The sequence below is a fragment of the Phaseolus vulgaris genome, chromosome 2 (genome assembly GCF_000499845.2).
Source record: "Phaseolus vulgaris cultivar G19833 chromosome 2, P. vulgaris v2.0, whole genome shotgun sequence".
In the NCBI taxonomy this organism is placed as follows: domain Eukaryota; kingdom Viridiplantae; phylum Streptophyta; class Magnoliopsida; order Fabales; family Fabaceae; genus Phaseolus; species Phaseolus vulgaris.
In genome coordinates, this window is record NC_023758.2 from 17,741,941 (window position 1) to 17,814,029 (window position 72,089).

At 32.6% G+C, this 72,089-nt stretch overlaps 4 protein-coding genes across 5 annotated transcripts; 3 read left to right on the plus strand and 1 right to left on the minus strand.

Annotated features, from left to right (window-relative positions):
- Positions 1-3,491: 3,491 nt before the first annotated feature.
- Positions 3,492-10,586, plus strand: LOC137810838 (protein ESMERALDA 1). 2 transcript variants are annotated; one of them, XM_068612304.1, is made up of 11 exons: positions 3,668-4,301; positions 5,381-5,450; positions 6,527-6,594; positions 6,695-6,783; positions 7,382-7,579; positions 8,087-8,291; positions 8,381-8,548; positions 8,749-8,916; positions 8,996-9,186; positions 9,735-9,939; positions 10,097-10,586. In XM_068612304.1, exons 1-10 carry the CDS (start codon positions 3,930-3,932, stop codon positions 9,895-9,897), a joined length of 1,692 nt encoding a protein of 563 aa, XP_068468405.1. In that variant the 5' UTR covers positions 3,668-3,929; the 3' UTR covers positions 9,898-9,939; positions 10,097-10,586. The 2 variants fall into 2 exon arrangements, with proteins under 2 accessions (XP_068468406.1, XP_068468405.1); XM_068612305.1 differs by having other exon boundaries at positions 3,492-4,301; positions 9,735-10,586.
- Positions 10,587-21,639: 11,053 nt separating this feature from the next.
- On the minus strand, positions 21,640-22,243 carry LOC137809123 (uncharacterized). Its single transcript, XM_068610261.1, has 2 exons — positions 22,187-22,243; positions 21,640-22,047 (listed from the first exon to the last, which is right to left on the minus strand). Exons 1-2 carry the CDS (start codon positions 22,241-22,243, stop codon positions 21,640-21,642), a joined length of 465 nt encoding a protein of 154 aa, XP_068466362.1.
- Positions 22,244-23,343: 1,100 nt separating this feature from the next.
- Positions 23,344-32,498, plus strand: LOC137810835 (phytanoyl-CoA dioxygenase). Its single transcript, XM_068612301.1, has 9 exons — positions 23,344-23,512; positions 23,574-23,698; positions 23,783-23,843; positions 23,926-23,994; positions 24,417-24,535; positions 25,450-25,597; positions 25,694-25,838; positions 25,955-26,041; positions 32,235-32,498. Exons 1-9 carry the CDS (start codon positions 23,467-23,469, stop codon positions 32,275-32,277), a joined length of 843 nt encoding a protein of 280 aa, XP_068468402.1. The 5' UTR covers positions 23,344-23,466; the 3' UTR covers positions 32,278-32,498.
- Positions 32,499-45,415: 12,917 nt separating this feature from the next.
- On the plus strand, positions 45,416-47,898 carry LOC137809639 (WUSCHEL-related homeobox 6). Its single transcript, XM_068610740.1, has 4 exons — positions 45,416-46,063; positions 46,364-46,654; positions 46,953-47,029; positions 47,437-47,898. Exons 1-4 carry the CDS (start codon positions 45,907-45,909, stop codon positions 47,827-47,829), a joined length of 918 nt encoding a protein of 305 aa, XP_068466841.1. The 5' UTR covers positions 45,416-45,906; the 3' UTR covers positions 47,830-47,898.
- The last annotated feature ends 24,191 nt before the right edge of the window (positions 47,899-72,089 follow it).

Below are 72,089 nucleotides of genomic sequence, written 5' to 3' on the forward strand. Positions count from 1 at the left end.
TTTGGATAACTTCCGTGCATTCGGAACCTTAGATTGAAAATGAAATTACCTTACAAATTTTTATATTTAGAGGTACTGACATTGTCTTCCAGATTTATGCATCCGTAAGCCTATATCCAAGCTTCTGGATATTGTCATCCGGGAACAACTCACCTTAAAACTGACGAAAACGAAGATGCAATTTGCTTTCTTACCTCAGAACAATGTGCACCGCAACTAAGAGTGAAACCTTTCCTCCACCACAACACCAACATTATACCAACACTAGCTCCTCTGCAGTTAAAACGGACACCAAGCTGCTATGGAACTTTTTTCAAAATAGGAAGAAGATAAGGACAAAGTTGAATTTAAAAAGTTGCGTTAGGTTCACATTAAAAATGATAAGGTGCAGGGAGAAATTGCCAATTTTTTTTTCACTTAAACAAATGTTTCGAACCAAGGCCCAACAAATTACCTTATGAAAGCTCAACAAGTTCTTTTTTTTTTAATTAGGTATAAAACATGCGTTGACCTAATTTAGGTATGTGAAAAAAAAATTCCCTTTTCCCTATTTACTAAAGGATATGTTTCTGTTGATTATGATGATACAACTATTGTCTTGAAGTCTAGTTAGTCACCATGCACGACGATTTTAGGCCTATATATCTTTGTAATGTTATTTATAAACTTTTGGCAAATAAATGGAAAATAGTTTTTGCTTAAAGTTATTTTTTTAACAATATGCATTTATTATAAGTAGTGATCCTGCCTGCTGACCGGAGCGCTGGAGAATGCATCGTCAAAGATCGACGTGCGCACCGCTTATCACCTTCGTTCCTCCCTGGATCTACTTCAAGAACCTGCAAAGAAACGACACGGCGCCGCTGCGGCCGATCGCACTCCGACGCTCAAGTCAGTGACGGTATCACCAAATACTAAGAACTAGAACCGTGCAAACTCCCTCTCACAAACAGCTCTGTCACTCGCAAGCATAAAGTGTATGAACTGAACGTGCGTACCTCATAAAATCTGTTAAGAACTCTTATATACCTGGTGGTTTTCTCTCTCCTGGCAGTTACAGACTTGGACACGTGGCTCGCATCCAACTGTACACGTGCCATCATCTGGAGGCTCCCTGACTTGGCGCTGCTTCTACTCTCATTTTGGCTAAGTTACCTATGCATGGTACTACCCAGTGCATAGCTAACTTAGGAGTGCGATCCCTACTGGAACTGGCGAGTTAGGGCCTTCATATACCTTCCCTGTGGTCTCGCCGGCCGCCTTCATAATCTGCTTCTCCTTCATCTTCGGCGATGTGCTTGTTCTGGCGATCTCCGACTGCTTGGTCGCCTGGGTCTTCATCTGGCGACTTGATCTTTAACCTGGCGATCGCCTATTCTGGTAAACTGGAAGTCGGAACACGCCAGCTTAGCAACTGGCGACTACGCGTGCCCCCCGACTTCCTTCCTAACTGCCAACCTGGCGCCTTGTCAACACGCCTACACTGTAGCAGGGTGCCACGTCATCATACCCGACCACCAGGGCGGTACAAGTAGCTTTATTATGAAAAAGTTATTATGAATTTTGAAATGATCCATAAAAAAGAGAAAATTTAGTGATTTTACTTCAAATATTGATATTAGTAAAGTCCATGATAGAGTTGATTGAGTTCATAGCCATTATGATGAAAATGGACTTTGATGATAAATGGGTAAATTGGATCATGACATGAGTTGGATTAGTTATGTTGGTAAAGTTAATTTTGATATGGAGAGTTTTAGACTCAAAGATCCTTTATCCTCATATTTATTTATGTTGTGTTCTAAAAAATTGAGTGTATTGATTCATAAAATAGAAAATCAGTGATTGAAAATCAATTTGTAAAGCCACCCCTATAATCTCTTATATTTTATGATTATTTTTTGCTTTGTAGGACCACTAAAAAAGAGGTGAAGGTTCTTCATAATATTATACAAATGTACGAAAAATATTTTATAAAATAATCAATCTTCATAAACAAACCTTTTACCTATAATAATACTCTTGGTGAGAAATTTTCCTCCAAATTGGATGTTGAAACTATAATGAGAACAAACTAATATTTCTAACATTTCCATAAAGTTGATAATACTATGAAGATTTCAAAATCTTTAAAATAATTGATGTTCAAGTTACATGCAACATTGTTAACAAATCAATTTCGATCAATTGTTATGATTTTTTTTATGCTTGTGAAGGAGAAAAAATTAATTGTGACGGAATAACAAGAAAATCAAATTTAAATAAATTTTGTTCAAATTTCAATTTACTATTATAAAATGAAAGTTTATTTTTATAGTGGAAAGAGTTGTAAAATTTTATCTAAACTAAATTTAACTTATTTGTTAAAGAAAAAGAAACATATCATTTTCTTATCTTTACGGTGAATCACTAGTCACAATTTGCATGATGTGATTATTGAATTATATTGAATAATGGTTTAAAATGTAATAATGAGACCAATATTTCAAAAATACATGTTATTTTTAACCCAACTAAAGAATCATTGAAAATATAACATTCTTCCCAAAAACTAATTTATGACAAATTTAGTTAAGATTTTATCTTTTTTTCGCTAACATAATATATTTGAAGTTAATCTTGATTATATCGACATATAGTTTTAATGGAAATAATTTGATTCTGTTGATGTGAAAAGAATATTATATATATGAATTATAATTTAAATACCTATTGTAATAATTCACACCCGAATTGAGAAAAAACTTTGTGCATCGTGCAGGTAAAGAAAGCTAATGATTTTTAAGTCTTTTTAAGAAACTCTGATCTAACACTAATAAAAATCAGAACCACTTTATGATTTATACATGTTTTTGGTTTAACACGCGAACCAAAATTGTTGTTGGTTTCTTTTTTTTGTACACGCTCGAGACAAAAATGCATACGGAATCAATCACAAATAAATGCATATGCGCTTAAGTACTTTTTTGTCAAAAGTAGCATAATTAAACGATGTGTAAATTTCTCTACTTAGATAGGGTTTCAAACTTGTTTATCAACCATAATCAATGATATCTTGAGTACTTTAAAGATTATTGAACCATCGTTATTTTTTTTTTATATTTTTTTTTTGTTTTCACCATCACCACTCACTAACTATAGAATAATATTATTGTGCTTCCCAATAATCTCGTAAATTGGAAAGAAAAAAAGCAACTTGTTCAAATAAATTATCATAAATCATATTTTTTTAAATAAATTTCTAGCACAAGATCATATAAAATCAAATCAAATATTTGACTAAAGGGGGGAAAAAAAATAAAAAATCCTTGTATATAACACGATCACGACATCTCCTAAAACATCTGGACAACACAAGATAACACAAAACACGAATTCTAAAGAATATCAGTTAGAAAGTAGATTAGATAAGTTTAGTTTGAGTTTGAAAAAAAAAGAAACAAAATAAAAAAAAGAAACAAAATAAAAGAAAAGTCCCAAAACAGTGTAATAATTTGAAGAGGAAGATGATGTGTTAGGAGAAAAAGAGAAAGAGAAAAGAAAAGAAAAGAAAAGAAAAAAAATCGTTGGAAGGCGTTGAGTCCTCTGGTATGCGTGATACCTTTCTTGGCGCACCTGCACTGAGTCACAAAAAAAGTAATAATAAAGAAAAGAAAAGAAAAAAAATAGAAAGCCGAAATAGGTGCATGTCGTGGTTTCCCTCTCCATAAAACAAAAAGGAAAAGACTGCAAAGCGTTTTAACTGGTAGGCTAGCCAATAGCCAAGGCAACCCAACCCACGTGCTCTCTCTCTTTCTATCTTGGTTCTATCAGGAAATCAAGCCAGAAACGGTGTCGTTTTCTCGGAACGTTACATCGCGCTGCGTGCGGCTGCGGTGGTAGGAGAGAAAGAGAGAGAGAGGGTTGTGATGTGGAAACGTTGATCCCAAATGCACCCGTACAACCGGCTACCGAGCAGCGGGCACTCCACACCGTCGCCGCCCCCGTCTCCGCTCCGGTCGCCGAGACTCCGCCACGGGCGGTCCAAGACCGGGCGGTTCTCTCCGAACCGGGGGAGCGGTCGGACCGCAGCGCAGCGGCTCAGCTGGATGTTTCTATCGGTCCTGCTCCGACGACAAGGCGTTTTCCTCTTCGCTCCTCTCATATACATCTCCGGCATGCTGCTGTACATGGGGACCGCGTCCTTCGACGTCGTTCCGGTCATCAAGCACCGTCCTGCGCCCGGCTCTGTCTACCGTAGTCCTCAGCTCTACGCCAAGGTTCACCTCGAAATGGATTCCGACAATTCCTCCGCCGATGCGGTTCGATTCATTTTCAAATCTCTCTATATTTTATTTTTCCCCGGATTTCGGTGATTTGTGATTTGTCAGGTTATTCGGATGGAGTTCGTTTTATTTTATTTTATTTCTTTGTTTGGAATCGAGTTTCGACTTGTTGCCTTTTCTAATGTAGGTTTAGCCTTTGCATTTTGCGTCTGGATTTGTTGTTTGGTTTTGCATCTTGCATTCGAATGTAATTAAATTGCTTCTGGAAGTGCTTTTGTGCTTTGTGATGCGTTTAATAGTCAGATTGTTTGGCAGGTCTAAATCCAGAGGCTAGGGTAATGTGAGTGATCCATTGGCCAAATGCTTTACAACTGCATGATTGCAGATTTTGAATAGAGAAAATTGGTTCTAACGGTCAAAGGAGCTCGTTGAGTTATCTGTGAGAGTGTTGGGGGTTATATCGTTTTAGGAGTTTTGTTGTCCGACACTGTATTAGTTCTGCTGCATAATATGTCAATTTGACCTAACGTATTCTTTTTGAAAACAAACTAATCTTGACACCCGACTTCCAAGGGATTCCTTTGGGATGTTAATAATCATTTCCAAAATAAAGAAAAGGGATTCCTTTGTTGATATGCTTATGAATTCGTTCATTCATTTGGACAGAATTTCACTTTTGGTGGTAATATTTTGTGAAAGGCAGTCTGCAATGTTTAGGCTCATACTTCCGTGGTTTGAGAAGATATCAACTGACCAATAAGCTAGGAGAGGAGTGAGCTTAATATTGTTAGGATTTAATGTTTGTAATATTGGTCCCAAAATTTTCTTCTAAATTTTTTAAACCTTTCTGGACTGCTGGAGGCTAAAATTACAAGTGTTTTATGAATATGTTTTAGTTCTTGTAAGGACAATTTCTTTTTGTCTTTTATAATGATCATTCACGATATTTGATTCTGTGCATGGATCTTTCTTTTCTAATTATTATACTTGCAAAATTTGGGTCGTTTTGTGGTTTCTTCCACAGTACTTTACAAATCTTTATACTTTCCTGGTTTGATTTGTTTTTTGGTTCTAGATGGACACGTTCAGTGACAAGCTCTTAAATTTCCTTTCAGATATCAACAATATGGAAGACTCCCTATAAAGGTGGTGAGTGGAATCCATGTCTGAACAGATCTTGTGAAGGTATAAGTGATGACAGTAAATTTTGATTATGGACAGTAAATGATGACATTTTCCTTTTTATCTTATTTTTTTGTTTTGGTGTATAATTTGTTAGTGCTTTTGGTACCATTGGTTTTTTATTCCTTGTTGATACTCATTTAGTTCCTTTGGTTGCAATTTAATGTTTGCATTTTTTAGGATATCTCTTGTTAGAGGTATGACATAAAGCCATCCATGACATGGCATGCGAGTCCATCTAGTCTTGATGTTGAGGGCCACCTATATATGTCTAGACTTGCAAACTTCATGCTTCAGATGCCCCAGTCCTAGGTTTGAGGGTGTGTTAAGTTGCCTTACATTTAGCTCAGAAAATGGCCAAAATACTCCTTACAAGGTTTCGGGAAATCCTTCTCCTTGAGTTGGCCTTGCGAGTTGAGTTAGGTCCAATTTATTTCTAGTATGGTTTCAATCCACTATTATCAGATTGTCTAGAGTTTTACCCTTGCTGCTCCTATTCTTCTCATAAAAGTTGAATTTAAGTGCGAGGTAGGTGATCATCATGTAGTTATCCTTGCTTTAAGCTTATTGGCTCTCTCTTGTCTGAAGGGCATGTTTGAAATATAATATAAAACATTGACTAGTCTTCACCAGCTTAGGCTTCTGTGAATGATGGTTCATGACATCATTTTACATCAAAACTATGTTTCTGTCATCTCTTGGGTGTTCTGCTCCAGTTGTTTCAACTGTCACATTCTTGCTCTTCCTGTTATTTGGAGATTGGAAGCCATGCTACATTCTTGAGTCTTATAAAGCTTTTTTTTTTTCATGTATAATAGCCTTTTCTGTTTTGAAGTCCTTATCCTTGTATTTTTTTCTTATCTCTAATAATTTTTCCTTTTCTATCTAAAGAACAAATATTGGGAAGTAAAATCTTTTATTGAAGCAGAGTTGCCTTTAATTTATAAAGTGAACCATTCTTGTCAGAATTCCTCTGATGGTGTTGCTCATTGCTGTCTGTGTGCTGAATCATGTCTGTATCTTCTGCAGTGTACTGTGTTGGATTAACTATGGATTTACATTTCTTATATTATTGATAGGCCTACCTGAATCAAATGGATACATATACGTGGAGGCTAATGGTGGCTTAAATCAGCAGAGGACATCCGTAAGTGTTTTCTGTACATTCTGTTTTTCCTTATATTCAAAGTGTGCTTGACGTGCTTTTACTCAACTCATATTTTGTGAATGATAACAATTTTTTACAGATATGCAATGCGGTTGCAGTGGCTGGCTATCTCAATGCTACGCTTGTGATCCCCAACTTTCATTATCATAGCATATGGAAAGATCCCAGGTTAGTTATGCTATCGATTAAGTTTTTCTGAACTTGAAAAATCTAGTGTTTTATGATGGCCTAAGATTAATACCTCTTAGACTTATGTTATGTGTATTTTTCTCATGCTATTGTTAAAAAAAATTAAAAAATAAAATTGTTTTTAGAGAGATATGGGGAACCACAACTACTAGAGAATAACACATCCTCCAAAACAGGAAAAGTGGAAAACTTATATCCAAGAGATATTATAAATTTATAATAAAGTTGGATGCACTTAATTTGTATTGTGAAAAAACGATTACCAAAGTGTCTGAGAGATTGTTATTTTAAACTGCTAGCTAAAGATTTTCTTTCATGTCAATTAAGTTGTAGAAACATTTAAGTGGTGAAATCTTAATATCTTTGTTAATGGTTGTCTTTTAATAAATGAAACGTCCTTTTCCAGTTTTGAATATGGATATTAGTAAGCTGTTTTGTTAAATGGAATATTATGCATTTATAGTAGTACTTTATAATAAACTTGATTGCAGTCAGTTTCTTGATGCTTTTATGATGATCAGGGTATTCATTTTGAAACAGTCTAAACTTATATATATGTAATGCTTTGTGTTTCCAGCAAATTCAGGGACATTTATGATGAAGATTTTTTTCTGAATGTCTTGAAAAATGATGTGCGAGTGGTTGACAAGATTCCCGAGTATCTAATGGAAAGATTTGGCAGCAACATGACAAACGTTCACAATTTCAGGATCAAGGCATGGTCATCTATTCAGTATTACAGAGATGTGGTACTCCCTAAGTTACTTGAAGAAAAGTGAGTATATGATGCTTGTTATATAAATTATTTCCTTATTCTCATTGATATGGGTAGTTATTTTTAAACATTTTGGAGTAATTGTTAGTTGTCCAAGGTAAACCAGAATATAAAGTTGTTCATAATGTTGCCTCTTTTCCATTGTATGATATAATATTTGGCTTCATTCGCAGCTAGGAATTATGACTATGTTTTGAGCTGATGTTCTTTCATTGTTTTCTGTCAAGGAAAGTTAGGTAAAGGGCCCATATATTTGGGTATCACTAGCAAATTTTTTTACTAACTATATTTTCCTCCTTGCCAGTTATCTGTTTGGATTAGTGTTATGAGAGGAAGTGTCTTATATTATATGACTTAACTACTACAATGATGTTCAATCTTTACTTGATTTGGTTGGGACATATCAAACAATAGATAATTTTTTACTGTAAAATTGTTATCATCAAAATATGTTTATTGTCTTGATATAAGGAGGCTTGGATATTAAATTGAATTTTATTCGTGCAGGGTTATAAGGATATCACCTTTTGCAAACAGATTGTCATTTGATGCTCCTCCAGTTGTCCAGAGGCTTAGATGCTTAGCAAATTATGAGGCTTTACGGTTTTCAAGTCCTATATTGTCCATAGGTGAATCTTTGGTTGAAAGAATGAGAAAACACAGTGCCATTAATGGTGGTAAATATGTCTCCGTACATCTTCGTTTTGAAGAGGTTTGTTTTGATCAGATATGAATGTTATTAATTATGAAGGTTACATGTTAACCTTTGTTGCAACTGATGCGCATTCTTTCCATGGGCAGGATATGGTTGCTTTCTCTTGTTGTGTTTTTGACGGTGGCAAACAGGAGAGAGAAGACATGATTGCGGCTAGAGAAAGAGGTTGGAAAGGGAAATTTACAAAACCTGGACGAGTTATACGTCCAGGAGCAATCAGGATCAATGGGAAGTGTCCCCTTACCCCATTAGAGGTAATAGTCTGCTTAAAGCTCTAATGATTTTAGCCAGTGCGAAGAGGAATAAATGTTCAGGGAGTGCTTCTTTCATTTGGGAAGTTGTTTGTCTAGCCTGAAATTTCCAAATTTCTTACAGTGCTCCTTATGCAGCAAACTTGTTTATGTCTTTTTCTAATTCATTTGTTTATAATCCATGCCTCCATCCTTTTCTTCAGGTTGGCCTTATGCTGAGGGGAATGGGTTTCACGAAGAACACGTCTATCTTTTTGGCATCTGGGAAAATATATAATGCTGAAAAAACTATGGCCCCTCTACTCCAAATGTTTCCTAATTTACATACTAAGGAGACCCTGGCTGCTGAAGAGGAGCTTGCTCCATTTAAGGTTTACATTTGAACTCTTGTGTTATTTCACCACTTCATTGGTTAAGTGCTATGATTTTGACTATAGTTACTTCTTCTAGAATTATTCTTCCAGGATGGCTGCTATAGATTACACTGTTTGTCTTCACAGTGAGGTGTTTGTCACAACTCAGGGGGGCAACTTCCCTCATTTTCTTCTGGGTCACCGAAGATACTTGTATGGTGGACATGCTAAGACAATTAGACCTGATAAGCGGAAGCTGGCATTACTATTTGATAATCCCAATATAGGGTATGTTTTGTTATTCAGTTCAATTTTTTGAGGATACAATAAATTAGATGCGTTCCCCGCACAGAAAAAATTCCCCCTTCCCCTTCCCCTTTGTTTTGTTGATATTGAAAGTAATTATATTTACAATTTTGGGAGAAGTGACATAAGACAAGGTTCTTTTGAAGAAAATATCCTTTTATTATATTGAACTGGAGAAAATTTACTTGGAAAACTATTTGGTAAATTAGGCTACTGAGCTATCCTTTATACAAGAATTGTGCTACTTTATGCAACTCTTGTATGCCAAAATGTACTCGTGCTCCAATTAACCGAGTCTAAGGAAAATGTTGAGAGACAGGAAGCTTTGCTAATTGGATTGCATTTCTGTTTTAGTTTTGTTTTTGAAGAACCATAGGGCTTGGCTATTCTGCTATTAATTTCTTAGGAGTTAGGACACGGTAAAGAATTCTGATTGTGTTCAATGAGGTTTGTAGGTCAGTAAAATTGTTGAAGATTTTTTTCTTAACAGAAAGTATCTAAATACCCCATCTATTTTCATTGGTTTCCAGATGGAAAAGTCTTAAGCGTCAACTGCTGAGCATGAGGTGGCATAGCGATTCGAAGGGGGTTGAGCTCAAAAGACCGAATGATTCTATATACAGCTTTCCATGCCCAGATTGTATGTGCCGTGCCAATAGAACGGATGATTCAAGATCTGCATCGGCAACTTGATATACTCAGAATTCGATGGGTGTTTCCGCAACCTACAATTTTGTGAGCCAGCCTTGCTGCTAACTGTATTTCTGATATTGTGATTGTTTCATTTTTTTACCCTTACCATATGGTGGGAGGGCACACTCCGTTTTCGTGGGTCAAAGGATTTTGTTGAAGGTCTCTTTGATCTGATTATATATTTGGATTGAATTTCAAGGGAGTGGCATCTTTTTTGTACATGATGCCAATTGAGAAGAGAGAATGGCAAGCGTTCCTTTGCAGGAAACTCACCCAGAACATTGACAGAGCTGTTTCATATAGGAATGAGCACGAGCACCTGCCCTGTGGAACAAGTTGTTTAAAGAGCCAGAGGACAAGTTAGTGTCCTTCACACCCTGCCTGTACATTACCTGGAGTACGATCGATATTCATGTGTCAAGGCTGTAGCATGCTCTCTGTACATTTAACTAAATTCAGGGTGTCCCGCCATACTATTTTATTCTCCCGTTTTAGATTTTTTTCCCACTTTTTCACTTTATCCCGCCATGCTATTAATTTTGTATTTTCTTTACCCTCATATTGAGGCCCCCATTGTTAGCAAGTAGGTTTGTATGGCTGGTTGTACGAATTTCTTATTCTTTTTCATTGGTGCCCCATTGTTTTAGTGATGATACCAGTGAATGTAATTAGTTCACTATTCATATTCACACATCTGCTGCACTTCCTTATAATCACACAACTTAACATGTCAAAAATATTTCTCATCTTGCTTCACAATGAATGCCTTTTACTCTACTGTATGCTCTAAAATTACGCAGAATCTGATTGGATGCAAACTTAAAAGAGGTTTAAGGAGTTATTCTTAAGGCTTTATATTTTTACTACATACACTCTGTTTATAAATAATCTCTTTAAAACCAGACAAACAATCTAGTTCTGTACTAATAACCTACGCCCCATTTATTGAAGAAATAACTATCAAGGGCCATATTAATAATACATGTAATACAATATTCTCCTTACAAAGCATGATAACAAAATTTCAATCAATCACAAATAAAAACATAAGAGAGGACAAACATAAGAAGAGAGGGTTAAATTGTGTTTTAAAACTTTTGAAATTTTGTTTGATAAACAAGCAAAGTGAATGTTAAAGTAGATGAATTGTCAAAAGCTTTTCTCAAGAGATTGTCTTTGATAAGAAATGTGGGATGCAACTTAGAGTTTGATAAATAACTTTCCAAAATTTGTCTTGCAAATATTTTCTTTTAAAATTAGTTATAGCTAAATAACATTCAAGCTAAAGTGATAGGGGAAAGAATAATTTACATTATGTTTTTACATTGATTCATCTCTTAACAAAGATTATTCCAAATTCACAGTCAACTAATTAAGTTTATCTAGGTAGACTACAACTTTAAGATAAAAATGAGTTTTATTTGAACCTCAATCACTCTTGACTAAAATTGAGTATTATTGGGATCACAACACTCATGATTAAAACTAAGTATTATTTAGATCGCTCATTATTTGGATTGCAGTTACTCCTCAATAAACAATATTATTTGGACAACAATCACTCTTGACTAAGAAGTATTTTATGGAACATAGTCACTATTGGTTAAGCATACAATATTATTTGGGACACAACAACTCTTGATTAAACTACTCATTGTTATTTTAAATGTAGCCACCCTGGATAAATCACTAAGTATTATTTGGAATCACAACCACTTCTGACTAAACCATTAGGATGTTTATAAAGAATGTGATTAAAAAGATCACATGTTCGCTCATTAAAAGAAAGGTAGTGTCTTATGACATATACAAAGGTTAACACTCTTTTAGATTGCTAATGAACACACACAATGTTCTTTGTCAAAACTAGTAGGCTTGGAAACTTAAAATCTTGCCTACATTTTTGTATCAAGATTTTCGTTATCGTCAACTTTTCTTTTTTAAAAATATATTCATAAAACTTGAGAATAAAATATTTGTTAGACATCTTTTGTAGTTGTTGTGACAGTTTTTAGAAAAGTATTTTTTTTCTAGCATCTTCTTACATTCAATCTTGGAGAGACATTAAATGTAAGGTGTACATCCTTAAACGTAGTTCTCCTCTTCAAGCAACATCCCAAAGTTGACAGGTTAAACATGCCTTAGTTAAAGAGCTTTCTCCAAACTACATAAAAGAATGTGACCGGACAAGGCAAATAGCCTTTCTAGACTTACCTTCAGCTCGTGTAAGATGCTTGATGCGTGGAACAACTTTAGCATGTCTTTCAAGAGATCTTTGATGTAAAAATGGACTCTCAAAATGTTTTTTTTTAAAGATGTTCTCTACAAACATATAATAAGTATAATGAATATTTTGTGAAGAATGTTATCTTTAAAACCATGTTCATATTGTCTGATTAAAGCTTATACTTATTATGCAAAATAAGGAGAACACATGTTTATTGATCACCAGTCAAAGCACTTGTGTGTGTCATTATTTGATGCTAAGTAAATACTTTTATGTGTTAACAAAACAATTTCATGATTTATACTTTATTTTTTAAGAATTTAATCAAAAATCAAACAAAGGGTTTATTGAACTAGGATCTAACAATCTTCCCTTTTTATTGTGCTTAAAACAATAAAGTTTTAAAACACATAGTTTTTTCAAAAACAAACATCAACATATCAAGCTTTCTCAACTTCATTTTCTTCTTCACGAAACCCATTCAAAACATATAAAATATATATTATAACATAAGTTTGAATGGATTTCAAATTTTTATTACACTGAACTCCATTAGGTTAGATTATATAAGGGAAATATGATCTTTAAGCATAAGCATTTTATTATAGGATGCAGTGTTTGAAACAATAATTCCACAAAATTTGGACTTTATGCTCGAGTCTATTACAAAATTTGTACAAGGAAAGTAAATTTCTTCTGTTACACGAGTTTCCCATTGACTTAAGTTCTATTCTTTCTTCCATTGATTTAAGCTCCTCTTTAGCTTAACATCTTTGTTCCTTTTTAAATTTTATAACTTTATCCACCTTAAGGATAATAAAAAAGATGACCTTGGACCAAAGAATGAATGCTTTCTCTAGCATGACCACAATTTTCTTCTTCCATAGGATCTAAGGAACTTGAATATTCTTCTTCCTCTTTGAAGGATACTTGTTGTGTTTTATGATTGTCTGATAAATTTTAGTTCTACAAATTTAATTCAACAATTAATACTACACATGCAATCACATCATCTGGTAAAATGTCTTAAGAAGTATTTAATCAAAACATCTTACTATATAAACAATTTATTGTTGTTTGAGGGTGTATCGTCTATAGGGGGGGTTATGCATGTGGTTAGGCATAGAATGTGGACCTTTCATTGTATGTGTGTAGCATCCACGGTTGAAGGTTGATATCTTTTTTGTTACTTTTTATTGTTCACCGTACTTGCAATAAGAATTATGAACTCTATGGTACCCAGATTTCCTTGGGTCCTTTCTTATTAGTTATAAATGATTGCTTCTTATGTTTACAATAGACACTTGGATGTCTAAATTTACTACATTGAGAGCAAACAACCTGATTGGGCCTCGTCATAACCTTAACATGTTGATAAGTGCCATAATTCAGTAATATTTCATGTTGATAAGTGTCCCTCAAATGAAGCAAGACCATCTACAATTGTAGATGAGGATTTTCAACATAGAGTTGCATGAGTTGCTAAGAAGAGATGATTGAGCACAAAACATGGTTTTATCTTTCTAGTTATTTCCTTTCAGTTTGTTTAATTTACTTATTTTTTTAGTTGTTTAATTTTCATATATTTTTAGTTTTATTTTATTTTTTGAGTTGTTTTTCTAATTTTATTTTTTTCTTAAATGTTATTGTGAGAACTGGAATATTAATTTGAACTGTGGGAAAACTATTATTCAGATTTTGTGTTTAAAGATTAGAACAGTGAAATGATATAGACATGGGTTGGAAATAGGGGTGGCAATGCGGGTTGACCCGCCCCGCATAGCCCGCCCCACATAAGGGTTGGTTCGCATAAGAAATATTTTTTTTAAAAAAAATTTAAATAAAAATTTTGATTTTTATTTATTTAGATACATTAGGTAAATGGTATTATATTATTATTTTCATGAGACATGCGTAGTAAGATGTTATTAAAATTTTTGAAATGTGAAATATGAAGCTACATGAAGAAAATATGGGGGTGTAAAAAAAGATTTATACATTTTAAAGTTATGTGGGCCAACCCGCCCCGCACTTGGCCCGCGTGGGCTACAGGTTATGCGAGACGGGCCTAAGTGGGCCAGCAGGTTGACATAAGCAACCTGCCCTGCGTTTTTTTAGTGGGCCGCGGGCCAGCCTGCACTCCTTTCCCACCCCTAGTTGGAAAAGCAAATGTGTTGAATCCATATTCAAATTTAGTTGAGATTGTGGTACATGAAAATTTAACGGGATGATTGGTTAGAATAGAGAATGACAAGCAATAAGCAATTAAACTAATTATGTCAAGTGAGTGTGTGTGAATCTTAAATAGTTTGAGAGTTTCGCCGATGAATTGACAATTGTGGTTGCTTGATTTTTTATTTTATGTTACATCATAAAAGAACATGAAAAGGGTTAAGGCATTTGTATTATATCTTTGTGATATCCCTTTCTGAGCCAATAATATTTTTGTTATTATTATTGCATCCTGAACCTTAACTGATATATTTCCTACCTATTAGCATGTTTAAGAAAGGAGAATATAGATGCAATTTATATATAGAAAAGGGGATGGTTGGATTTAGTTGTTTTAAAGTTTAAATAATTTATTTGGTTGGAAATAGGAATAATATATTTCTATTATCATTAATTGAAAAAATATACAAAAAAAGAAGAAGAGAAGAAAAGAAAAAAGTGTTAGAATGGATGACTTTAAACTAGAGAGGGGTGAATTGTTTAAAGAGGGTTTTCGCAAACTTTTAAGTCAAGAATGAAATTATCTCAAGAAACAATTGATAAGGAATCTAGTTTACCAAAACAGCAAGCAAAAACAGCAGTACCAGAAAAACAATCGGTTGTTTATACCAGCAAACAAATATCAAAACTGAATTTAAAGAGATTAAGGATAGAGAGAATGCACACAGATGTTTATACTGGTTCACTCTAAACCCAGAGCTACATCCAGTCTTCTCAGAAACCACTGAGGAAATCTACTAAGCAACCACACCTTGATCACTTACACCACAACCAAGAAAGTGACCTTGATCCCCTCAAGATACACACTTCTCTTGGCCAACACACCAACACTAAGATTGTTGATCTTGATCCCCTCAAGAACACACAACAAATCTCAGCAAACACACAAACGAAACTTGTTCAACAGAGTACAAGGATTACACTTGTTACAGAAGATAGTCTGAAATCAATACAGGCCAAAATCCTATTCCACACACTTTGATCAATCACAAACTCTAGGCAATCTCAACTCTTTGAAAAACTCAAAAACTGTATTCAAAATCTTGTTACTCAAATCTGTTTTTCTGAATTTATTCAAAGATATAGTTTGTTATCAAATCTTAACAAACTCTTAATTGCATTTAGTGATAGGTCAAAGCATTTAAAGACTGAAGCGTAAGCAGTTAAATCATTTAAAGCTCAGTCAAAGATAAAACAGTTTTTTTGTTATGGTACCAAAACAAATAATCGGTTGTTTCCTCGAATCAATCGGTTGTTTTGGTTTTAACAGCTCAACCATTTGAAAAACAGTTTTCAATCTTTTCTAAAAACATCTAAGTATAAACAATCAGTTGTTTTTAACTTAGTTTGAAAAACATTTTTCTTTCAAAAAGATTGAGAATGCCTATGCTTTGGATTCAATCAAGAGGTGAATTACATACACAATCTACCCCATATCCTAACTAAAACAGCACAGCAACAGCAAGCACAACCAAGGCTTCAACATCCTTCAACGGGTTTGGATTCTTCAAAGCTTGAACACCACTTGGTTCAACAAAAAGTTCATGTTGAAATCATGAATAAGTAAAGGAAATGGGAAAAAAAATATTAAAGTCAATTGGTGATTAGATAACACATAAGTACTATATTTGGATTGTAGATATGTTCTTCTTCTTTTAAATGTTCATTTTGTTGTCTGAAAAACCAATATTTTTTTGGAAGCCTAACCTCACTATAACCCTACAGAAGACCTTAAGATTCATGTTTTTAATGTGATTGTGATATGAAAATGAAATGAAAAGCAACTGTGATTTGTTATATTTAGTGGAAATAGAGAAAAACACTTACAAACGAGAATATAAGAAGAAATTCCTTAATAAATTGTCATTTCATTGTTTCAGTTGTTATCCTGCAAGTTGATTGTATCTATATCTTGTTGTTCTCGCTGATTGACTCTCCTGTCGGTTGACTAGGTTGAATGCCTCCTCCTGGATCTACCTCTTATGGAATCTGACCCACGTCTCCTTGTTGTGCTAGAATAAGGCTTCGTTGGGACAGAGAGCGCTACCTGTTGATTACACTCCAACGATCAAGTCAGCTAGGGCTCACCAAAAGTAACAATTATCAGTTTAGTGTGCAAAAACAACATACCTTTACTTGGAGACTCAATCTCCTTTTATCACCGCACATGCAACGTGCAACAGCTTTCCCTGGAGATAAGCAAATCTTAACTTAAAATAATCATATTAAAATTTTATTTCTAATAGAAACCACCTGCCACGGGCACCACTGATTTTCAGGTGCTAACCGCAGGCCCAGTTTCTGTTACCAATGCACCCCCTATCTTCTTAGGGTAAATAGCAACTATCCACATGCAACAAACATAAAACAAAAAAAATATTGACACGTAATAATAACAAATATACAAAATAATGACAAATCTTATATTCACCGCCTCATATATATCTATAAGCACGTGTACATAAAATTACTTCGCCCAACGACCTTACTATGCGCTTTGGGCCCATCCCTGGAAGGGGGTCATTTACGCACGTCTCACCCAGGCCCAAGAAAGTTGTTCTCCCACTCTACCCAAGAACCGAGCTATCACAAATTTATTATCGAGAACTGATCAGTACACAAACCCCCCAAGCTCGAGCTGAGATTAGCTAAGCAAAGAGTCTCCTAAGTATCTTTGGCAATTGATGTGACTATTTCTCAGGGGTAGGTGAGGCGCGGCGCACGAAGCATCTTTGAAGTGACATTCTACTACACACGATCCCACACGTACACGTGTCCTGGCATCAATGGTAGCAGAAATTCCATCATTTCGAATTCCCCCTTTTCCTCTTAAACCTCGTTTAGAAATGTTCTGTTATTTAAACCTTCAAAACTTACTCTCTTCTTAACTTATTACTCAGAGTTCTTCGCGCATTCCTTAAAGCTTATCTTATTCCAACCACAAGAAGGTATTCCTTTTTTTTCAACACCAGTTATTCATCTTTACAATCATATGCTCTGCCTGGGATTATTTTCTGATTTTATCTAGTCATATATATATGCTTGATGTTGATCACTCATATGCTTTCTTATGAACTTCTAAGTTTATGCTCACCTTGCCTGTTTCTCCGTTGTGCTGGGTTTGAGTTGTTTTTCGCCTTCTGCATGTGATTATGTTTAGAACCAACCATGGATTATAAGTCTTTATACCCTTGGGCACCGCCAAACCTCCTATCCGAAACATCTTCCTTCACTACCCATGAGAAAATCGTAAGCCTTAGGAAGAGTAAATGCCACTTCGGTAAGGAAAATGACTGGATTTACTTAGATCCTTGTAGGGTAGACGAGACCGTGTGTTGTGATGAATCTATATCCCCTAACAAACCTTTTTGTTATATCTATGCCACCGTTTTTAAAAGGGTTCTTCTTTGCCTTCCCTTATCCATTTTTGAAAAAGAGCTTTTAACCAAGCTCAACGTGACCCCTGTCCAGCTACATCCCAAAAGTTGGGCATTCGTCAGAGCCTTCTCCATCCTCTACGGCCAATTTGGCATCCCACCCTCTGTTGACGTGTTCCTTAACCTCTTTGAGGTGAAGAAACTAGGTCGTCAGCCATGGGTTTATGTAAATAGCGGCCCTGGAATGGAAAGGGAATTCTTACCCTTTTCCAATCATCCTATAAAATTTCAAAGGCCATTTCCTCAAGGTTCGTGCCAATAAGAAACATCCCGACCTTCTAGATGGGTTCCCTCTATACTGGACTCTAGAACCCAACTTCAGAGTTGCTCGGCGCTTAGACAACCTAGCTCCCGCTGACCAGGAGGTTTGCAAATTTTTATCAAGCCTCCCAGTTGCCTTCTATACCACTTACCTCCTGGCTAACGAGTTTGCCCAAATTCTTTAAAGAGTTACACTGGTACATTTTTCTCCTCTAACCTTAAAGAGTAAGATTTTTACTTATGAAACGTAAGCGATTCTTCTCGTGTCTTTTTTGCAGAGAGAATGTTGGCACGTTTCAACAAGGAAGACCTGTTGAAAGTAGCCACAAAGGCGAAGGCGGCCAACCCAATGCCACTGAAGGCAGTGGTCTCCCCAACCTCTTCTGAAGATGACGAAGACACTACCTCGGGCTTCGTAGTGGGAGAAACTGCACCGTCAGCCCGGTGCCCTTTCCCTCCCAGGGTCAGGCAACCTTAAACATTTCTCCTCCTCCGCAACCCTCAAATGTCCTTCCAGCCACTCTGTGCCATCTTGAAGGGGGTGTAGAGAGCTCAGGGAAGAAAGGCTTATGGGATCCTAGCGTTGACATCACCTCCTACCTGGAGGACTATTTGTTGCATCCTGAGGATAAGGAAAGAATGGTGGTTTATGGGGGTCATCATCTGTTGCAAGAGGCTATGAAGCAGTGTGGGCAAGCCTTGGCCACAAGCTTTTTTGCCGCAAAGAAACTGCAGAGTCAGGAAACCACCTTTGAACGGGTGAAACAAGATGTTCAACACAAAATGGTGAGCTTGCAACAAGAAGTTCAGAGCCTGCAAGCCTTCCATCAACAAACCGAGCAGCTCCTAGTAGCCAAAACCAAAGAAGCCGTCGAACAAGCGACTCGTCTAGCCGAGCAGAACGACCAACCATCCAACTTGCAACAAGAGGTTGTCCTGAAGGACAAGTTCTTCGCTGATGAGGTCGAAGTCTATAAGGGTGAAGTTGCACAAGTCCTCTTGGTAGGATTTGAGGTCGCCGTCAAGCAAGCCTCCAACCTCCATCCGGACTTGGACTACTCCCAACTTGGACCAAGCAAAAGGGTTGTAGACGAACAAGTTGTAGAAAAATAGGAGAGTAAACATTGCGTAATTATGAACTATTGGCACTCTCGTACTTTATCTTTATTATTAACCTATCTTACTTTACTGCAATCATTTGTTGTATAAGAACGCCTTAAAGCTTTGTACATGCATGCCATAATAAATCTCGACTAGTTTAAGTAGCTTATGATAATGCGCACGTGTCTAAGTATATCAATTAAGCAACTCGTCCTTGGTGCTAACTCTTCGCACCATGGGATAATAAAGACAATCAAAGTTTAACGAAACTAACCTTTCATTGAACCATTCTCCATAGTCTCTACAGGCTAGCGCTCAAAGTGGAGTATTCAGAGGTATCTTACCTCGAATTCAACAGGTACCTCTTTGCATAGTGCGTACTAGGATGGCTGAGTTGTCGCATGACTTCGCCATCATAGTCTCGCATCCCACACTTGTCGGTGTGTCACTGGTCGGTTGACCTATGCAACTTAAAAATTATTCTCGCAAAGCGCTTGTACCCAGGTGACGGGCAACACTTGAGTTGTCCTACACCAATAAGATGATTTACCTGCGCAATTGGCTCATCCCCCACAACGCCTATACTCGGGTGTTTTTTTCACACGCCAAGTTAGCCGAACTCACCATGTGTCAACTGGATGGCCTATCTATGCAACTTCACTTATCCCATAGAGCGCCTACACTCGGATGATTACTTTCACACAAAGCAAGCCCGACTTACCTTGTACTGGATCAAATGATTCATCTATGCAACTTTACTCATCCCACAAAGCACCTAGACTCGAGTGATCACTTTCACACCGAGTTAGCCTGACGTATTCTGCGCTGGCCTGAATGAGGCATCTATGCAACTTTACTCATCCCACAGAGCGCCTAGACTCGTGTGATCACTTTCACACCGAGTTAGCCCGACTTATTCTGTGTTGGTTCGGATGAGGCATCTTGCAACTTTACCCGCAGTGCGACTTCACGAGGAAGGTCGATTTATCTGCTAATGGTAATTAATCGCTCACACGACCTTTGCTTAGAGAACCTCTCCGAGAAAGGTCATCGCACCATGCATCATAATCAAACGAAAAAGACAAAAGAAAGCAGCAGTGCATCATAAACAACTTTTTTATTAGGTGACCTTGTTAAAAAACCCTTCAGGTTGATAGCGTTCCATGTCCGAGGAATAGGTCCTCCCTCCAAGGTTTCTAACCTGTACACACCATTTCTGAGCACTTCAACTACGCGAAACAATCCTATCAACTTTGGAGACAACTTATTCTCCAACTGGTAAGGATGAGCTTTCCGCATCACCAAGTGGGCAACTCGGAATTACTTAGGTCTGACCTTGTTTTTTTGTTTCAACTCGATCCTTCTTTTTAGCACCTCAGACTTAACACGTGCTTGCTCACGGGCCTCATCTAATAGGTCCAAATTCACCTTCCTCCCCTCATTGGACTCTTCAGCAACGAAATTATGAAAACAAGGAGAGTTCTCCTAGATTTCTATGGGAATCATGACGTTTGTCCCATACACCAAACTGAACAACGTTTATTTGGTGGTGGACTGGGCGTGGTGTGGTAAGCCCACAGAATTCGGGGAACCTCCTCTACCCATGTTCCCTTGGATTTCTCTAACCTTCTCTTCAAGCCTCTAAGCAAAACCTTGTTGGCTGATTCCACTTGGCCATTCGTCTGAGGGTGCTCCACAGAGGCAAATATCTGTTTTATTCCGAGCTCCGAACATAACTTGCCTAACTGCTGACTGGAAAATTGTGTCCCGTTATATGACACCAGATGTTTGGGAACCCCGAAGCGGCATACTATGAGCTTCCATACGAAGTGTTGCACCTTGTGAGCAGTGAACTGTGCAACTGGCTCAGCTTCAACCCACTTGGTGAAGTATTCGATGGCTACCACGCCAAAGGGAAAAGACCTAAAATTTCTATTCCCCAGATATGGAAGGGCCATGGACTGTAGATCGATCGCAACTCCTCTGCAGGTGCGTGATGCCAATTAGCGTGTTTTTGGCAGTGCTCACATCGTTGAGCGTACCTTCCACAATCTTCTTTCATCGTCGGCCAATAGTATCCAGCTCGGATAACCTTCAATGCGAGTGCTCGACCTCCAATATGACTTTCGCAGATGCCTTCGTGAAACTCGGTCATTACACAGACACAGTAGTCCCCACTGACGCAAATAAGGGCAGGGTGAGCGTATACATGACGAAACAACTTGCCATCAATCAACGTATACTTTCCCGAATTTCTCTTTATCGCTTTCGCCTCTGCGGGCTCACTAGGACGCAATCCATTGGCTAAATAACGCTGGTCAGGAGTGATCCAGGTATCCGCCATGCTACCTTGGGAGATAACCATTACTTCCCCTTCCAGCATCTCGCATGCCACTACTCGGGAACTTTCAGTGTTTCTTGGGTCAACGACCGGTGACTGCTTTCTCTTTGGGCATTTACCCCCAAGACCTTCTTAGGCGGGTTCTATTCCGCCGTTCTAGGGACCTTCAAGGTTTCCTGAATCACCGACCTTTGCCGATTTCCCTTTCTCGAATTTGCTAGCTTGGCCAAGAGGTCAGCCCGGGAATTTTGTTCTCTCGGCACATGAACAAGTTCAAACTCAGTGAAAGCTTCTTTTAGCAACATGACGTACTTGATATATGCAGCCAATTGTGGGTCCTTAGCCTGATATCTGCCTATTACCTGTTTAGTAACAAGTAACGAGTCGCTCTTCACCAGCAGATTTTGAGCTCCCAACTCCTGGGATAGCAACATCCCTGCTATCAATGCTTCATATTCGGCTTGATTGTTGCTAGCCTTAAATGCGAACTTCAAAGACTGTTTGATCAACAAGCCACTAGGTCCTTTTAGGATAACCCCGACTCCATTGTCCTACTGATTGGAAGAACCATCTACCGACAATATCCCTAGACATCAATTCGAAGTCAAAATCAGTGTATACTTATTCTTTAATCGGCCCTCTTGGTTCATAGTGGATGTCAAACTCGGATAGCTCTACCGACCATCGCACAATACGTCCTACTATGTCAGGTTTCTGTAAAACCTTGCGGATAGGTAGATCAGTCATCACTATCACAATGAAGCTGTGAAAATAATGTCGTAATCTTCTAGATGTGAACACTACCGCCAACGCAACTTTCTCAATCGCTTGATAATGTTCCTCAGGCCCCTGTAGCACCTTGCTGACGAACATTTTTATTATCTATTTGATGTTGGAGTTTCTATTTTATTTTCTCTTATAAAGAAACAACTAATGTTAAATATTTCTACTTAATTAAAATTCTCAAAATTGTCTAATTTAGGGATGATAAATGAATCTGTTCCGACGAGTATTGTCTCTGTCTCGATTTTGATTAGAAATTTTTGTATTGACGAAGTATAAGTATGAGTATGGATAATATTCAATTTTTTAAATCGGGTATAAGGACGGGGAAGTGTATGTATATATTTGTTCCGTCCCCTCCCCATAGCCATCCAAATACACATCCACTTCCTCATATCTGCCGGTGTTTTAAATTACTAAAACATTTTTAATTTATTGGGTAACTTAAAACTTTTATGTTAACTTTTCTTTAATTCTTAACTTATTTCTGAGTTATACATTTGATAATTTTTTTTTATAATATTTTGACTTTTATCCAATTGTTATTAGATACTAATTTGATATTTATACAATTATAATTTTTTTTTATTAATATTTAATATTGGAAAAAATAAAATGTATATTATTTGAACATTGAATACTTCATAATATCATATTTTTTTTTTAGTTTTTATTTTTTTTAATAAAAAATTTATTTAATTAATAGAGGATACAAACATTCTCCAACAAAAATGGGATGAGACAACAAAATTTTGTAAGAGTTAAATATATAAATAAAAATAAGGATAAACTTATATTTCGAAGATATGAAATAGATAACCAAACTTCACTTGTCACTCCTTATATCATTTTCTTCACATTAATTCTATAACTTTTTTTCTTTTTTATTCATATAGTTTATAAAAGAAAGTGAATTAAAACGAATGGTGCATGATATTTTGAAAAATATATATAAAAAAGGAGATATATTTAAAACGTGTAAAAAAATAAAAACATTTAAAATTATACAATATATGATATTAGATTAAATTTAAAAGGAGTAGATAAGATAAATGATACACATTTGACTAAGCAAAAAAGGAGAGTGCAATCCTATACAATAGTCAATGGTACCTAAGCCAGTATATTACGACAACATTAAACAGTGAAACTCTTCAAGATTCAGTGGCAAAGCAAATCACTACAAGATGGCTATGCTTAGTTCCGAACAGCTTCAGTTCTTCAACTCTCAAGGTACCCTTTTTGGTCTTAAGCATAATTCCTAACCTCTACCAACCAAATCTCAAATTTTCAGGTTATATTGTCATTGACTCGTTTGCAAGTGGCGATGAGATCAATTCCATGATGAAGAGGATGCAGCAATTGGTGGATGAGTTTGATTATTCTTCCACCGCCTCTATTTTCTCCACCAAGAACCAGGTTACCTCCAACATTTCGTGTTTTCATTTTAAAATTGGACTTTTATCCTTTTCCCCCCTTATTCCTGCTCTTTTTTTTCTTCAGCGACAATTGACTGATGATTACTTTTTCGATAGCGTGGAAAGGATTTCTTTCTTCTTTGAGGGTATGAACATAAACTAATATTTTCTTGTTTCTAAGAAAAAGGTTTCTTTTAGTTTAGTCCTTTCCTGTTTCACTTTTGGTAGAAAAGGCATTTGGTGATGATGGTAAATTAAAGCAGCCGAAGCAACTCTCTCTCAATAAAGTTGGCCACGGTGAGCCTTTTGTGCTGTAATATTTTAGCTCACTTTTTAGTAGAAATAAAGCTTAGATGCAATGCAATTCTTTTATGCCTTTGTTGCAAGTACTTAAATCTGAATTAGAGTTTTACTTTAATAATCCACAAAATAAAGGATTGAATTAAAGTTCAACATGCTAGAAATACAAGGATGAGTTTGAGTCAATTAAGTAAAAATTAAAAAGTTGAGCAATATATAAGAAACAAGGACCACAAATCGATTGGCCCACTAGAAAGTGTTAACAGGTCTTTTATATGGGTTTTACTCATGTCTCGTTACTATTGAATCTTTGTCTTGGTTTTGTGCTGTTGTGCTGGTGAACTATGAGACTAGCTAGCATTGTTCCTTTTAAATTGATTCAATTTCCTATGAATTGGGTATGCTGTTGATTTGTGCAGCTCTTCATGAGATTGAGCCGGCATTCAAGAATTTTTCTTCTTCTGAGAAAATTTCAAGTTTGATGTACTCCTTAGGTTACAAGAGACCTGTAGTCATGCAGTCTATGTATATATTTAAGGTACAGTTTCACTTCTCTGTGACATCTAGTTGTTGATAATCTTGTTGAAATAACTCAAGTTCAATACTTCCATATGTTGTGGCATTATGTATGAGCAGTAGAATATGTGAATTGGTTGAAGGTAGACTATATATACTCATCTAATTTCCTGGTTTGAGGGGTAAGGGAGTTGTGTGATTTGGTTCTTATATGTAGTTCTCCAATTTTGAAAATGCAGTTTCTCCACTTTATTATTGTTACCTGTGTCATTTGCTTCTTTAATTTGCAATCAAACTGGCAAATGCTTGAATGATGCTTTAAAAACTGTTGTGTTATAGTGGTTTAATGCATTCTGGTATTGAGTTATTCTCCTGAGAATATAACTTATATATCTCTTTTAAAATGGCATATATTGAATGTAGGTATTGGTGATATTCAAAATTACTAAAATATACTTTTGATTAACCTTTTTAGTTTGTTTCTTACTTACATACTTCTGAGTTTGATATTATTTTCTGGTATTTTGGATACATTATGGATATACTTTGGGATGATTATTTCAATATTGCTGTGGTTTGAACTTGAAGACCCATCCATTTTTCTCATACGTAGTTAACATATTTATGTGTGTTTCATATACATCCTATGATTTTTCTTTTAAAATGCATTAAAATGAATGAACAGAACCTTATGTTTCTTTAGTCTCATCTTAGCTAGTTCAGTTATATACATTACTCAGCTAACTGACTGATGGAAGCTGCTATTCTTGTTTATTTTATGCAAGAATTTGCTTGTTATAGATATTAGATGTTTCAAACGTGACAGAATAAATTTGTAGATATGGTTTTGTGCAATTTTTATACGGCCACATATCTAGGTGTGGAAGTATTTGATGCCTGGTCACTATTAACTGATCATGAATTTTTAATCATCAGCAACCAGGCATTGGGGGTGAAGTAGTGCCACACCAGGATAACTCCTTTCTTTATACAGAACCACAAACGTGCACAGGGTTGTGGCTGGCCCTAGAAGATGCAAACACATTAAATGGTTGCCTTTGGGCAATACCTGGATCTCACAAAAGTAACTTTTTCGTACCTTTTAATTTATTTCTTACCTGGATCATTATCCTTTGCTTGGTTCATCTCCTCTAATATTTTTTGCTCTATTTTGCTATAGACGGGCTTGTTAGAAGGTTCTTGAGAGATGAAAATGGTGTCAATTTCGATCGACCATCACCATCTTATGATCAAAAAGATTTTGTTCCTATCGAAGTAAAAGCTGGTTCTTTGGTTGTCATCCATGGTGATCTTATCCACCAAAGGTTTGCTAAAACTATTCTCTCCAGATGATGTGTATATCATGAAGTATAGAAAGCAATTTGCCTTTGGAACTAACTTCCAGATAATTTATCCTTCTATGCTTTTCTATGAGTGACAGCTTTGAAAACCAGTCTCCAAAATCAAGACATGCGTACAGCTTGCATGTGGTGGATACAGTCGGCTGCAAATGGGCACCAGAAAATTGGTGAGTTTAGATCATGGGTAGAATTTGTTTGGTAGCATTTTTCCACCTTTAGGAGTTTTGATAGGAATCCTTCAACAGAAGGAGAGATACAGAAGAGAATTGACAAAAATAGTTCTCTGAAAGAAGTATTATGCCTCCGTAACCTCCCAAAACACAAAGGAACAAAGGGAATACACTTTCCTTTTCACAGGGCATACCCTGTCACTAAACTACAGTCCTTCCTACCTCCAATTACACCCCACAACAGAATATAAAGGTTTTCCAAATGGAAACCTCAGCCCCCTAACTGCAACAGCTGTCAAATAGCTAATACAGCTGTGAAACAGCTAAAGGCTATATTAATTTCTATGTTTCTTCTGATAAAATACTCTCTACTCCTCTCTTTATTCTCTTTTCTATCATTATCTCCCCCAGGTGAAACAACGTTGTCCCCAAAGTTGAAGTCTGAAAATTGGTTGCACATTGTGGAGACATCTTCCCATGTAGCTGTGTCTTGGTTGTATTGGTTCAAACCAAATACTGAACTGTGCGGCTATCTAAAGTGCGATCTGGGAGGCACTTGATCAACTGCCCTTGTAGGTCATGTGGCAGTTTTTCCACCGGAATTGTCCGAATAGCTAATTTTAATTGCGAGACATGAAAAATTGGGTGAATATGTGAAACTTGAGGAAGTTGTAGACGACCACATGTCCAACTTGTTTAAGGACAAGATAAGGACCATAACATCGAGCTGTCACTTGAGATGTAACTGCGTAGAGATAGGCATTTGGCTACGAGGGAGAATTTTCAAATAAACTCAATTACCTTCCTTAATTTGCGACGATTTTCTGTTTCTAATAACAAATTTAGCCATTTGCTCCCGAGCTTGCCTCAAATGAAATTTCAGTTGTTTTAGAGCCTCTTCTTGAGTCATGAAGTCTTAAGCCACGACATCCACTGCAGTTTCCCCCAGTACAAATCGCGTCAGTGATTGGGGTGCTTGGCCATAAACAATTTTGAAAGGTGTACACTTAGCTGCCTCTTGGAAACTTGTGTTATACCAATACTTTGCCCAAGGAATGAAAGTAACCCATGTCTTGGGGTTGTTCTAAACTCAAGCATATGAGATACGTCTCCAAAGTCTGATTTTACAATTCGTTTGGTCATTTGATTCTAGGTGATACGCTGTGCTCCTTTTGAGTTGGATGCCCTGTAATCTGAAAATTTCTTTCCAAAACAAACTCAAATAAGTGGGATCTCTATCACTGACGATTGATGAGGGAATGCCATGTAGTTTAACTATCTCTGTGATGAAAATTTCCACAATAGCTCTAGCTGAAGAAGGATGTTTAATGGGAATAAAGTGGTCATATTTTCTAATTGGTCAACCACCACCAAAATCGTATCATAACCATTCAACCTAGGAAGATTTGTAATGAAGTCTAGACTGATGTCTTCCCATATAGCCATGGAGTAGGTAGGGGTTCGAGTAGTCCTTGAGGAGACTAAGCTTGATACTTATTTGTTGACAAACCGGCTGCCACAAATTTTGTAATCCTTTTCTTCATACCTATCGAATAAACAAATTGTGCAATGCGTTTATAGGTGCAAAAGATTCCCGAATGGCTTCCTTGGGGTGTCGTGTGATATTCATGTAGAAGCTTTGGAGTCCATTGTGAAGATGCAGAAAGAACCAACCTACCCTTGTAGTGCAACTTATCATGCTCTAGGGTATAATGCGCATGCGTATTTGGGTTTGCTTGCAGTTCTACCAAAATTTTCTTCAACACGGGATCATTCTGAACCTCATTGTCAAGAGACTGAAAATCCTGCCAATAAGGTTTCGATAAGACTGATACTTTAGGTTCTTTGCCTTCCCCAATGTCATACTTTCATGACAACACATCTGCTACCCTATTTGTAGTACCGACTTTATACACAATTTCAAACTCATATCCCAGCAACTTGGCTTGCCAATTCTGTTGATTTTGTGTTGTTATTCCCTGCTCCAGCAAATGTCTTAAACCTTTCTGATCCGTGTAAACAGTAAATTTTTGTTCCAGCAAATAAGGTCTCCAATGTTGAATACCAACACCAATGCCATCAACTCCTTTTCTTAAATGGATTTTGATAAGGATGAGTCAGCCAAAACCTTGCCGAAGAAAGCACTAAGTTTCTTATTCTGAGACAACACTGTCCCACTCCTTCTTCGAAGGCATCGCACTTTGTGCAAATTTTTTGGTTAAAATCAGGTACTGTCAACACAGGTTGTAATGATGGCCTGTTTTAGCTGTTGCATAGCCCTTTTACTTTCCTCAGACCACACAAAATTCCCTTTTTTCAGCAATTGCATCAAAGGTCGTGCTTACTTTCCATAGTTGTAAGTAAACCTTCTATAATAGCCCGTGATCTAAAAATTCTCTCAAAGCTTTTATATTTCTCGAAACCAGCTATTGAAGAATGGCTGAAATTTTTTTTGATGGTCTATTTCTACTCCCTTGTTGGAAATAGCATGACACAAGTATGCAATCTCCTTCCGTCCAAACTCACATTTTTTCTGGTTGGCATAAAACTGGTGTTGCTGTAGAGTTCATAAAACATTCTTTAGCTGAATCCTGGTTTTACTATGAATCAAGATGTCATAAAAAAATACCAAAACAAACCTCTAAAGTAAAATAGTGTTCATAGCACACTGAAAATTGGCTGGAGCATTAGTCAACCCAAATGGCATGACTAAGGACTAATAATGACTGTGATGGGTGCAAAAAGTTGTTTTCTCTTTATCTAGTTCATGCATAGCCCTCATCCACTTTTGAGAAAAATTGACCCTCATGCAGTTCATCCAATAACTCTTCTATAAATGGAATTGAAAATTTATTTGGAATAGTGGCCTTATTCAAGGCGTGATAATCAAGAAATTCTCCAGCTTCCATCTTTTTTCTTGACTAAAATTACAGGATTGGAATACGGGTTGTTACTGGGCCTAATGATTCTTGATTTCAACATCTCCCCAACTTGTTTCTCAATTTTAGTTTTCAAAAAATGTGGGTACCAATATGGTTTCACATTGATAGGATCTGTTCCGGTCTTGATGGGGATCTTATGATCAACTTCCCCATACGGTAACAACACTTTAGATTCATTGAAAACTCTCCCACAATCCTTTAAAACCTGTTTTAAAGCCTTTCACCACGTCTCAGTCAAGAGATTATTTTTTTCGCTTGCTATATGGTGAACGGGTTTTTGCAATCCCCTAAACATGGAAACAACTTCTATGCCTATTTCTTTTCTCAAAGCTCGCGGAGGCACCATATTATTAACTAAGAATGGATCCCCTCTTTATGTACATCCCTACCTTGTATGCAGAAAATCATAGACAAGGTCTTCCAATCCACCCTCACGACTCTCGAAGTTGCAAACCAAGCTACTCCCTAAATCAAATCCACCCCTCCTAATTCGAAAAGAAAAAAAAACGTCTCCTTAACCATATGTTCTCCTATCTGCAACTCAACATTCCTACAACACCTTTGGGTCTATTTTTGGTGTCCATCCCCCAACTGAAGACTGTAAGGAGGGGTGGTTTCCACTTGTAAACTCAGAAACTGCACCAGAACAACAACAACAAAATTGTGACCAGCCCCACTTTCAATCAAAACCAAAATAGACCTTTTGTTCACTTTTCCTTGTAACTTCATTGTTTGATTTGATTTCATTCCTCTTGCAGAGAAAATGGATAGATCCGAGTGCTGACATTCTTTATCAAACTCTTTTGGCTGCCTTTCCTCCGTGACTTCTTCAACCTCATTTGGCTTGCAACCCACCCAGCAATTCCTCGGGGTCTTTTCATCTTCAACCAAGATAATGACCCTTAAGTTCTTCTCAGGGAAACGATGTCTAGGATTGTAAGCACCTGCACAGTGAAAACACCTTCCCTCATCTCTCCTTCTAATATACTCTGGATATGGCAGGTTTCTAGTACCATGGTTCCTAAACTCTGCCATACTTGTTCCACCTCCCCTTACCCTTGAGTGAAAATAGGTACTTTAAGCCTCGCATTGCTTCCCGCACTAGACGGAATGGAAACATTTTGATTGTTCTTGAAAGACTTAGTGCGGGCCACTACTCCTCCTCCTTGACACCGAAATCTAGAAGTGTTATTTTGAACTGCAAATCCATTTGTTGGACGCGATTGTTGCATAGCATCTTCCACATCTCTAGTTATTTCCATGGCTCTAATAAAATATTTTGGTTCATGAGACCGAACCTAATTTCTAATGCTTGTATGTGTAATGTAGTCGTGCGAAGAAATACCCCAACAGTTGCTTTTCAGTAGTTTGAGGAGCCTATGAAACCAATATCTCAAATTCTTTAATATAGTCTTCCACCCTTTCTTGTTGTCTTATCATGGCCCATTTTTCGAAGATGGTGTCGTGCTCTCTCCCCCTGAACCTGTGCTCTCTCCCCCTCAAACTACTTTTCAGTAGTTTGAGGAGCCTATGAAACCAATATCTCAAATTCTTTAATATAGTCTTCCACCCTTTCTTGTTGTCTTATCATGGCCCATTTTTCGAAGATGGTGTCGTGCTCTCTCCCCCTGAACCTTCTACTCAATGCCACATTAAATTCCTCCCAAGAAGGATTTTTGGTTTTCTGGCGCCAAAACTTGAACTAATGACTGGTGTTCCCCTTCATGCTAATCAGAGCCAAATGCAATCTCTCCGTTTGGTAGACGTTTTGAACCTCAAAAACCCTCTCGACTTATGAAATCCATCCTAACAGATATCAAACATTGGCAGATCCACTCTTTTCATCCACGTTCTCAGAGTATCTTGCCCATCTCCATAATTTCTATTTTCGTGCACCGATTATTCCACCCTAATGTCTTCACCATTAATCGAACTTTCCCCTTTGTCTGAAGATTTTTCACCTTTCTTAATGTCTCGGAGTTTTTTAATCTCCTTCATGTCCGAAAGATTATCCTTAACAATAGACAAGTCTGTTCTTCATTTCTGTGATCACCTTTCCTTGCTCACTGACCCATCTCTCCAAAGCTCTCAATCTGTTTTTCATGACTCTCCCAACTTCGGATCCAACAAGTCGGACCAATATTGATAGGAATCCTTCTACAGAAGGAGAGATACAAAAGAGAATTGGCACAAAGAGTTCTCTGAAAGAAGTATTATTCCTCCGTAACCTTCCAAAACACAAAGGCACAAAGGGAATACACTTTCCTTTTCACAGGGCATACCCTGTCACAAAACTACAATCCTTCCTTCCTCCAACAACACCCCCACAACAGAATATAAAGGTTTTCCACAAGGAAACCCCAACCCCCTCTAATTGCAACCGCCATAAAAAAAAAACTAATACAACTGTCAAACAACTAAATGCTATATTAATTTCTACGTTTCTTCTAATAATATACTCTCCACCGCCTCTCTTTATTCTCTTTTCTATCAAGTTTAGTGTCATTTCTTAGAAAGTCTTAGAATGTGGATTTATTTTAAGTCTAAATCAACCTCTAAAAACACACTTATAACCTATAATTTTGTTATATTTTTAGTTGATGTATGATCTCTAACCTCTTATCCCAATAAGCTCAACCAACCTTGTTAGCATAGACTCATGTACCATCTTAGAAAGTGGATTCTAAGTCTAACTCAATCTCATAAAATTAATATAAGGTGAGGTTTGCACTCGTTTATATAAAATTAATGTAAGGTGAGATTTGTATTTGTTTATATATTATAACTTGTCTATATTTTTAATTGATGTGAGATTCTTACAAAAAAGTTTATTAACTAAAAGATATACTCTTATTTATTTGATCATATTAACAATTCAACACTTACCTTTGCCTTGATTGAATCTCTTTGATTTTGACCAGTTTGATTTTTTTCTGAGTTTGTATTTTAAGTTCTTTGCCTTCTACTTTTGTTAGAGTTTATTCGGAAGTCTAATATCATCTGCCTTTATTCTTGTATTGCTGCTTGAATATTTGTTGGGTAACTTTATTAATGTCAATTTGTTTTAAGATGAGATATAACATCTTTGAACTTTTGCTTGTACCAGCAGTGCTATAGAAAAGTTTGTTTTATGATAAAGTTACTGTGGACACTTGCTACTGTACATAGTAATTTGGACTTAATATTTGTCCAAACTTGTGGGTGGATTTTGCTAAACACATGTTCTTTTGTGTCAAATTTTCTTTCAGGATCAGACGAAAAGTGGAGCCTGAACCACTCTTTGTAGGCTGACTTTCTGCCAAGTTCTCTTGCAGTCCAGTGTTTAATTTGCAAGCATAAAGTGTTGTAATAATGTCAAACTCCTTCCGGTTGTCACTGAATGAACACTACATAAAACTTCTTTCTTTGGCTTTGGGATATGAATAATAAAAAATTTATACCCATAGTATTAACAAATATATTAGTAAAAATAATTAATTTTCTCCCAATAATAATTTTTAATAATTTCAGTATTTCTTTTGTTTTAAATTATATGCATTGAGTATAATTTTTCTTGTGTAGACATCCAATAGGAATTCATCTTATAGTGGAAATTCAGGCGTGAAAATTGTATGCCTACATTTTTTTATAATAATAAAAAATAATAAATACATTTAAAAAATTTGATATAACTATCATTACACCAGAACAAATATCAAAACAAAATATAGAGAATAATTTTATCTATTTTTTATTAATTATTGTAATTATACAATAAAACAGCTATAAAATTCAATCCTTATTGTTAACTGTTTAAATATATGCTTGTGAATAGATATCATAAACTACTTAATTTTAATTATACGAAACTTTTTTGTTGTGATAAATACGTATAAACAAAATTACTTTGTTTTCTTGTTTACTTTTTGATATTTCACTTATTATTTTATCTTTTCTATTTTTGGTAATGGCATAAATGAGAACAAATAAATATAATATTTGAAGATTTAAAGTGATAAACAAATTTTTAAATGTAATAAAAAGAAAAGAAGCTACAAGTATCCTTAAAGTATTGGTTAAAATAAAATTAAAATATTAAATATCAAAATTTCTTAATAACACTACAAGAAAATTATTAAATAGAAACTAATTTTAGAGAAAAAAATAATTAGTTAATATTTTGACTAAATTAAACACCATTTTAAAAACTAAAAAAATTGGTGTTGTTAAATAGTTTTTAAATTGGTATCTAATTAGGGATCAAGGTTTTTACTACAAAAAATAATTGGTAGTTGATCAAATACCAATTTAGAAACTATTTAACAATAATACAAACTAATTTAGAAATCAAAACTTTTTTAGTCTCTAAAATGGTTTCTAATTAATTAATATAACAACTAATTATTTTTGGTCTTTACAATTAGTTTCTATTTGATGATTTTCTTGTAGTGTAATTTGATTGTTAAAATTTGTTGAGATTTTGATTTTGATTGTTTACTTTGAAGCAAATTAGGCTTTAGTGATGTATTTTCATATCGATAAATTTGATTCTTAAACTTAAAATTAAAATAGGCTCTGCATTCTGCACCCCATAAATTTAAATTACACCCCAATAGTACATTACTAAGTAGTTCTCAAAGGAGGACATTAAAATGGGTTCTGCATTCTGCAGCCCATAAATTTAAATGCACCCCAATAGTACATTACAAAGTAGTTCTCAGGAGGAGATTAAAGGGGGTTGTGTGGGAGTGATAGGATTCCCAGTCTGTACGAATTTAATGTTTATTTCATATTTTTTTTTTTTGAAATGTCTTCAAATATGATATTATTGAAGTTATATACAATTTTCATAGAAAAAAAATCCGGGGATGTGTATACAAAATTCTTGCAAAAGTTCTTTCCATTAGGCTTAAGATAGTTTTATACAAAGTAATAAATAAATCACAATATTTTATTTTTGGAAGGGATGGGTCTTTTGGATTGTGTTTTAGTTGTCAATGATATCATAGTAAATCTAGCAGGAAACATGTATTTTGGTTAAAGTGGAATTTGAGAAGGTAGCTTTTGTTAGATAAGACTTTCTTTTTTATATGATGCATAGACTGAGCTTTTGTACAATATGGATTAACCAGATAAATGAGTGTTTAGAATCATAATCTATTTCAATTTTAGTTAATTAGAACTCAACATCAGAGTTCAAGCCTTCTAAGGAGCTTAGGGAAAGGGATCCCATAGCTCATTTTTTTTTCTAATTATTGTTGAAGGCCTAGTGGGTTTATTGAGGGAAACAACAAATGTTAGTTTTTTGAAAAGGTCCAAGTAGGCACAAAATCTCTAATGAGTAATATGCTTCAATTTACAAATGATACTTTATACATACATAATAATATTTACAATGTTTTACCAATGTTTTATCAATTAAGAGTATGCTAAGATGTTTTGAACTAACCTCAGGTTTAAAAGTAAACTTCACCAAAACCAAAATAAGGGCAATAAGGTTACAATATAATACACTGAAATCATTATCAACTTTTAAAAGCTGTAGAATAATGGTTCTGCTTTTTCATTATCTCGACATTAAAATTGGGGATAACTCTAGGAGAGTATCCTTATGGAAAACGGTGGTAAACAAAGTTAAGAACATGTTAGCTAAGTGTAAGGATAAACATTTATCTTTTGCTAGAAGATTTTGTTTAATTAAACCGATTATCACATATTTGCCTTTGTTTTACATGTCTTCCTTTAAAAGGAAAAAAATGTGATTAACACCATTACATACCTTGGATGAAATGGGGGCAAAGTATGCAAACCAAAACGATAGGGAGGTTTAGGAATTTTAAATTCCTAGGGGTTATGGAAAGAGGAGAAATGAGGTTTCTCAAGCCCAACTCCTTCCAGTGACCAGGAAAACATTAACCACTAGACCAGACTAATTCTTTTGTTATATTATCATTTTTATTATACTTATTATAATTAATATTATTATTAATATTATTAGTATTATTATAAATATTATTAGTATTAATATTAGTATTATTAGTATTGATATTCATATTATTAGTATTAATATTCATATTATTAATATTATATTCATATTATTAATATTATATTGTTAATATTGTTAATAATAATAAGTATAATAAAAATCATAATAATACTAAAGAATTTGCTTGGTGTAGTGGTTAACTTTTCTTTGGTTACTGAAGGTACTTGGCTTTGAATCTCATTCACTACAAATTTTATTTTATGGTGCCAAGACAGGTGTACTGTGTCAGAAGTAATAATTTGTCCCTAAGGACATAATCAAATCCACAAGGAACAATTGAATTATCAAGTATAAAATTCACTAAATAGAAAACAATAAGTAAAATTTTGTAGGGTGTTTGTTGTGTATGATTGCAAGAATGTAAATAAAGCAAAGTAAAGAGTTGTTGATTCAATTGGAAAAATTGCGATTGGGGTTCATCCGTCTCACTCTTTTGTATTTTGAAAATCATAATAATATTCTATCATTTGATTGATATTGATGCCCATATAAAATTTATTTATATCGTTTTCTCGCATATAAAATTATTAAGATAGTCTCCTAAATATCGAATCCTCGCATATTTATAAAAACTCCTTATACGATTAGATGTTGATAGCAATTAACATTTCAAATCTATTTCTAGCATTCAAATATGTTAAACATTATCATTTAGTTCATAAACTTAGAAGTATTTTTCAGTCAAATCTAAGGATCAAAATCATGATAAACAAGGCTTACAAATAAAATGACAATACCAATCATCATTCAAGAATAAAATATTATATTTAAATATCACCTCAATACATAGGAGTTTGAACAAATTACTCCCATTCCCAAATGATAGAATTAACCACTCATGTTGGCCATTACAACATGGAAAGAAAAAAAAGATCCAAGATGTTTTTCCTTGATGGCTACCTCCTCTAGGATATATGAACACTTCCCAGGTATAGAAACAAGGTATATCAATCTCACATATAAGGGGCTCCTCCCTCGGGCATTCCATATTGTCATAGGATGCCATTTATGTAAAATTGGTTTTATGCACATGCAAGTCGATGGTTTTACCCATGTTAAGACACTATGAAGTTCTTATGATGGCCATCGTATTAGTAATCCATTTTAGGTGATAGTCATGCTCTCAGGACATATCTAGTTCGAGAGGTGCTCACAATGCCATGTACTATGACAATTTGGGCAGACGAATCCTCGGCCTCCCCCACCATTTGAAGGAGGTGTAGTTGTTGTGATTGATGACCGATTGTTGCACTTTTCCAATCATCTTGTTACTGGTGTTACATTGACTTTGCATCCCTCAACATATGCAGTCAGATACATGCACATGTTTAAATTAGTGTCACACCCATACATACATCCTTAAGCGAACAAAGATCGATCATTTGTACTGTTGTGTCGTCATTCACATAGTCTGGATGATGGCTAAACATGATATGCATCTCAGTAGGAACATGCTTATCTGGTTCCATTATTATTTTACCATAGTTTCTTGTTTTAATATTTGAAGTGCCTAATGGAATTTCAATGAATGCATGGTGTATTCAGGAGGATCATTGATATTCTTTTGCACAAGATCGATTGTGGACATGTGGCAAAAGGTACTCGTAGTTAGTTTATGACATCACAATTGAGAGGGTCATTTATACCAAACATCCACATGTTTCAAGGGGCATACAATTCTAGTTTTCAGAGAGTTTTCCAATGTATAGGTTTTATATTTTAAATTTAGCAATGATATTGTATGAAAATTTTGATAATTTATATATAAGATAATATCATGATTTATTGTGTTTACTTTACATGAATATTGTTACTATTAAAAAAAGTCATTGTATTAAACAAATTATTTGTGTTTAAAATACTAAAATGAATATTTAAAATAAATTAATTGTGTTTAAAAGTATTTTTTAAAAAATATAAAAAAATTAAAAATACAAAATTAATGTATTTTGGATTGTGTATTTCAAAATACATATTTTGTATTATGCAATGTACAATCTAAAATGCAAAAAATTTACTTCGAAATATACATAATACGTATTACAAGATGTACAGTTCGAAATACAAAACATATATTTAGAATTGGATATTTCATAATATAAATTTTAAAAGGATAAAATTTGATTTTCAGATTATATATGGGAGTGACGTTTTAGATTAAGGAGGTGGAGTAAGTAACTCTCAATTAAAATGTGAATTTAGTCATTTGTTAGGGTAAGTAAATGATAGAGTTTACACTGTGATAGTTCATAATTTTTTTTTTATCATCAAAATAATGAAGAAATAAATAGGAATATTTTAGGGTTTTTTTAACCCTATTATTACAAAAAGAATGGTTATGATTCTTGTATAACCCCAAACAAACCTTAAGCAAAAGTGGTATCTTCCACTCAATCACGTAATCAGCTATCAAGAGATACCCTATTCAGCATTAGAGAAAACATGTACTTCTTTAGAGATGAACAAAAAAAATCATATACAATGTTGGCCTCTACTAAGAATAGAAAACAACTATACAAAAAATAATGTACAATAATTAGAACATAATCCTCACTCCAACATATGACAAGAGTTATGATTGATACACACTCTGTAATTTTGAATTTGCAGCATTATAACATTAAGGGCTTTAACATTGTTTATTCTTGATTTGCATGTTATTCAAAATATATTCTCTCGATTTTTGTGTTTCACCTTAGCACAGTAAATTATCGTTATTACTTGCCTTTCTCTCGTTTTAAGCAAACAGACCCTTAAAATAATTTTTAAATTCTCTCATAACTATCACATCACTCACAAATTTCAATAAATTATCTTCACAAATTCACTTTATCATCCATCAATCCAAACATCCTCTCGAATCCACTCTCTTCCCTCCCCACAAATCGTCATCACAATCCAAACACAACATTACTATGAGGCTTAGACACTCCTCTTTAATGGCGTGTCCATGTTGGACACATGTATCGGACACCGACACTCGTACGACACTTGTAAGACACATATCGGTGAAATGTCCAATGCAAAAAATATTTGTTGAATTTCTGACAATTTTAGCACGATTCTAACATAATTTAAAAAAAGAGAAATACATTAATTTTCTAAAAACTCAAATTTATTGTATAAATTTTTATTATGATTATAAAAATAAGGAACAAATCTTTTTGAACCAGCCATAAAAAAATATATTTCTACTCAAAAAAATTTGAAACATACTTGTGCACATAAATTTTGATTGTCAATTTATATAATTCATAATTATATAATATAAAGAAGAAAATATTTCAAGATATATGAAGTTTATAGGATCCACAAAAATTAAGTTAAACACATAAAAAATTTACTATATATTACTATTTTTTTAAAAATAATAAGTGTGACATTGAAAAATATATAAAATTAAGATAAACAACTTATTTAATCAAAATTAAGATAAGTGTGTACCGTCCCGTCCCCGGGCGTTGACCAAAGTCAAAGTCAACGTCAAGGTCAAAGTCAACATACAGTGGGACCACTCGAGGGGGTCCGAGGAAGGAAGTCAACAGACTGACTGCTTGAAGCGTCGCCAAGAGAAGGCGTCGCCAGGAGAAGGTGTCGCCAAGTTGAGTCGTCGCCAGGTTAAGGCGTCGCCAAGTTTAGGCGTCGCCAAGTTGAGGCGTTGCCAGGATAGGGCGTCGCAAAGTTAAGACATCGACAGTATTACCCCCCGATACCCATGGGTAGGAAAGAACATGGAGGGGGCGACACCGTGAGGAGGCCTTAGGCCTCAACAACTCAGAACAGTAACAAAGAGAAGAGAAAGGTGGCTTCAAGGCCATAGTTCTAGTATCAGTAGGAAGTATCCTGACTCGTGAAGTGCCCACGCCACCTCAGGGAGACCCCTAGGGTAGGTACGACTCATGAGAGGGCCAAACCCAGGGGCAAACCAGGTGCGTGGTGCGAGAGTAGAGTAGATACCCTCCCAGGGCGAATGACTAGAGGCTGGGGCGCATGAGTTGGCACCCCGAAAGTCACCCCCTGCGCCATATGCACTTCGAGGAAAGAGGACTCACACAATGGAATAACCCTGAGTTGGGTTACGGCGCTGTGAGGCCCACTCCGTAGAGAAGCAATCAAGTTAGAAGAACACGTGGCAATAAGCACTGAAACAATCAATGTTTTCCTGAAAGTCTGCTAAGGTACGCGTTAATTTAGTTTACGCTTCGAACGTTTCCAAGGCATGTTTTTATACGCTTTCAATATGCTTTAACGCGCTTTAAAATGCGGGAGGTGTTTAAAAAGGGGCTTTGGGACGTTTGAAAGGGGATCCGAGTTTTGACCTAATTCTCTTAGTTTACACAGAGCCAAAAACCCTAGTTGTTTCACGGCGCACCCACTGTGCGCACAGGCAATTAGGGCACACAATATTAGCTACTCAGTATTATTCGACCACCTTCAGAGCATCCCTTCACGGTGTTCCGATACGGAGGTGTGTCACCCTTTGATGTTTCTCGCTAGCTGACTTGATCGTCGGAGTGCAAACGGCCGCGATGGCGCCCCTTTTTCCACTTCTTTTCAGGTACTCACAGACGGAGCAGAACAAAGGTGCCCTAGCTCGCAAGGACAAGCCACCCGCAAAGACGATCCCGGTCAACCGGCGGAAACAATTACTATTTTTTTAAAAAATAATAAGTGTGACATTGAAAAATATATAAAATTAAGATAAACAACTTATTTAATCAAATGATACATACTAATGTAACTAAGCAAATCTTATTATAATTTATCTAAGATCCTTTTTAATGCATATGTTATAGTAGTTTATTAAATTTTAAGCACTTAGTTTTTTTTTTTTACTTTTAATCAGAATTTCTATTAAATTACATACGAATAATGAATTATATTCTCTATGTAAGATTATGTATTATTTTTATTATAATTAGTTCACACCCTACACAATTCATAAAGAATAAGAACAGGTATTTATATAAATAAATATATTTTTTTTAATTGTTGCATCACATAATTAGATATGATAAGAAAATTCTTTTTACAAACAATTTTTAAACTCATTTATCAAGTCATACTTTTGATTCAATTCACTACAAGAAATTATTCATTTACATACCGATTTTTATATACAAATCTGAATCTATATGTAAAATGAGTATTACATACTAATATTTACATATAAATTTAGTTCAGCATGAAATAGACATTACATACAGATTTTTTCGTATGTAAGAAAAAAAAGTGATTACATAATGATTTTTTCGTATATAAGAATAAAAATGATTACATACATATTTTTCCATATATAAGCTAAAAATGATTACATACAGATATTTACCTACGAATTTAATTTAGTATGTAAATAGACGTTACATACAAATTTTTCTGTATGTAAGCCAAAAGTGATTACATACGATTTAATCAATATGTAATTTTGGCGCCATAAAACGAAAATAATTACATACGGATTGTATCCGTATATAAAGTATTACATACAAAATATTTTTAATAATTGTAATAATAATAATATTGATATTAATATTTAATAATATTAACAATAATTAATAATATTAATAATATTTAATAATATTTAATAATATTAATAATATTTAATAATATTAATAATATTTAATAATATTAATAATATTTAATAATATTAATAATATTTAATAATATTAATAATATTAATAATATTAATAATATTAATAATATTAATAATATTTAATAATATTAATAATATTTAATAATATTTAATAATATTTAATAATATTTAATAATATTTAATAATATTAATAATATTTAATAATATTTAATAATGTTAATAATATTAATAATATTTAATAATGTTAATAATTTTAATTATATTAATAATATTTATATTATGAATAATGTTAATAATATAAATCATATTAATAATATTTATATTATGAATAAAATTAATAATATAAATCATATTAATAATAATAATTATATTTAAAATCATAATATATGATAAAAAAAACTTGGTGTAGTTATTTGAAAACCAACCTAACCCAATGCTAATTCTCCCCCAAATATTCTTCAAAGTATCTTTAATGAAAAATATAAGCATGGGTTTTCAAATTACCTTTTTTTGAAATTGTAGATTTTTATGTCATATTATTAATTATAAACTTAATTTTCTCTCTAATCTTTAGTTAAATAAAAAGAAAAAACATGTTTTTTTTTTTGTTTTTAAGGAATGATTCTTATCAACGAATAATTCTCTTCAATGTCTTCGAAAATAAGTTTGTAACTAATTTTGAACCTATGATAAAGATACTTTTACATATTACTAATTTAAGATTCAATTTTTGTTCAAATGCATATAATAAAAACTTTGAAAGTATATCAAAATGAACTATTAAAAGAAAAAAACAAATACACAGTTGTTTTTTTTTTTTATCAGTGAAAGACACTTTTAAAGTTGTAAAATAAGTTCTATCCTTCAGTAACCATTGACCATTAATTCAACCCACTGACTGATATTTGGTCTAGATTTGAATTATCCAACTCAAATAATTTTAATTGGGTTGAGTAAAGGTCTTTAATAAAATCCCCTACCAAATCATACTTATGATAACATCTCTATATACTAATCTTATTCACATTATTATGATTGTCATGAAGGGTTTTGTGTACATGATGATGATGAAGATCAAAATTTGCAATTATGACTTTCTAGAAATTTTTCTTATCATGTATTTTGGACCATGTGTATGTGCTTCTTGGTACTGTCATAAAAAGTTTTACTTGCGTATTTAGTTATGAACTGGTTACTTTATTGGATAAAATACAACACAAACTTTGGAGTTAAAAAAAAATCTGTGAAGTGATCATTATTATTAAAAAAGAAAAGAAAATTACAAAACTGGTGAAATTTGTTCACACCATCAAACTTCTTACAAATGGATGTTCAGAGAGAAGCTTTGACTTATCAATCCTAATAGCATGAAATATTTTACGACAAATTATTAGCTAAATCCACAAAAAATTCGAACTTTTCCCAATCATTAGTTTGCTAGGCAAACAAGTAAACTATATTTATCGTTTCTAACACAGCTTACTAAATTTGTGCATACTTAAAAAATTGTGAACCATATTCCCAATGACATGCAGTGTTGTCAAGTGAAAGATAATATATATGTAGAAAATATTTAACATATATTGAATAGCATAATGTTTCCAATCTGAGCACGAGTCACAGTAGAAGGATTTTTGTGTTTGATTTTTACTGTGAAAAGAAACATTGACACGAAAAATCTTAATATTATTTTATCAAAGAAGTTAGAAGAGAAGAAGAAAAAAAAATGTTTGGAGAGTATTGAATATATGTGGTGAGCTTTAGAAGAAACATTATTATGGAGTCTGTAAGAGATTGTCGGGGACAAGTAGCTATATTATTCATTCAATAGTTAATCAGCTTCCAAACATGAGACAATCTAGGCACCAGATTGAGTTTGAGGTTGGCTATACGATATGGTTACTATTTACTGTTTTATTAGTATTTATTCTACACGTGAGACAAGCAGCCATGCCTTAATTATAGGATAAAGTTTTTGCTTTACATTCAATAAACCATTCATTGTCTCACTATACTATGTTCTACACGCAAACTTATCTTTATGACACTGATTCATGACAAAAACAGGGTTGGTCATAATTTCAACATAATACTCTTTTTCTTTCCTACTTCCCTATCACATGTTTAAACATAAAATTTTCCATTAAACTATCAATTAAATTCTATGATACAATCATTAAAACTGATTAATATTCCATATTAATATCATGGTAACTCAAAAGAAATATACATGTTGTATCTTAATCAACATATAAATTCAATTATGTAGTGCAATAACATATCATATATAATCACTATAAAAAACATGAATTAAAAACCAATTTTTAGATACAAAAATAATTAGTTGTAATAGTAACTAAATTAAAGACAATTTTAGAAATTAAAAAAAATTGGTTTCTAAATTAGTTTACATTATTATTGTTAAATAGTTTCTAAATTGGTATCTAATTAGCAACCAAGATTTTAACTACCAATTATTTAGTTTCTAGATTTGGTAGCAAAAACCTTGATTGTTAATTAGATATCAATTTAGAAACTATTTAACAATAATAGAAACTAATTTAGAAATTAATTTTTTTTTTAATTTTTAAAATGCTATCTAATTTAGTTACTATTGCAACTAATTATTTCGATCTCTAAAAATTGATTTCTATTTCATGATTTATTGCAGTAAATTCTCACAAAAATAGCAGTGAATGGTGTAACCATTAACTAAATTTCCTTATAATGTTTACCTATAATAGTATAGTCTATATTTTAAAAATTGAATTCATCTTATCCATTTAACATAAAAGTGAACTAATCAGTCCAATATATCCAATGCTTTTGACCGAGACAACTGATTTACAACGGAACTGATCTCAGAAGAACCAATGATAAAAATAAAATCAGTAAAATCTGGTTCAGTGGATCAATTAATGTACAGTATCAATTTATTTTTCCTTGAAAAAGTATATAATTAATGCAAAGTATTTTTCGTTTAAACTTTTGATTCTAGATTTAAACTTGTTATTGACAATGGTTATAATTGTAATTTTTTGAAACTAGGAAGTTATGAAATATTTTATTTTGTTTTTTATGTACAACTTTAGAAACATTTGAAATCATGTGTTATTTTTTAGGATTTAGTGTTACTATGTTTATGATATCATGTCTCTCTAGTATTATTTTATGCATTATCTAATTATTATTATTATTATTTATTAAAATTAGTTTAATCACAATTCAATCAAGCATTGAAATACTATATATTGAACCTTAAAATATTAACTTGGTGGAATGGATGGCCAGTGTAGTTTTCGGTGACATAATGCAAAAATGGTGGGGAAAAGATAAAGAGGGGTATGTGATGGGATGAATTAGAAAAAAGAAAAAGAAAATATTTAATCTTGATAACTAAATATGTTCGTGAATATTTTTTGTATTTTATTAATAATATTTTTTTATGTGATGGTAAATGATTGTTGTTATTTGAATTGTTTACATAGTTGAAATGTCAAGTAGAATAGTAATATGTGACATGAAAGATTTTTATAAAAAAAAAAATAAGTGTTTCTATAACTATTCTAAACTTTTATATGAAAACAAAAGCAAATTATTTAGAAGCATTATTTATTTGCCAAAAGACCTATTGCAGTGGAGATGAGATTGATATTAAAAGATCAAAAGAATACAAATGATAAAATTGTGATCTGGAATTTTATTTCAAGCATGAAGTATCATCTAACTGTACTGGCAAGCCATAAAAAAATGCAACAGATTGATTTATTATGGAGTTGCTGCCAAGAAATCATGACTTTATTTTAGCCTTGTGGAGTTACGTGAAAGTAAAACATTTTCGCTGAAATTAAAGAAGCATACCTGTTTTCTCCTCAATGCATTTGCCCTACTTCAATTTGTGTGGTTAGCAAAAAAGTGCTTCTTATTTCTCACACAACATCATTCTCTGCCACCCTGCTTCTCATTTGTTATCTTAGTGCAACAAATTCTAACACAAAGATTCGTTTACATTCACAAAACGGCCAGTAGGAAACCACAGCCAAGTTATACATCAATAATATCTATAAAAAAATAGTATCACTTTAAAATTCAACCTTAATATTTTTTGTAAAAATTTCTTAAACAGTAATCTTTAAAGTTCTTAAATAACCATAGTTTATAAACATATTTTCTATATTTTTAAATTATAAACTAACCGTAGTCTATTAAACCTGTAAAGGCGACGGATATTTTAATAAGTGCGATGTCTATATATTAGATAAAATAAACTCATAAAAACCCCATATATAGAGAATGATATAGGCAATGTTTTTAATCAAAATGGTATAAATATAAACAATGCATTTAAAATAGACTACTCTTATTTGATAATCCTCGTTTATAGAATGTCGTTATACAATATTTTTTACTGGTGTTAGAGAGAGTCTCATCTCTAAATATTCGTTACTCCAAAACGTCTCTTTAATTATTTAGAGCTGTGTTAACTCAAATTTTACTGAGAGAAATATATAGAATGAGTTTGAAGAAAATGAGAAAAAATTTAGATGTTTAATTTCTTCATTATTTAGAGGAACCTGTGTGAAAACATCACATCTTATATTATTACAATATGGGTGGAGTTGCTTAATTGTTTAGTAACATTTAGATAATTCCTTTTTACCAATAGTGGGTGTTAAACTTGTGATTGTCCAAAAGTGAAGTGTGTGCATATACAGTGTCAACTGTGAGGTACAAGACAAAGCAAAGAAGTACTCATACGAAACAGGTCTTCTTTTGTGTACTTGTAGGTTGTGTCTCAAACGGAGAGGAGGAGAAAGGAAGAGTGAAAGGCACTAACCACTGTGAGGGAAAAAAAAGTTTTAACCATGTGTGAGCGTGTTGTGTAGGATGAAAGAGGAGACATGGGGAAGAAGCAACTTTAATAACACTACATCATCATCATGCTGTGTCCTTTTTCAGAAACACACACACCTTCACTCTCCAAATCTCTTAGAATTCTATTTGCATTTCCTACCTCTCTCTCTCTCTCTCTCTCCTCATGATTTGAATACATAACTCGCTTTCTGTATTATTACTACTGTATACTATCATACATATTGGTCAACTCTTTTGTTATTGGTTGCTGCTCCACCTAAAGCTTTTACTACAACGTTCCCTCTCCCTATAAATACACTATCCCTCATCCCATCCATTACATCTTTCTCACTTAAACCCTATTTTCAAACCGCTAAGGCAGAAGAAACCTTGAACCAATGTGCAATATTATGACAAAGACCTCTTAGTGCAGATTCTAAACCTCAACATGTCGGATTCATTTGCTAGTACCTTTCACTCTTCCACTGCAAACATCACCCACAATTCCCATGCAACCCCCAAAATCACCACATTATGCTCGATAGCCCAACCTTATTGTATTTGCACTCACTGCAACCACATCCTCGCCTTCAACCAGCATGTTGGTAAGCCCAAGTCAAACACTAAGGGCTTGTTTTGATAACCATTCTAAGCATATTTTTATGTATTGAATATAGCGATACTCTTTGTATCTTTTATTTGTAAATTTGCAACAAGTGCAGTGATTATCCTTATCCATACATGCATTGATTCATCAAATTCTCATACATACATATATATATGCTCATAGTATAGCCTTCTTATTATTCTTTTTAATGTGGTTAATTAGCATTGACTTGGTTATGGTAAGAAATTTGATTACAGTTTGAGATAACCATTTATTTTCCATGTGTCCTATGGTGCAGGTAATGTAGCAGAGGAAGGGACAAATAACACAGGGTCCCATGTGCAGTCCCAGCAAAGCACAAGGTGGAGTCCAACGCCAGTTCAGTTACTAGTCCTTGAGGAATTGTATAGACAAGGCACTAAAACACCATCAGCTGAACAGATTCAACAAATAGCTTCACAGTTGCGCCAGTTTGGGAAGATTGAAGGGAAGAACGTGTTCTACTGGTTCCAGAATCACAAGGCGAGAGAGAGACAAAAGAGGCGCCGCAGGGAGATGGAGGAAAATAATGCTGCTTCTTCTAGTGAAGGTGAGAACGAAAAAGTAGTAAGAAAAGTAGTACGTGTGGGAAATTAAGAAAAGGCAATAAGATAGGGGAAGGAGGTACACTTACAGCTAGATATTATCATGTGCTAATACCACAATGTTTTTGTGGCCTTTGGGGCTATTCAAGGTTCTTTTAGTGGTCAAAAGATTCCTATATTAACATCACTCTTGCACTGATGATTTAAAACCATGAGAGAGAGAGAGAGAGCGTGGTTTCTTATGATTTTTTAGGATGCAAGATTTGACGTTGAATTTTGTGGGTGTTTGGATTTTGGCCACAGGGTTGAAAGAGACAGGTTGTGGAGTTAAAGAGACAAAGAAGTGGGCATCCACTTCAAACTGCAGTCGACATGCAGAGGTCTGTAATTACTCTTGGCTTTGTTCACGGTACTACTACGACATTTTATTCAGCTTTGTTAAGCAAAGATACCCCATAGATTATAGGAGACCAATAATAGGGTCTAATTATTTGTTCACAAGGTAAAATAAAAGATAAAGCCAAAATTTTTTTTACTCGGTATTGACACATTACGAAGAAATAAAAGAAAACAACAAGAGCTTTTGTATCTTGGAAAAAAGGAGAGGTTCAAAAGCAGCTTTTTTTAACTTTCTGTTGGAGCTGTTTTATGCTAGATCAGTTCAGACTTTCTTGGACTTGTGAATTGAATGTGAATTCTGAATTCTCTCCTCCATTTTTTCCCCTCTTTCCTGTTTTAATTTTAAATTGTTTTTACTGCCAACTTTTACTATCCGTATATTTTTCAGGAATCTGCTGCACTGGATATAGCAGAAAAGGGCTCTCATGGGTGCACTCAGTTTGAGGAGAGAGGCATACAAGTTTTGAGGAGAAACATAGCAGAAAGGAAGTTGCAATTGCAAGATAACATGGAAATGCCTTGTTTCCCTCCCACTACTATGGCAGCTCTTGCAACTTCACACAGAACACTTAACGCACAACTTAGTTACAACAGAGAAAGTTTAAACTGCTATGATGGAGAAAATGCAGATCCTCGAACCCTTGATCTATTTCCACATAAGAGGGATGACCAAGATGACATTTGTCTTGCTGAGAGGAAATCTATGTTCTGTGCCAGTGCTTCTATGGACGCTGATATCACCTCAAGCCAGTATTTTGAGTTTCTTCCTTTAAGAAACTGAACCCAAAATAATTGGCTGTAACGAATAATATATATATATATATACATACATGTCTATCAATTTCTTTTATTCCGTTTTCATTGGGACTCGCAAATCCTTGGTCTCGTTTCTCTCTAGTGACTCAGTGATCATGCATGTAGAAGTCATGTACGCGTGCATTTGAACCAAATGTTTTTGTCTTGTTGACTCACTTAGCGACTTTTCAGTTTTTGAGGCCCTGGGTTTTGGGAAAGACGTGCTCGTCGTAAACTCCATGTCTTTTGTTTTGAAACTTAAAAATAGAGCTACTCACACTCTCCTTTTACGTGGATAATGATTGATTCGCTAGTTGTTTTTGTACAACCACTAATCTCAGTGTCCATGTTCACATTGGGACATACCCAGTGACAGAGATCTAACTGTTCAGAACACTTCATCTTCACCACATTATAAGTGATTAAGACTGTTTTTACTTGGTTCTGAATCCTTTGTTTTGATTAGTTATTCTAGATTAGTTCTTCCGCTATACTCTCACATACATTTTCGATATATATAGAAATGTATGATACTTATAAGTGTATCCTTAAAAGTTAGAAAAAACAAAAAAAAAAAGAAAACTAAGTTTTAAGCAAACAACTATATTCACAAGATTCGTATACTAGGTATGGTGTGTCTAAATTCCTTGATTAGAATTATCTTATATATAGAATGAGGTGGAAAAGAAGTATACAAGGCACCTTGATATATTTGACTATGATTAGCTAATCACAACTAATATGTACTAGTGTGCTTGATACCTTTCCTTGTAGATAGGTTCTTTTTGTGGCTGTTCTAACATGCATCCATATCCTGTGAAATTGGTTGGTTGTAGATATGTCTACCATGGCCATCTTGAAAAGAAAAATGCTACAAAGGAATGAATGATTGGTATAAAACCTTACAAAGATTTAGCCATACTTCAGAATGTATTAATCATAATGTGACACTCAATCTTATAAATATTATCACTATATAATATATAACTGAATATAAAGATGATTTTATGATTTCAAAGTGTAAGGTTAAATTGAACTTAATTTTTTTTTCTCAATGATATATATTAATTAGGATTGTTTTGTATATTTCATGTATAAAAGAAATTAATTTTTATATAGTAAACTAAAATAATGTATTATACTCATATTTGTTGTATTGACAAATATTATATTTTATTAGTATATACATTAATATAAAGTCCTATTAGTATTATTAATAGTTTAAAATTTATTAAATAAAATTAAACCATGGAAGATTAGTTTTGTGAGATTAGGAGGAGATAAAACCAGTAAAGGAACTAACCACACAGGAAAATTTGATATTATATTTCAAAATACAAATTAATCATACCAATTCAATGCGATATTTTCTTACTTACACTTGCACACTGATACTAATCATATCAATTGAATGCAATCTTCTCTTATTCAAATTTGCTTACTAAAGATCTTTATCTTGAATGTTTTTAGAGCTTTACTAATACCACTAGAAAATTATCAACTAGAAACGAATTTTAGAAACAAAAACTAATTAGTTGTTATGTTGACTAAATTAGATATTTTTTAGAAACTAAAAAAATTATTGGTATCTAAATTAGTTTCTATTATTGATAAATAGTTTGTAAATTGGTATCTAATTAGTCACTAAGATTTTAACTACCAATTATATAGATTTTAAAATTAGTAGCTAAAACATTGATAGGTAATTAGATATTAATTATTTATATATTTTGGTCGAGACTAATCACAATAATTTTTAAAAAAATCGTACAATGTCTAAATATTCACAAAAATAAAATAGAAAAAAATTTGTAGGTGGGTGTGAATGAAATAGATGATTGTGGGTGAAAGAGAAGAGTATGTTTGAATGAGATGAGCGTGCCTCAATGTGAGTATGGAAAAGATGGGTGTGAAGAGATTTATATAAAAAGTGAAAGAAAAAAAATTAAGAATGAGAAAATTTGTCATCTTTAAATATAGACTTTTGGATTAAAAATAATTTATAGTTCCTATTTATTGTCACGTGGATGCAATATTCATAACATGATCCTAACTTAAATAAATATTAAAACAATAAACTATAGATTCAATAACAACACACTTTTTTTTACATAAATTAAAAATTAAAATATATTTAATATTATTAGAATTGACTAAACTAACTCTAATATCTTATTTTTAAAGTATATTTAATATTATTAGAATCGACTTAGTCAACTCTAATATCATATTTAATATATTTATAATTTTTAAAATATATTTAATTTTATTAGAGTCTATTAAGTTTCACTCTAATATTTGTTCACATATTTATAATTATTAAAATATATGTAATATGGTTAGAGTCGCCCGCCGACTATAATATTTTTTAAATTTTTTTTTAACATATCTTTAAATTTATAATAATTTTATGTGTTTTGCTGTAGTAGAATGTAATTAAATGAGGAAAGTCAATGTTTCTAAATTGTCAAAGGTGCATAAATAGAGAGACAAGGTTGGTTTAGCTCTTAGATTGGTTTATATAGTTTTGTTCAATTATGTAGTAAAAGGAAAACATTTTTTTTCTTTGGTAGCACAAGAATATAAGCTCTGAAAGATCTGAGGATAAAGAAGTTTTGGACAAGTTTTGTTATTGAATCTTGGACTTTCTCTAAGGCAAAGGTGTGGTGGATGTATTCTAAGGTAGTGGAATTAGTTTAATCGAACACAAATGTATACAATTTATATACCTTAATATAATTATAAGTAACTCTTAGAGGAGGGAGGTATATCACATTAAATTTTTTACTATGGCTCAAATAAATATTTATATTGGATTACGTCTAAAGTGTGCATGTAAGTTTTTTATACTCAGATTTGTATCTTGAGTCTTTGTTTTATGAGGTCAGTTAAAACTCTTAAGAGATAAGTTTTTGTTAAGAGATTAGAAGATTAGATTCTCATACTTGTATAAGGGTTGAGATATCCTTAAAATGCCTCTTATTTATTCCTTTGTTTTTCGCTTAAAAAAAATACTAAGTAACTCCTCTGTTTGTGTTGTTTTCTGTTTCCAACATATGAATTTAATAGATTTGTAACACTTACATAGACCAAGAAAAAAGAGAGGAAGAAGACTACATCTCACTGTATATATGTGTATAGCACTATTTTTACTATGATTCAATGCTTGTTTGAGTTAGTTACTAATGAAGAAAATCAATATGTGAAGAAGTTTTCAAACAAACTCTGATGAATTACATTTCAAACATGGTATAACAACAATTATTCCACACTATAACTGGAATTTTGTATATTTCCACTTATAACAATAATTTATAGAAGTCAGTTTGACTCATTTATATAATTACTTTTATGATAATTATATAGTGATTTTTAGATAGTTTATTTTTTAAAATATGTAATCGAATAATTAATATTTACTTAAATTTTACTAACATGTTATATACGTTCTATTTAATCAACTTTAGGAGGATTTTAAATTAAATACCAAGTAGATAAGAATTGTGTAGCTAATGTATGAGAATTTTAATTTTTTTTGCATTATATATATAAATATATTTTTTATAAAATAATCGGTACAAATTTATTAAAAATTGGATCAGTTAGATAAATTAAAGTATCTCCTACACAATGAAAACAAAGTATAAGAATTTTAATTTGAACATAAATTCAATAATTTTATAAATTTTATTTCACCTTGTCCCCTGTTATCAACCCCCTTTTATATAATCTAATCAAACAATTCCTTGTGGAATGAAATTTAATCTAACAAAATAGTTCATCGAACCCTTAAAATACTTTGAAAATTTATTTTTTAGACTTAGGTTTTTCTTATCAGAAAAATAAATCATATAATTAGAGTACTTTGAATACTCTAACTCATAAACAAAATTAAAACACAAAATTTTGCATACATATTTTACAAATAGAATATTGTCAGGACTCACCTAATTCCCTACCAAACATGTTGCTAAAACTTTAAAATTGATGCACTATTCAACTTTTCAGAATCTCCTTAGACAATATCACGTTAGAATTCAACTAAAAACAATATTTGGTACACTTTTGACAATATATGAAGATGAGTACAAGACTATCAACCCAACCATTAGATTTAGTTATGAAGCATTTATTCAAAAAAAAATTTTACATTGGGAACTAATGGTTCTAATTAATGATTATATATATATATATATATATATATATATATATATATATAAGTAAGATGATTATTTTTACTAACAGTAAACCTTTTAATTTCTTTAAATAGAAGAAATCAAATGAAGCTTTGTTTTTTCTAATAATTAACTTTTTTTACACATATTTACTAATGAAATCCTATCAGCATATTACAAGAAAATAATTAATTTAAAAAAATTTATTATATTGACTAAATTAAATATTATTTTAAAAATTAAAAAATTATAAATAATTTTTAAATTAATATCTAAATTAAATATTAAAATTTTAGTTACTTATATTTTAGATTTTAAATTAATCTTTAAAAAAACTAATAAAATTTAATTTAGAATATAAAAAAAAAGAGTAAGTAGGTACAACTTAGTAGCTAATGATTAAATATTAATTTATAAACTACTTTATAAATTTTTATTAATGATAAAAATTACTTTAGATATTAATAATTTTTTAATTTATAAAATGGTTTTTAATAAAATAATAATTAGTTATTTTGATTTTTAAAATTAATTTTGATTTAATAATTTATTTAGTGGTGTGTTTAAAAAAGTGTAATTAGTATAATTATGTTAGAGCTTGATGATATATGCAAAATGATTGTGTGAGTGTGTTATTTATTTTATATAAGATAAGTTGAAATGAGAGTTTATGGCTTAACCCATAGTGCCTAAACAAGCAGCTTCTTTCCGCATTTAAGGGGTTTCAGCTTTTTGCATTAGATTTGTTTGCATCTGTTACGAAACATCTGGTAAGGTGGTGATTATGAACACATAGAACTGTCCATGTGGAATATTCCCTTTCTCATTCAAGTTAACAAAGTGCATTATGCTTTGATTTTACATGATACTGAGAAGAAGGAAAAAGTTTGGAAAATAATTGATTCTTCTTGTCCTTGTATTCGGGAAAAATCTCTTCATAGCAATGAATATTCATTCAACTTAGGAGATATCCAGATGACAACAAAAAAAACTTCACTTTCCAGAAATAATTATTCAAAACAATTTTACAAACAAAATTAAAGTGATATAATATTTAAAAGAATGGGAGAATTTACTGGTGCTTTTTCAGCGTTTCTTGAAGTTTAAACTGCTTTGGTTGCTGAGTTTTATGGAGTTATTCATGTTATGGAGGAAGCTCAAAAAATGGGACTTACTAATGTTTGGCTTGAAAGTGATCCTGCCTTGGTTTGTGTTGTGTTTACTGCTAGGACTAATGTTCCGTGGATGCTTCAGAATCGATGAAATACTTGTCTTAATTTTTGTGGGACAATCAAGTTTAGGGTAACTCATATTTTTCGTGAAGGGAATGCGTGTGCTAATAAGTTGGCTAATTTAGGATTTATTCATAGAGAATCATTTCATTGGTATAATAGACTCCCAGCTAGTCTGTTCTTAGAATTCTTTATGAATATGTATAATCTACCTATGTATCGTTTTTGTTAACATATGGGTTTTGGTCTAGTCCCCCCATATTTTTGTATTTTCTTTCTTTTTTCATTTTTTAATAATATTTTTTTTTTCATGTGATGGCAGATGATTATTGTTATTTGAGGTGTCAGCCTAGCTGAGATGTCAAGTTGTATAGTGATACCTAACATGAAAACTTTTTATAAAAAAAAATCAAAATTCTCATTCACTTGCGCATGTGTTTGAAATCGTGTACTTTTAAAAAATAATTAAATATCAATTAATTTAGAAATTAAATATAATAATTTTTAAATTAAATATCATTAATTTAAAAATAAAATATAATTAATCATTATATTAATTAAGTGAGATACTGTTTTATAAATTAACAAATTATTGATATTTAAAATAATTTGTAATATTAATAAAAGTTTAAAATAATTTTTAAATTAGTATTTAATATTAATTATCAAGATTTTAACTACTTACTACTCTAAAGATTAATTAGTAATTAAAACCTTAATAATTAATATTATATATCAATTTAAAAATTATTTTATAAATTTTTATTAATGATAAAATTTATTTTATATGTCAATAATTTTTTTAATTTATAAAATAATATATAACTTTGTTAATATAATGATTAATTATTTTGTATTTTTAAATTAGTTGATATTTAATAATTTTTTTTCGTGATATATTAGTGATAAAATAGTTATTTAATGTCAAACTAAAATTTAATATTCTATTTCTAATCATAATTTAAAAAAATTGAAAAAGCATAAAATCTTTACATGATCAAACAATAAATTATTATTTTTTACTTTAAAAGATAATTAAATTGACAGCGTTTCCAATTAGGTTGGTCATTTGCCAAAAATAAAATTATTCTGTACAACTTAATTTCTTTATACACACTTTTTAATATTTGTCTTATTTAAAAGCTTCTAACAAAATCTTTTTATTACTTATTTCTTAAATAAATCCTCACCATTAATCGAATTAATCTTGTGCTAAATCCCATAAACACTTTTGAAATTTTAATTTATATATTTGTGGTATTGACCCAAGTTATGATATCTTTTTTTTATTCACAATAAATGAATAAAATTAAAAAATATATTTAATGAATACTCCAACCCTTTACATAAAAGAGGCTAAAAAAACCTTCCAAATCTCAACCCAAAAAGAGCCTAGAGAAAGCATCTAAACAAATATTCTATAAATAAACTATGGTATCTCATCATTGTATATATCTATCTATATATAATATAGGAATGTATTGAATTACACTTGTTTTAGTTTTTAGAAAAGTATATCATTTTTGAAGAATTAAGATGAAACTTTTTCTTGTATATATATTGATAAGGGGGTTTGGGATGTAATGGTAAATGATCCCTTTGAATTGACTAGAATTGTTGTGGTTTCTAAAGAATTTTCTTCATGGTTCTTGATGAAAATAAAAGAACATTATGATGTAAGAGTTAACATTATTATTTATTCTACTTTAATGCTTGATGAATTTTATAGAGTTTAAATGTGTTCTGAAAAGTGTGAACAAAACTTGGCAATCAAATACTACTGCTTTCTCATAATCAAGAGATCTCGCCATGATGAACATGACAACCTTGTTTGAAAAGCTAAGAGATCATGAGTTGGAGTTAAAAAGACTAAAAGAAGAAGAATAAGAAAATAAGAATAGTATAACGCTCAAAGCTAACATAAAAAGGCTTATATGAGTATGGAGGAGAAAGACATGAGAAATTCAGACAGTGAAAATCTAAACCTACTAGTGAAGAAATTTTTCAAAATTTATAAAGTACAAAAACAAGAATAAGAAAAATTTCATGCCAAAGAAAAGCTACAAAAAGCAGTATCAAAGACCAATATACACGTGCTATGAATGTTGTAAGCAAGGTTATATTGAACTTGACTACCCTTTGTTGAAATTGAAACAAAAATGTTAAAGACATAAAGGTAGAAAAGTCATATCATATAAGAAGAAAAGAAGTCTATATTGACAATTCCTCCAACTCTTCAAGTAGCTCAAGTGAAAGTGATGAAGAAGAAACTAGTTTTTGTTTAATGCTTGTGCAAAATCTTCAAGAAGAAGTAGCGTAAATAGTTATAAATCTTGAACTTAAAAAAATTATTATCAATTACTTCAAAGAATTACATAATAGTGGGGGATATCAAATGCTTACAGGGAAGGATTAGGCAAGGACATAAGTGCAACCAAAACATATATACTAACAAAGAAGGATAAATAGGAGACAAAGGCAACACAATTGCTAAGGAAGTAATCATCAACAAAAGGTCATTATATAGAGAAGGGAACACATATGAAGCCTATTAAGATGACAAAGCTAAATCTAGAGGTACTTCTAAAGGGTAGGAAAATATACCTTGGAGAGCCTAACACATGACAAAATAGAGAATCAAAAGATGAAACGTCACAACATCAAGGTCCTAGAGGCATGATTCAAGGTTAACAATTCATTCATTGTGTATTTCGATTACTTATTCTACTATCAATAACTATAAAAGACTATTTTGATTGAGAAAATGGGCATATAAAAGCAATTAGGCTATGGAACTTAAGCAAAGAAGTATGGGTTACATAATCAAGGAGGATGGAAGTATAATAAAGTAATTAGAAGTTATAGAAGATAGAGCATAACGAAAGGGATATTAAAACCTTAAATATAAAGGGATTAAGGGGTCAATAAAAGGGAGATACCCAAGGGAAATTATCGCAAAGGAGAGGGAAATCATGATGTGATTTCAAAAAAATTAAAATGAAGGTAATAAGCAAGGAGAAATGTTATGTGATTTGGAGGGACACTAATATAGAATGAACACATAATTTTGATGAAAACATTGTAGGAAGGATATAAGAATTTAATATTTTCCACAAATTAGAACTTCGAGATTAGACAAAGTACTAATATCACATGAATGACTGGATTTATGGACAAGCTGTAAATAGTATTTGTTAGATATAAATGTATTAGGTCATTGGGCAATAGTATTAAAGAATACTCAAATAAATTGAGAACTTAAACCTTTTAGATCTTTAGACGTATGGCAATCAGATAGTGACTTTGAGGAACAAGTTAAGAAAGGTTGGAATAACTATAGGATGCAAGGAAGTGGAATGATGATACTAAAAGAGAAATTAAAAAGGTTGTAGCAAGATTTAAAAGTTTGGAATTATGAGGTTTTTAGGGATGTAACATTAAGTAAGAAGAAGATCATTTATAGGATTAGCGAACTAAATAAGTCGGATGATTTAAAGGTAAAAATGATAAAAGAAAGGTGGCGAGAAAATAAGTTTTTCCATAACAGAAAATAATTCACTTTAGAGAGGAAGCTTTGCAAAGACAAAAAATTTAGGGATTCAGGTGACTTGAACACAAAGTATTTTCATTTATTAACAAAGTGAAGGAGAATCAACCGTGACATTAAAGGGGTTAAAATTCTCAAACAATAGAGTGAAGAGCCACATAAGGTAAAAGAATAGGTAAAAGAGTTTTACAAAAGTAGATTAAGTGATTCTTTAGGACTCCATTTAGGTTGGACTACAAAAATCTCCCTTTTTTTTTACCTGATGACGATAGGATGTCAACAAAAGGTTCTCAAAAGAGGAAATAAGGGAGACAATATATGATTGCGACAGTAGTAAAAGCCTTGAACCCAAAAAATTCAATTGTAGTTTCATAAAGTTTGCATGGAAATAATCAAAGTGGATGTACTAAAATGCAATGAACAATTTTCATAGCGACTAGAAATGGCCAAAAGGAAGTAACATATCTTTATAATCCCTATACCTAAGGTAAAAAATCCTAATGGAAAGGAAGAGTATAGGTTTATATTGTTGGTGAATAGCATGCACAACATCATATTTAACATTATAACAATCAAACTAAAGAGAATACTATATAACATCATATTTTGGTCCTAAAATGTACACTTAGATGTTTCAAACTTTCCTAAGAGCTCAAGGTGAGTTTATTTAAAAGTAAGATAAAGGGATAGGAGTTGAGATTAATATTATCGAATGATTCTTAACGATTGTAAGCTATATATAATGAGCATCCCATTCACATATTATTAGAGCAAAATTGAAACAATCTTGTTATTTTGACTAAGTGCTTAAATCAACAAAGTAGGAATCGTGATGGAACGCTATTTGTGACATTGAAAAAAAATGCATATCATACAAGTGCAAGTGCTTCATTTGATAAATGATAGAGCACTATGAAAACTTTTCATTTCATATGATAGGTGTTGATGAATATCAAATGGTAAGTGTAGACAAATATTAAAGTTAACGTCAACATAAAGAAATTTCTCGTAACTTAAGTCTATATTGCAGGGAATTTCTTCACCAATTGTCGCCAATAGGACCTACGCTCTAGAAAAGTCTAAATCAAGATATCTTAGAGTTTGATCTAAAATTGCATTGCCCACCAAATATCTTGAAAGCACACTTCAACCCTGGTCTAGTTATTTGTTCAGTACAATGTGCATTTTTACCATAGTTTGGAGCAAAAGGTTTTGTTACCAAAAAGATAAGTACTATTAGTTACCAAGTATGTTGCATGAATGATGTGAGTTGATTTTCTATTACACATGTTTTTTATGGTTTTCGCTTTGATTAAGATTGAGATTAGCAGGATAATGTGAAACTCAGTGAAGATTGCCACTGGACATGAACTTAACCAAGTGATTAAGTAAGTGTGAATGTTTTCTTCAAAAGAGTAAAGAGAAAAAAACACACACTAAGATGATGAACACAAAATTTAACAATACAAAAGAGAATGAAATGACCGAATTGAAATGGAAGATAAATGAACAAAAAAATGAAGGAACAATGGCAGAATAATGAAAGGAAAGAAGGAAAGAGATAAAGAAGCTTATGGAGATGGAGAAATGGAGGTGATTCACGCCACTTGTGGGAGGAAGCTCCAAGATAAGTGAGGAAGTGAGTCGCCACTTGCAACCATCTCTTCCAATATAAGACTCAAATGAATTTTAGGAACACTCAGGATTTCACTCAAGCAAGGTTTTTTTTTACTATTCATTCAATATGTATTACAAGAGACAATACACTCTATTTATAGCCTTTGGCGCCTTGGTGAGAAAGAGAGGAAGGGAATGGGTGGCACATGATAAGAGGCTTCTAGAATCTAGGTTTAGCCAAAAGGTGTCGCACACATGGAGGAGTTTTTTAGAAACTAGGTAAAAAATGAGCACATGGAGAAGGGGCAACACATGATGACCTATTCTAGAAGCTAAGTCAAAATGTGGGTTTTGGCACAAGCCCAATTTATGCTAATTAAATCATAATCTATTGAAATAAAAATTAGGGAAAATAGATGGTGCTTAGGTCGAATAATATGGGCTCTGCTCTTGGTAATCCTCTAAGGTATAAGAGGCCCTGAGTCATTGGCAATGGACTGAGTCTGATCTAGCCATGGGTCCTGTGTCATGCTCCTGGTCATCCTTCTAGAAGGTTGGGCTAGCTCAATGGGTGCTTTGTCTATCAGGGTTTCATCATGCTCCTCGGGTTTCGTCAATCAGGACGTCCATGAATTTGACACACATGTAGAGAAAGGAGTTAGATCGCTGACATTAAAATAATTACTCCCTAAATATGTGTTAGGCAGATCTAACTCATAAACATTATCATTGATCATTTTAATGATCTGAAAGGGACCGTCACAACAGGGAAGGAGTTTAGATTTCCTTTAAGTAGGAAAACTATCATTTCTCAAGTTAACTCATACCCAATGCTCAGGTTCAAAGATAATTTCTTTGCACCCCTTATTTGCATGTTGAGAATACTTGCATACATTCCTTTCTATTTGTCGCTTGACGTGTTGATGTAAGTTTTTAATAAATGTAGCTTTTTCAAAACCATCTTTGCACAACACCTCATTAAGGACATGAATAAGAAGTAGGTCAAAAGGTGTAACGGAATTGAACCCATACAAAATCTCAAAAGAGGTGTGAGAAATAGTTGAATTAACTACTCTATTATAAACAAACTCAATACAAGGTTAATGTTTCCATCCAACTTACTTTTAAAAATTGAAAATATGAATACTCAATAATAACATCTTACAAGATAGACTTAAATTCAATTTTGTTGATTATATTTGATGAATTGGTAATTTTTGGTCACTATAAAATTTTAATCGTATTTTTATAGTTTTTAAAATTAAGAAGATTTAATTTAATACTAATATACTATTTAATTATTAATAGAAAAATTTATATATTTGTAAATTATAATAGTATTAATTACTTATTTACAAACTACCATAGCTAATTTTGAAAAACTGAAAATATAATTTTTACCATATAAATTTTGTAGAACTCAAATTGTAAATTATAGTAACCAAAAGTTAGGGTGTGCATGAATTAAATTTTTAAAAATCTAATCTAAATCCAAATAATTCAAATCTATACTTTCTAAAGAAAATAATTTGAATTTTTTAGATATAAATCTAATAATTGAATTGGATTTTAATCCAAATCCATATTTAAAAAAATATAGTTTATTTTTATAATTTATTTATTTTTTCAAAATAAGTTTTAAATCTAAAAATAATTTAAAATTATTATATATGTCTTAAAAATATTTTTTAGAATAAGATGTATTAGAATCTATTATATTTCATAAAATATGTAATTTTAATTAGTAAATTTGAAAATAAATAATTTTTATATTTAATACTTGTTTTATTTATAACTAAATATTATATTTAGTACCCGTCCTGATAATGATTTTTCAGTATTATACATTTAGTAAGAATTGAAAATAAAATAAAATAGAATAAATAAATGGATTCTCAATCCATTCAAAAGTGACTTCTTACTTTTAAAATGATTGAAGATATAAATACTTGAATAATTTTTTTTATTTAAAATAATATTTAATTTAGTTAATTTAATAATTAATTATTTTTATTTTTAAAATTAATTTTATTTAATATTTTTTATAAATTTAAATTAAATTTAATATTATATTTGATCGAATTTATAATTTTGGTTACTAGAAAGTTTTAATTGTAGTTTTATTGTTTTCAAACTTAAGCAATTTTAATTTATTATTTAATACTAATAGAAAATGTATCATATTTATAAATAAGAATAATAATGGTATTTACTTATCTACATAAATATATTAATAACAGGATATATTTTCGGTTAACAATTATCTTCTATATAATGTTAAACTAAAATGACTTCTTTTTTAAAAACTGATAAATTAGTGATTGTTTTTTTTATCAGCGATAAATTAGTAATCAATTAGTGATGGTAAACCTAATCAATATTACAAAAATACATGTTTCGATTACCTCCTCCAAAAGTTTTAAAAGCAACTAAGAACTGAGTATTGATGAAATAACAAATAATTGGAGTGAAACTTATTAAGTAATAATACCATAATAATTGTCCAGCATTTTCGATTATGAGTAGTTTTTCTTAATCTATTGGGAATAATAAAGGGTAATGATGTTAATTATAGCAGGATGGAGGAGTTGAACTCATATAAATGGATGAAACTATCATAAATTGGAAAGGTATAACTTTAATTTGATGTAGTGAGATTAAAGTATAAAGAATTTTGATAACATGCAGAGATATATGTAACAAGTGAAAAAAAGAAAGAAATAGTAGCGTAGGTGAGTGAGGTGACGTTGACCCAGCAAGAGCAGAAGTGAAAGATCATGACTCAACCCTGAGCAGGAAGGTACACAAGGTGAAGGAGGAATTGAAAGAGAGAAGAAAAAAGAAAAAGAAAAGGGTTGCATTTATGTGGCAATGAGGCAGTGATAATTGAAGAGGGAAACGAAAGAAGGGTTTGTCTACGATTATGCAAAACTAGAAGTTGCAGGATTGTCATCACTGCTGCATGTCTCTGTGCAATGTGTGTGTGTGTGAGAGAGAGAGAAGGAGGAAAAGGACAGAAAGAACACTGTAGAAAGAAAGAGAGAGGTAATAAATTAAGCAAAGGTTGGGAAGAGAAAACCCTGAAAAGAAAATGAATTAATGGAGGTGGCTATGCAATATAATGTTACTATGCTGCTGCCAGTGTCCTTAGACTCTCTTGTCTGTCTGTCTCTTCTCACACCCAACAACATAACAACAACACCATATCACATCACTCACACTAACATCCATTTCACAAATCACATTTGTTTTATTTCACATTTGTGATCCATCATCTTCTGTCTTTTAACACTTCAATAAGTATTATGATACTGAAACTTCATCCTCATTCAACACACCTTTTCTGTCCACACTTCTTTTTGTAACAAATATAATAATTCTACACCTCCCTCTAAGTGCAACTGTAAAAAGATACAGTAAATAAATAGTACACCACTGTCCATAACTACTATACATTCCTCTACCTAATCTTCAACGTTTTATGTTAAATATTCACACACAAGCTTTCACTGTTCACAATGTTCACATAGTCTTATGCTGTTCATATTCAGCAATGTGTAGACTGTTGTTACTTTGTTGTTTAATAACAAAGTAGAAAGATTATGAATTTATGCAAGAATGATATTAATGTTGTATTATATGTTTAAGAAAAAGTAGATTATTGATACGTTGGTCTCAAATTTTAACTAGTATGAGAAAACATATTGGAAAGAGTGAGTGAAATGAACGTGGGATGTAGACTTGGCAGGTTTATATATATAAAAAAATACATTAAAAACTGATTCTCGAATTTTTGGCTCACATGTCGCTGTTTCGAAACGACAAAGTGTATTTTGCATTTCAAAAGAGTGGATGTTTTATTTATTATTTTGGAGTAATGATTGGAAAATTTAACTAACAAAGTTGAAAAGAAGACAAAATGAAAAGCAGAGTTGGGCCATCGTCCAGTTGGTATACACTTATTTGTACATTTATTTTTTGTGTACTATGTAACAGGTTAAGCCGTGAAAATTAAGTGGGTTGTAACTTGAGAATCCGTGTGCAAAGTAGGAAAAGGCACAATTATCATTCTATTCAATTTTAACCCATATTTGGTCCACAACAGTTCAGACATTTGTTGCTCAGAAATTTGTAACAAGTATGGAGTGTGGACAGGTAAAAAGGGTTAACTTTATAGTGGCGGTGGAGTCAGTTTCAAGCAAATTTCTAACCTCTTGCATTCTACATTATTCCTTCTTTATTAATTCAATAATTCATATACCAGTAACCAAAAACTATTAAAAACTATAACACTACTATCTGCTGCTGGCATGTTGGTTAACAGCATCACAGTGCTCAAATTGTCACAGATAATGCTGTCAATTTATATTTTTTTTTCCTTTTGAGAGAAAGAAGAACCATGATGTTTTAGGAAACAAAAGAGTCATAAGTATTTAAGCAGTATTGATGGAAGAGGTTTTTTCATAAGTATGTTTTCAAAATAAATTTAATTTATTCTTTAATTAAACTTTGTATTTTTTTTTTATAAATTAATGTAAAACCAATGTTATAAATTAGTTTATACATACATTAATTTCAACTAATAAAAATATTTTTTTTCAACAATGTTTATAAACATTCAAACTCACTCTAATTAATTTAGAGTGACTCACAACAACTCATAAAAAAAGGTTGATTTAATTATATATATTATAATATTTTGTTAATTCATTCGTTTTTTCTGTTAAAAAAAATCACAAACCTAATGACTAAATCTATAACCTAAATTGAATAAACTAGTTGACTTTTAACTTTTGAAATAGTTTTATCCTTAACCTAAATAATATATAACTTAAACCAATAATTAAATATCCTTTTTCATGTATATAACTTAAAACTAATTAAAAATAAAGCAATCATATATTATAAATTTTGTTAGTAAAGTATAGTAATATTGTAAACTGAATAACTAAATCTGACTTAAATTGATTAAAGTTGTTTTTATAACAGTCAAATATATCCTTTGAAGATTGAAATGTTTCTTGTTTTTTTAGTGAAGATGTCTTTCTTATCTTATAAACAAGATGTTTTTATATATATAAATGAGATAATTTGTGTAAAAATGAAATAATAAATTTGTAACAATAAATTTTTTTTATATTATTTTAATAAGTTTTTTCTTACATAATCCCCTCTCCCTCTTGATCTCCAATAATTTTATTATTAGCATTATACTTTTAATTGAGATGAGTTACGTTACAAGCAATGAGTATTCATTGATTTTAAGGGATTACTTTTTTAGGTAAGGTCAACTCACTACTAAAATATTGCGAAGAAAAAAAAAAAATAGTGCTGGCAACATCAGGAGCGTAAATTTAATCAAGCTAACTTTAAGATGAAAAAAAGAATATTCTAATTTGTTTGTTGGTTATACGAACACTAAACAAACACTACAAGTGGTAAATAGGAAAAGAAAACATATTAACTTGTCTTTGTTTTTAGGACAAAAAAATGCACATTAAACTAAGATTATATTTTACATTAATTATTTATATAATAGTGTGTATTTGTCCGCCACATATGAGAATATAATAAAAATAGTAGGTTTAATGGTTGGGTGGATTAAGCTAACACAAGAGAAATATTATTTTATTAGGTTGAGCGTCGGTTTAATTGGCGCTATGATCAATTAGGATGTAGTGTCAATTTGATCGACGCTTAAATGAACTTACATGTGTGAAATAAATTTACAAAGATATTTTCATAAGTTTTCCTGCTTTTCAAACATTTCAACACAAGTTTGTAGTGTTTCCCTATTTTTTGACGTGATTTCCATTTCGACAACATTTAAAGGTGTTTGACAACGTGGTCGTGAGAGGTAGAAGAAGTGGTGTATTTGTTGAGCTTTTTTGGTGTTGGAGTATTTTCATTTGCACGACATTGCGATCCTTAGCACTTTGGTCCCCCATTTCTATCAATCCTAGGGCAATTGGTCATGTTTGAAGTTACCTGATAAGAAATAAAAACCCCTTATGTTTGCATTAGTCATTATTATCGATTGAGAAACACTATTGGATCCCCAATGTTGAAGTGGAAGGTGATTAAGAAGGTGTTCGTGAGAGGCATAACAAGTGTTGTCTTGGGTGGAGGTAAAGGTTCTTCGGTGGAGCTGAAACCCTTAATCGAAATGTGAGTTTTATGATTTAGTACATTAAAAAATTGTAGTTCATATTTTGAATTTGATGCAATTTTATGATTGGAATCAGTTGGTGTCAGAGTTGAGCAAAAATTATTGGCATGGAGGTTAAACGTGCATTGGCATTCCCCTGAAGGTGAGTTTAATTAGTTTGGAATGATTATTGTGCTTTGAATAAATAATGAATATGCATTTTGTCTAGTATGTGAGAGGATAGAAAGATATAGTGTCTTGTTTATTTCTTTGTGTGATGTTTTACTTTGTCTTATGGAAAGTTAAAAGAGAAAATGGCACTGAGGAAAAACTTATTTTAGACAACAACAATCCTAAAATAAAGTATGATGTTAACTAATCATCATCAATTGTATGATATTTGGTATATATGAAGATACCTTGTATACATATTCTTTTCCTAATTCTATATATGAAATAATTAAGGAATTTAGACATAATCGAGAACTACTTACTTTATGAAGCTTGTGAATATATAGATATTCATTGCTTAAAATTTAGTTGTCTTTTTTGTTATTTGTAAGGAAATGTAGAATAAATAATTAAAACAAATTATTTAGAAGTAAAAACAGTGTTGATAACTTATAACATATGGCGAATATAAATTGTTCTCATCAGTTAGATATTTTTCATTGGTTATTTTTCAATGTGAACATGGACACAAAGATAAGGAGAGATATAAAGTCTAGTTAGTGAATCAAAATAGAACATATGCCATCTTGTTTACAATAGATGTGATATCAGTGTCCATAGAAGCACTGGTTGGAGGTGATATCAATGTCAATATAAGCACTAGAACAAAACATAAATTTCCTCGTAGCAAAATAAATGTCATGTTGTTCACCCCTTTGTGTGGAAATAGGTGGAGGGTTGGAGGATTTGCATTTTCTCCATCATGGTAGTTTGGATTGGACTTTGTATATTATAATTATAAAGGATTAAAAGTTATTTGTTAAGTATTATGTATCAAGTATATTTTTTTTAGACAAATTATAAGTACATTTTACTTACAAACTATAATTATGAAGTAGATTTTACTTATAAAGTATAACCGTATCCTTCATTATTAGTTTGCTTTCTTTTGTAATGAGTTAAATGTTTGGTGACTTTGATTATTAGTTTAGGACTTCAAAAAATATAAAGAAATGAGGTCCACTTTGTATCTAGTGCCTTTAACCCTTTTTAACATGATTGTTTACTTATGCTTTTAATATGTACAACCCTTACCATCATTATTTAGATACTTCAACCACTACCATCACTATTTGTTAGGAACATAAATGTGGTCAACCTGTTGAACCTGATGAGTTATTTTTCGTCACACACACTAAGAAGGACGTTGTGGCCATTTTAATGTTTGTAAATGGAATAGGAAACTTATCTTAAGTGTTTATTTTAACGTCTTTTTGTCGCGTCAGGTTTACAAATAAAACGAAGTTTCCCCTAATATAATGTTGGGTCAACCTAGGTCAGTACAGAGAAAACATGTTTATGAAGTCCATTTTATGATATTCTCTCTTTTACAAATTAAATGGGGGAATTTGAATTAAGATCGAATTGCAAAACAAATTGAAACGTAAAATAGAATGTAGACTAAATCATATAGAGACAATTGTCGAATAGACCATTTATTAACACTTAAAATGTAAGAATTGAAAAATAAATGACATAATATAAAAGGTTTGAAAGTAAACTTAAAAATAAAATAAAAATGCGAATTAAACGAAAAAGAATTAAATTTGCAACAGAGAACTGAAGGTCCATTAGATTGTCCAATATTTATATTGAAGGTAAAAGAGAGTGTCTAATGGTAAGCATAAATAATAGAAATGTAAATTGCTAGAAATAAATTGAAGAAGAATATAAATTGCATAAACGTAAATGGTAGAAATTGTAAAGCGCAAAGAAACGTAAATGGCAGAAATCATAAAGTGCATACAAATGTAAAATGATTAGAAATGGAAATTTTAATTGTACTGATATGGCTGAAAGGTTAAACCGAGAGGTTATGTCAAGAACTATATATATAAAAGAATAAAATAAACATACATATAATCACTGTAGCAAGACCCAATTCAATAAGAGCCCAAATTAATGGGTGTGTGTAAAATAATAAAGTAGTGTAGAAAGAAAAGTCCAAATAAAATATAAGCCCAATAAGAAAACCCTATAAATAGAGGATCAGGGCAAGAGGTAAGGCAGGGTGAATTTTATCTGATGAACATTAAACTATTTGACTTTGGCATCATAGCGCCTTGCAGGTACACCCCCCCATCCGTGAGGAGAAGAAGCCGAGAGCCCTACCTGGAGAGAAGCCGAGAGCCTTACCTGGAGAGAAGCTGAAAGCCCAACCTGGAGAGAAGTCCAAAGCCCAAAACCGGAAGATCAGTTGAAGAAGTTGGTCTTGTCAACTTATTTGAGTATTCTCGGTCCTTATCGTAAGAACATTTTGGCGTCCATCGTGGGGCTGATAAATAGTTAAAGAAGTTGAAGCCAAGATGAGTCGAAGAGAAGAGCAGGGTAGAAAGCAAGAAAACAACCCCAATATGATGTCAATGGCAATGTTAATACAATTATAAAAAAAATTGAAATGTTAAAAAAAGGTAATGAAGAAGAGTTAAGTATGTTGAGAGCAGAAAATGCACATATGAAAAGAAAGTTACAAAAAGAAACAATTTTGAATTCATCTTTTGAGACTGTTCAACCAAGAATACCAGCAAATGAAAGAATTCATAATAATGAAATTTTTCAAACAAGGAGAAGATTACCTGAGACCTCTGGAGCTTTTACTGGAATATCTTCTAGAAAACATCCATTATATGATGTTATAGTGGATACCCCGTTACTCGATAATTGGAAAATTTTAACCATTGACAAATATGATGGAAGCACAGATCCTAATGAGCATATTGCAGTATATACAAGTCAGATTAGTTTATACACGTGGAATGATGCTATAATGTGTCGAGTGTTTCCAACAACATTGAAAGGAGCAGCGCTAAGTTGGTTTACGTGTCTACCACCTTTGTGTATTGATTTCTTTGATACATTGGTAGAAAAGTTTGGAGCTCAGTTTGCAACTAGTTGGCCTCATCATTTAACATCAATTGCATTGGTAAACATAGGGCAAGAAAGGCGAGAGTCTTTGAGAATGTTCATGGAATGATTTGGAAAGGTGGCTTTGGGCATTCGAAATCTTAGGCCAAAAGTCACAATGCATCACATGATAAAAACACTGAAACCAGGACCGTTTGCCGACAGTCTTTGTAAAAAGCTGGCAACTAACCTTGATGAATTAAGGCAACGAGCATCAGAGTTTATGCAGATGGAAGAATTGAGAGAATTTCGTAATCAAGCAAGAACAAATAGAGGCGAAAAAAGAGGAATGGAAAGAGAAAGTTGACCTATGGCTAGAAGAGCAAAAGATTATTTTCGAAGCCGAAAATTCCAACAATACACACCATTGAATACCAACAGGACAAGAATTTTACAAGAAGCAATGGCAGCAGAAATCATACCACCCCCAAGAAAAACAAGAACACCTGAGAGAACAGATCATAACAAACACTGTGAGTATCATAAAAATCGTGGTCATCATACAAAAGAATGTATTGGTTTGAAAGATAGAATAGAAGAGTTAATTCAAGTCGGACAATTAACACGTTTCGTCAAGAGTGGAAATGTAAGAATGAGGCAAAGTCCTGAGAAAAACTAAGAAGTGGAGAATTAAGAGAAAAAAGGGCAGAGAGGTTTGAGAGAAAAGACAATAGAAGGGTAAAGAGTGTTGGGTCTATTAGTGTCTAAGTTCAAGAGGGGAGGGGTGAATTGAGCTTATAAAATTTTCGCAAGAACACACAATTTACAGTATACCAGAGGCAAAAAGAACAGATTGTTTTTACACAAAACAGATTGATTCTTCAGAGCAGTCTAGCACAATTTGACTTTGTTCAAATTAGAATTGTAATCAACAGAGGATTATAACAGAATCAGATTAGTTGGATTTTATGAGTATGAAGAATACAGCTATGCCAAGAAATCAATCAACTTCATTCAACACAAGGTTTTAATGAGAATAAATCTTTCTCAGGTTTTAATGAATGGACAATTTGTTTTTAGATCAATTAAAACAGCATATACAATTGCCTTGATTGTGATTAGAGAGCTTTAACAGATCAGGAAGAACAGTTTTTATTAAAACCAGAATTAACAGATTCAATTTGAAAAGAACAGATTTAGTTCTTGACAGAAATAAGCAAAACCAGAAATGAGTGCAGGGATGAGAAGAAAAGGCACACAAGTTTTTATACTGGTTCACTCATACAGAGCTACGTCCAGTCTCACCTTATCTTTAGGTGGAATCCACTAAAAACAGTACCAATTACTTACAAACACAACAGTTCTTGAACACTACAAGAACAACACAATCAATGCTGAAAAACCCTATTTCAGCACACCTTGCACTCCAAGAAACCCTATCAAGGAGTGACTAACACTTACACCTTTACAAACCAGAATAAAGGAAAGATTACACCTGAAAAGAAGATGCAAGAACTCAAAACCAGTAGTTCAATTTGCTGCAGAACTGCACCAGCACCTTCACCAAGATCAAAGGTTTCCTAGAACAAGCACACTTGAAAATCTCTTTGGAAAACCTTTCAAAAATCTTTTGATCCTTCTTCTCACATGGAAATTGTTTGATCTCTGTCAAAAACGTAATTGCTCAGCACCTTTTCATGTGAGAGAGACTTTTCTTTATATAGAAAACAATTTCTAACTTCTTTTCAAAAAATAGTTGAAAAGCAGTTATGAAAACAACAGATTCATTTTTGAACTTAACAGATTTATTTTGTGAAAACCGCCAACTCAGCTAACTAATTGAGTTGTACCTTTGGTGCCCTAACTAACTTGTGAAAAACCTTTCAGCTGACCAAAGAATAAACCTGTTCTTTCACAGTGTAACAGATTAAAATATAGCAAACAGGCCAGCTCAGCTTTAACTGAAATAACTAACTAAGCTTTACCTGTGGTGCCCTAACAGAATTTTAGAAAATCCCTTTTAACAAAGAAGAAATAAATCGATTCTTTCTCCACAAAACAGATTTATTTTTATACTGATTTTAATCTTTTAAGAGAACTTTTAAAAGCTTTTCAAAAACCATTTAACCACATCATGTGCTTGATCTAGACTTGGTTAGGCATCTAGGATGGGTTATACAACAAAAGGCAACCTTACACAATTACAAGCCTAATTACAAACAAATCTAAAACCTATTACAATCTTCAAAGCACTCAAGCTATTTTCTTCATCAAACACACATCAAGCCTTGGTAGGGAAGAAGCTTCCTCTAGCTTCAACAATCTCCCCCTGTTTGATGGAGACAAATTCCCTTTGCTTTGCACAGCTTTGAAGAAAGATCATGACCAAATCTGTACAGTACTATATACCAGAAAAAAAAATACACAGGTGTCAAGGCAGAACAAACAGATTTAGAATTGATGTACCTGTAGATTTTAACATATGAATCATATCAGCAACCTCTGTGAATATCAGCTGCAGAACCTGTACCAGGCTATTCTTCTCCCCCTTTAGATTCATCAAACAGAATGGGAGCACAGGATACCAAAGAGATCATAGCCATACATAACAGTTCAAATAAAACCAACATAGAGGTTCATTACAAACCACAAAGCAACTAAAAACCTGTGCAGAATAAAGACAAAACAGAGTAATCCCAAATTGTTCAACAACATATAAAAGATAAAGGCTTAGAAATAGGATCACTTGTTGTTGTAATAAAGCTCAACTAGCTGCACTTGAACTCCTTCAAGTTGGTCATCCAAGTGTTGAAACCTGGCGTAAGTCATTTCATAGTGTGCCTTCTGCTCATATGTGAGTGTGTCCAGCCTGCTTAGCATCTGTCTTTCAAACATAGACAAGTCCCACTTGTGCTCTTCCTATCAACTTTGCAACCTGCAAAATCAGAATCTGAAAAACCAGTCAAATTTAAAGATACCTTGTTAGGATACCACAATCCAACATCCTTAGATCCTTGCAAATATTTCAGAATTCTCTTTGCTGCATTGTAGTGTGATTCCTTTGGATCAGATTGATATCTAGCACATAAACACACAGCAAACATAATGTCAGGCCTGCTGGCAATTAGGTATAATAAGGAACCAATTAAACCCCTATACTTCGTTTGATCCACTGATTTTCCTGCAGAATCTTGATCCAGCTGACAGCTTGTTGAAATAGGAGTGTTGATTGCTTTGCATTGATCCATATCAAACTTCTTGAGCAGTTCCTTGCAGTATTTTTCTTGGCTTATGAAAATTCCATCCTTGAGTTTCTTAACTTGTAGTCCAAGGAAGAAATTCATTTCTCCTAACATTGACATCTCAAACTCACTTTTCATGGTTTTCACAAAGTCTTCACACATCTCTTCATTTGTGGATCCAAAGATAATATCATCTACATAGACTTGCACAAGTATGATATCTTCTCTTTTCTTCTTTAGAAAGAGAGTTTTATCAAAATTGCCACGGCTATAACCTTGAGAGAGCAGAAATTCACTTAGCCTTTCATACCATTGCCTAGGTGCTTGCTTCAATCCATATAAGGCTTTCTTAAGCATATACACATGTTCTGGATTTTTGTGATCTTCAAACCCTGGAGGCTGAGATACAAACACCTCTTCATTGATGTAACCATTTAGAAATGCACTCTTGACATCCATTTGAAACAGCTTGAAACCTTGTATGCTGGAAAATGCTAGAAGTAGTCTGACAGCTTCAAGACGTGCTACTGGAGCATAGGTTTCACCAAAATCAATACCTTCTTCTTGGTTATACCCTTTAGCAACCAATCTTGCTTTATTTCTAGTGATAGCTCCATGTTCATCCATCTTGTTCCTGTACACCCACTTGGTTCCTATGATGTTCATCTCATGCTTTCTTGGAACCAAAGTCCACACTTCATTGTATTCAAACTGATTCAACTCTTCCTGCATTGTTGTTATCCAATTGCTGTCTTGCAGTGCTTCTTCCAGGCTTTTAGGCTCAATCTGTGACACAAAAGCCACTGTTCTGCAGAAATTGTTGAGTGAATTCCTTGTTGAGACTCCTTTCTCAATTATACCAATTACATTGTCAAGAGTGAGATCCCTTGGAGTCTTCCATTCTTTCGGCATCCTGCATTCACAATAGATTCTTTGATAGAATTTGAATTAGTTGTATCAAGCTCACTAGATTGATTCTGTTGCATAATAGTTCTTAAATCATCCATACCAGGTTCATCCAGAACAGATTTGGGCACAGAAAAGCATGACCATTTATAGCATATCCAATATGTATTCCTTCATCTGATTTAGGATCAAATTTCCCCAGATTATCCTTACCATTATTTAAGACAAAGCATTTGTAGCCAAACACCCTAAGATGACTAATGCTAGGCTTCCTACCTTTATACAGTTCATAGGGAGTTTTCTT

Bases quoted from the DNA above. Each gene is read 5' to 3' on its own strand.
- LOC137809639 (XM_068610740.1), top strand. From the start codon at position 45,907: ATGTCGGATTCATTTGCTAGTACCTTTCACTCTTCCACTGCAAACATC. The intron at 46,655-46,952 runs GTGAGAACGAAA...TTTTGGCCACAG, and splicing joins TGCTGCTTCTTCTAGTGAAG to GGTTGAAAGAGACAGGTTGT. The intron at 47,030-47,436 runs GTCTGTAATTAC...TATATTTTTCAG, and splicing joins ACTGCAGTCGACATGCAGAG to GAATCTGCTGCACTGGATAT.
- LOC137810838 (XM_068612305.1), top strand. From the start codon at position 3,930: ATGCACCCGTACAACCGGCTACCGAGCAGCGGGCACTCCACACCGTCG. The intron at 5,451-6,526 runs GTATAAGTGATG...TATTATTGATAG, and splicing joins TCTGAACAGATCTTGTGAAG to GCCTACCTGAATCAAATGGA. The intron at 9,187-9,734 runs GTATGTTTTGTT...ATTGGTTTCCAG, and splicing joins TTTGATAATCCCAATATAGG to ATGGAAAAGTCTTAAGCGTC.
- LOC137809123 (XM_068610261.1), bottom strand. From the start codon at position 22,243: ATGACTGATCTACCTATCCGCAAGGTTTTACAGAAACCTGACATAGTA. The intron at 22,048-22,186 runs GTGCGATGGTCG...TCCAATCAGTAG, and splicing joins CTGACATAGTAGGACGTATT to GACAATGGAGTCGGGGTTAT.
- LOC137810835 (XM_068612301.1), top strand. From the start codon at position 23,467: ATGGCTATGCTTAGTTCCGAACAGCTTCAGTTCTTCAACTCTCAAG. The intron at 23,699-23,782 runs GTTACCTCCAAC...TTTTTTCTTCAG, and splicing joins TTTTCTCCACCAAGAACCAG to CGACAATTGACTGATGATTA. The intron at 25,839-25,954 runs GTTTGCTAAAAC...TATGAGTGACAG, and splicing joins GGTGATCTTATCCACCAAAG to CTTTGAAAACCAGTCTCCAA.